We start from the raw sequence: 72,089 nt of genomic DNA, 5'->3' as shown, positions 1-72,089 counted from the left end.
AACGAGTCAAATACTCCATCGCAGTGATAATGTACCTCAATCCAGTCTTTGCTTCAGACTGAATGGGTCCCAAAAAAGTTATTGCCCATTTTTGAAAGGGTTTCAACGTCATTTAAGGATTCAAAGGAGTCTCATCCCTCTGGGATGGCCTGCCAGTTCTTTGACACACATCACACATCTTGTAATACACTTTTGAGTCTTGATGGAGGGTTGGCCACCATAACCCTACGCGTAAAATCTTCTACGTGGTTGCTCTCCCTACATAATATCCTCTCATGGTACCCCATGAGCGTCCGCAAGAATGCTGCTTCTTTCAAACTTAGGTACATATCATCCCAATATCTCATCAGACCCCATTTTGTACAGATGCCTAGCTATGACAGAGAAATCGGCCGTGCGCACCACTAATTCCTTCTTCTGCTAGATGGTGTATCCTTCCAAGGAATTTCCTGTCATTAGGAAGTGTATTATATCCTCAAAATGACCATCCACAATGTGCATTGCAAATATTTGCGCATCAGGCAATCCTCCCTCCAAATTAGTGGGCTCTTCCCCTGTTTCGATGCGCAACAGATGGTCTGGTACCGTGTTTAGTTGTCTGGGCTTCACAATAACCTCAAAATCATATTCCTAGAACAATAACAGCCATCTGTAGATTCTCCCCCCCAACACAGGCTTATTAACCAGGTACTTCAATGCGAAATGATCTATGTACATCTTAAAATGGCCTCCCAACAAGTAATTTCTAAACTTCTGGAGCTCATACACCATGGATAACCCTTTGCGCTCGGTGGTGGAGTAGTTCTTCCCTGCTTTAGATAACCTTATTCTTGCAAATGTGATTGGTTGGTCAAGGTATTCTCCACCATCCTGTGTCAGTACTACTCCCAATGCTATACATGATGAGTCGACATGTACATGGAACTCCTTCTTCCAATCCGGGAAGACTAGGATCAGCGTAGTGACCATCTTTTCTTATAATACATCCAGGCTCTTCTTACAATCTTCATTCCAGCAGAATGTGACATCCTTCTTCAACAACTTCTCCATATGCATGGTGATCTGGGCATAGACTTTGATAAAATTTCTGTAGCACCCAATATGTCCCAAGGTAGCACGCAACTGTTTCACACTCCTCGGTGCTTCCAAGTTCAGTATCACCACGATCTTCGCAGGATCTACCGTCAGTCCCTGTTTGAAAACCACATGACCTAGTAGGGTCTTCAAGGGAGCAAAAAACAAGCACTTCTTCAAATTGAGTGTGATCTGGTATCTTCAGTAGGTATCTAGCATCAGACATAAGCTTGCTACATGACGTTTCACCAACCCAAACAAAGTCCAATCATCAAAGCATACCCCCAGGAACTTATGAATAAATTCCTTGAATGCAGCAACGACTACGTGCGAGAAGATCGCAGATGCATTCTTCAATCCAAACGACATTACAGTGTACTGAAATCAACCCCACTTAGTTGTGAAGGTTGTTTTGCTCCTATCCTCTGGCACAATTTTGATTTGGTGGTACCCATAGAACCCATCAGTGAAGGAATATGCTTCCTGGCCACCTACATTGTCCAACACTTCATTAGTGAACGGAGTTAGGAAAGGATCATGTACGCAAGCATCATTCAGCTTTTTTAGATCCACGCATATCCTTATTTCATCCTTCTGCCTCTTCTCCTATACCACCATTGAGTTTACCCAGTCAGATTCTTCCACTAGCTCAATAATGCCTGCCGCAAGCATCTTATCGATCTCTAGGAGGACCTTTTCCTTGTATTTCGGATTGATACAGTAAGACCTTTTCTTAACTGCCTTTATGCCGGGCTTCAATGTGATCTTCATAACACCTAGGTCCCTGATTATCCCTTTTAGATCCATAAACTTGGTAGGGAATAAATATTGGTACTTGCAAAGCAATTCAGCAACCTTATCCACCATCGCCTCATCCTAGTAATCTCCAATCTTCACAAATTTGGGTTCTACCTCAGTACCAATGTTTACTTGTTTCTTTTTCAGTGGCGTGGTTATATCCAGATTCTTGACCTGCGGTCCTTCAACCTTGCAGTGACCTTCTATTTCGGGGATGTTAATCTTTTGTAGATCCTCGTCTTCTTCTACAGCAGTTGCATTATAACATTCCAATGTGTGACTCAGTTGAGTAGCCCATTCAGGCTGAATCACGTGTAGAGGATCCTGTGGTATCCTAAATATTGTTTCTTTCACCTCTTGTAGCACCTCATCAATACTGTCAAACACATCTTCAAAACTGAATGTCATCATGAATCCCTCACGCAAAATATCCCATTCACTTGTACCATGGCGGATCTCTGTTTCTACATACTAGTTCATCAGGACAATATGTAAGGTATGATAGAGCAAGTGCACCCACTCAGGTTGGGGCTTCTCTCCATAACCCTGACCCCATTTGGCTAAGTGCGCGTCCAGATCATCCTGCCCATCATACTTGTCTATCATTCACATCTTCGGCTTCCCAAAGTGAGTGCGCATCATTCTCCTACATTCATGGCAATCATCAAAGCTTCCCTTGTGTGTACCCCACCACCTTGAGGGCATAGCGTGTAGTGCCTAGTAAATCGCCTCGAAGCGCTCGTTTCTTGGCAACTCCCTCTCAAATGCATCCAGAAAAATATCTACATCATCCAGGCCATCATAAGTAGGCAGATTTCTTAGCTCTGATGACACACAGTGCAGCGACTGGGTCATCATGTTACAGCTTAGCATAGTTACTTTGTGTAACCAATTTTCCTAGTGCTCTAGTCTTCATTAGAGTTCGAGGTGTATTAACTCTCGTGATCCCATGTAATTTTTCCATCCACTGTTGGATTCACCCAATCTTGGTCTCACGCTATTATCTTATAGATACAGTCTAGATCATCATCACTCTCATAACCATGGAATCGTTCAGTATAACGTGAACCTTCATCAGGATCTAGGGGTACAATTACGCGTAGCGATTTCTTCTCAAATATCATATTTCGCTTATTTAGGTTGATTACCGCATTCATATCTGTAGCCCATTCAATTCCAAGGAGTGCAATATAGGGGTTGTTGTCATCCACTATCTCTATCACTTCAAAGTTAGCCAGCACGCTCGCACCCTCAATATCTACAGTCAACCCCTATAGCTACCCCATGGGGATGATTTTCTACTTATTCACCATCCTTAGCTGAATCAGAGACCACCGTAGTGTGGGTCTCCCCATCTATTCCCAATTCTGTTTAGGTAGGACATTCGCGTCTGACCCCAGGTCCAAGATAACCTGATCCATTTCATACTCTCCTATCTACACAGTCAGTCTTATCTCTCGTCCCGTCCTTGTTTTATGCTTACCTATCTTTCGCACTATGCGTGGCTCACCAGGAGTAGTTCCAGCGCATCTATTGATGAGCTCTTGTAACCCTTTCACAACCTTAATATCATGTAGTAACTTCATACAGGTCTCCAGGAAAGTTGTAAGCATAGAAGGGTCCATCTCCTAATCAGGCTTATCCTTTATTCCTGAGGTGGAGGCCTTAGGGAAGCTCTTCTTTGCTTCCATGAAGGTTTCGCGTGCACACTCCAAATCAAACTCAGTTTCCTTTGTTGGAGGTTTTTCAACCCATGTATTGTCTTCTAGTTGTTTCCCCTTGTCATCTCCTGTTGTGATTCCGCTCCAGAGCACTATATTCATGTTTGGATCCTCTTCACGTGGCTCAAACCTCATCATTTGAATGTTCTGAGTAGGATACGATAGTAGTGCCCCTTTTTAATATATCTTTACTATCAACATAGGATAGTCTTCCGTTTCATGATCAAATAGAGTGCAATACTTGCATGACGGACGTGTTGGGTTAGTACAATCGCAGGCATAATGTCCTGGTCCTCCACAATTGTAGAAGATCAATTGTCCTTGACCTCTGCCAGGTCCTCCTCCACCTCGACCTTGTCTGCACCTCTGAAATCCTGTCTGCGCCATCCCCTCGCTCTGGCCAGGGGACCATGTTTCGGCCTGAACCCTATAGGCGGGTGTTTTATCCATCATCAACTCATAGCTTCTGCAGTTGCACGAATCATGCCCTACCGACCTACAAAAGTTGCAGAACAGCTGTTGCAGTGTCTGTACAAACTTATACAGCAAATGACAGTTATCTGTGGCATGTTTTCCTGCTACCTAACAGATAGCGCATCAGAATGTAGGCCCTGAGCTTGGTCCTGCTTGAGCTTCTGGCCTCAAAGTCATTGGTCCTCCTCCTGTAAGGTAGTTCACAAACACAGGAAAATGGTTGTTACACAGTAATTTATCACTGCCTTCCTGTCAGTCGCCCTGCTGTGTCCAAGAAGTCACAATCACTAAGTGTTTGATCCCTGAACTGGCTTAAAACCCATTTTTCCAAAGTTTTGTGCATCAGCGCGTCTGTTCCTAAAATAACCGCGATGACCAGCGCCCCACAGTCTATTTCGTGCGCTGCCATCGCGGAAGAACATCACTTTTCCGCGATGACGCACAGCGCGGCTTTCGCGTGTCCTTCCGCGCTGACATGACTTCTTCAGTTATTGTTATGTGCTGACAGCGCGGCAGTCTCCATATAATCCACGCTGATCCAGTTTGGGCGAATTTGTTCAAACAACCAGCCTTCCAGATCTCTCCAGGCTTGGTTGTTAGCTTTGTGAATATCGACTCCCTTCTATGGCATGTCTGTTCGACCCTTTGCAACTACTCCCCTTGAAGATAAGCTCATCCTTCCACCTTTTTAGGAGACTCCTTCTCCTATATAAACTTCCACCATTACCATGAGCAGCTAGTTTTTGATGGTTAGAAAATAGCTAGACTTAGCTTGGATTGTACAGAGCTTGTAGTGCTCAGATTGCTGCTATAGGTGTGGTGTGTTAGGAGTGGAAGTGATTGATTGCTTTGGGAAGTTTGTTTGTGACATTTGTGTGAGAGAGAGAGAGTAGTTTGTCTTGGGAGAACCATCCTCAAAGGTGAATGCTTGAGATACATGCTGACTGATCCCTCCTGAGAAGTTTACCGACGTCAGGACATTTGGTTGTACTCTTCTCTATTCTGATTAATAATAGATGACTGCTATTATTGTTCCATTCTCGTTTGTTTATGCAATGGATAAATGTGAATTATGTCTTTTCTGACTGGCATATAGTTACTTTTACTAGATTTCACGCTTGCGTTTGCTTTCTCTTCGTGTGTGCAGGTGTCCGTTCGCGGGGATCGCGGAGGACTGTGACCAGCTGAAGCGAAGGAGCAAAGGAAACATCTCCTCGACAAACGACAGCGCAGGAATCCAAGTAGGTGCTCTTTACTTCTTGTTTAATTGTAACTAGGAACATGCGTGGCAGCATTGTGTGATTGTTGCTAGACCCCTATTGGGCTAGTAGGGATCGCCTCTATCCGTAGAGGGGATTTACCTTCTCAACAATTTGGCGACTCCGCTGGGGATCAGCCTTTTTGTCTCTTGAGTCCATCTTTGTGTTTGAATTTGATTGCTCTCTTTTTGAAATTGGGGATTAATTATCAGTCTTTTGCGTTTCCTGGGTTGATCTGGGAGATGCCCCTGTTTGATTGAAAGATTGGTTGTTTTGATTTGGGAGTTTTGATTTGCCTGTCACTATTTTCGAGCTCCATCGCGGATTTAATTTTAACAGTCGCGCTGAAAATCGGATCAGCGCGGAAAAGACGTGTATATCCGCGATGTCAGCGCCGCTTTCTAGCTTAATTCCGCGCTGACTGTGTTTTTCTAGCTTAATTCCGCGCTGACTCTGCTTTTCTGAGATCATCTCGGTTTTTGGGGCAAAAGTCGCGTTGACAGCTCGGGTGGTCTGTGTAAAAGTTGCGCTGACATGGGTTTTTAGTGTAAAACTTGCGCTGACTCCTGAAAAGTTGTTTTTATAACTTTATCTCCTGAATTCATCAATCTTTCTTATCCCCTTGTGGTTTCTTGTCCCTCATTAGCTTGTTTTGATTGCTTTTTGGTTAAGGGATGCTCTCTCTTTGATTTCATTCGAGTGACTCTTGTGTTTTTAGACCATGTGACCTAGCCCTTTAGAAGTTTCATTGAGAAACCGTTTGCTTGGGTTACTTGTCTATTCAACATTCATCCACAACCCTCTTATTGATTTGCTTGAGGCTTTTCCACTGCTTATTGCTGGTTGATTTTTAGTGTCGATTATTGAACACCCTTTTTATGTTGATTCGATTTCTTCACTACCAAGCATAGATTACGATTGTTTGGATCGATCAGTTCACATTCGCTTCCTCCTTGTTACAATCCTTGCTTGTCTTGATGAGCTTAGATTACATAGCTCGTGCAGACCTTTGTTTCCCTTTGATTTCGAGACTGTGGTTGAGTGTTTTTGGGAACTTCGTGTGCTCTCATTAAGTAGTTTACTTGGTGTTCAAGTTCCTCCAAATTCCTTTAGGTGTTTTATGTCACTAAAAGAAAACGAATTAGTAGCTTACTTTAAAATTCAAGAAGGAAAAGAACATTTCATTGATTTCCATTTTCGAAAGAAAAGTTTCCTTTCCTCGCTTTAGTTGCATTTAGCTACTTGTTTGTTTGTATTCGTTTTGTTTAAAAAATTCTTTGCTCTCTCGTAGCTAGAATTCATCGAACGAAACGGAATTCTTTTGCATATAGATTGCATCTAAGTAATTGTGAGCGAACATACGATAGAGCTTGAAATCGAAACTTAATCTCAAGATCAACTATAAAATGAACCAAATGAATCTAAAAACGCATTGGAACTAAACGCAAATATTTAGAGGTCTAGGTTAAGAGACGTGTTCCGGCGTCTTAAAACATAGTCACTGTTGTTTCACATTAGGTTGGGTGATTCCTCCTTCTGTGACTCGATAGTGGTCTAATACGGACTGCGCTCCCACGTACCGTCGAGTATATAGGGAGACCCCACTAGGCTTTTATCCTTTATCCATAGGAAGCCGAGTCGGCCGCCCTACAATTCGCAATGCAGTGAACACAGCATTCACGAAGATTGACCACCCGTACCCTAAAAAGTATTCTGTGGTTTTGCGAAGAGTTTGGCACACCCTCTACCTAGAGTTCCAGAGCAGTCACTTTTGATCCTTTTCGGACTCCCTAAACGAAAAGGTGCCTGTGAGCGTCTTGTCACTTCGTGCTCATTAAACATTCGAAGGAGACTGGAGTCATCTTTGTCCTTTTCTCGACTCCTGAAATATGAAAAGGTCAAGTTTGGTCCTTGCGTCTTAAAAATTAATTTGGCCACGATAACATCACCCAGTTAGATCTTGTGAGCATTAGCTTAAGTAGGTTTCGTTTTCGTTTGCTATGGCAACTTTTCCAGGATTCACCAACCTAGGGTCCCCCTCTGATGGGAACCCAGGACAATTCCCTCCTCTTGGGAATGTTGGTGCCCCGTATATGGCGACATTGTCCCTACCAGGGTTAACTGTCGGGTTGCCTGTGTGGTTGTTTTCAACCTCTTTGGTCTCTACCGTATCGGCTGTTAGTCCATCAGTCCCTCCACCTGAACAACATCATGTTGATCCTAAGGTGGATCTCTCCCCTTCGACGCCTACTTCTATGTCTTCCTCTTGTACTTCGCCTGGTGAAACTCTCGATGAGAGTAACCAGGTGGCTAAGAAGAAGAAGAGGAAGACCAAGAAAAAGAAGTCCCCTAAGGGAGAGCCTACGCACATAGTCCCCCCCTCAAGTCCAGCTATCCACTCCACTATACCTGAAGTCGGGTCACCTTCTGCTCCTCCGCGGAAGGTCAAGTTTCCTTGTCGATTATGCAAGGAGGACCATCTCCTTCGTGATTGCCCTGGCATTCCCAGGGTATTAGAAGTTTGGTCTCACGATCCGGCCCGCCCTTCATCGTCCACTGATGATCATGGCGATGCTACCTCATCAGTTGGGAATGGTAAGGAGGAAAGGAAGTTTTGAATCCCCTGTCGACTTTGTGAAGGCAAACATCCCCTTCACCTTTGTCCCCTCATGGATAAAGCCTCTGCTGTGTTGGAAAGTCTTGCTGCTCCTCCAAATCCACTTCCCGCTGGTTATCAGCGTCTTTCTACAGCTGTAGACCGCGCCCCTGTTGACAAAGAGATCGCTTCAGATTCCCCTTTTGTCCAGGCCCCTCTTCCCGAACCTGGCTGTTCCCAGTCTGTTCCGGACCCGTCGTTGGTCGGACAGGGTGTTGATTCGAGTTCACCACCTCTCGAGCACTCTGTTTCGGAAGAGCAAAATTCTCATGTTCTTCTCGTCTCCTCAGATTCTCCTGAGCTTGATAAAGGTTCTCCTGAAACCTCTCCGGAGAATTTAGATTCGGTTCTTTCCGAGCAGGGGGGCAACCATATGGTTCCCCCACCAAGTAGTTCGGTCGTTTCCTTTGATTGGAGTCGTTTGACTACCCCTCCCCTTCCATCCCACGTGCCTTTCTGGGTCACTGCCTATGCTTGCAACAAGGCGCTGCCTGGCACTGTGTTAGACGAAGGAGCATCGGTTAGTCTTATGCCCGTTACTACTTGGCGAGCTTTGGGTTCCCCATCGCTTGTACCTGTCGCACCGCATCTCACCGCGTTTGACGGAGGAACGAGTCAGCCATTAGGGATCCTTCCAAAGTTTCCTATTACTTTGGGGGGCAAGACTATCTATATAGACATCTCAGTTACCCAAGGTTCTTTAGACTTCAGTCTCCTCCTTGGTCGTGATTATGTGTATGCCATGGGAGCCCTTGTTTCTTCACTTTTCCGTGTGGTTTGTTTTCCACACGATGGAAGAATCGTGACGTTCGATCAATTATCGTTCGTTCGTCCACAAGCCCCTCCGGCGCACTCGTCCTTCCCTCCCGGTTTTCATCCACAAGTTGCATCTGCCTCGCCGCAAATCAACTACGTGGCCACCCACCCCGTGCCCGTACCCAGTGATGACACCATCGTGCATAGTGTCCTGGGGGCATTAGGTCCTGATTTCCAAGATGTCAGCCTTTCCTCCGGAGCCAATTTCTTGGGGGCCTCCACTTCCCGTTCATTATGATGAAGTCTGGATGGAGCATAGTTCTTTTCCGGTGTCAAGCTCCTTAAAAAATGAAACTAGGTCTGGTCGGAGCATAGTTCCTTTCCGGTGTCAAGCTCCTTAAAAAATGAAACTGGGTCTGGTCGGAGCATAGTTCCTTTCCGGTGTCAAGCTCCTTAAAAAATGAAACTAGGCTTGGTGGAGCATAGTTCCTGCTCTTGTGTCAAGCTCGTTAAAAAATGAAACAAGGGTTATGAGGATAGTTCTTTTACTGTGTCAACCTCATTAAAAAATGAAACACCTCCCTTTTCAGATCGAGTCTTTGATTAAAATCTCGTAAAATCCCAGTCGAGTCTTTCCAAGATCTCGAAAGTGAACCTTCATTCCATCCACTTTGTCGAATGCAATGAAGCTTGGGGGGCATGTACCTTACCTCGATTTGCATTATTATGCTGGGGGCATGCGAACTTATAACAAGCATAGTTTTTCGTTTCAAGCTTGTGTAAACATGAAACCAAATCCAAGCAAAGTTCTCCACGGTTCAAGCTTGTGTAAAAATGAACCCATACCCGATTTACATCTCGTGATTGCCATTTTTATTCGCTGAATTCTGCTAGATGAGCCTTGGTTGTTTCATTCCATTGCTACCATCTCTTTGGCCGATCATATGCTCTCACTTGGTTGTTTATCCTTTCCTGAGGAACCGCAGCGATGAGTGGTTTTGATTAGCCAGCCTCTTGACCATTACATGTTTTGAGCAGTTCCACCATTACCGGAACCAGTTGCTACCCTTTATACCACTCGTTCCTCTAGGACGAGTCACCTTTAAGCTCTTTTCTGACTCGTAAAATGTGAAAAGATTGCCGAGTATTTTTCCCTTTTTGACTCGTTAAAGAGAATAAAAATGGAGGTCTGCTTTAAGCTCTTTTCTGACCGTTTAAAGATGAAAAGATTGCCGAGCTCCCTTTCAGCTCGTTAAAGGGAACGAAAGGCGGTCGTTTTTAAGCTCTTTTTCCGACCGTTAAACCAAAAAGATCGCCGGGTGTTTGTCGTTTCGCACTCGATATTGGCTCTAAAACGACGTGTCTTCGACCACTTTTTTGCTTTTTCCGGTCGGAGACACTATTTATGAAAAGTACTCCTCGGTTGTAATGACCGGGCGGTTCTTTCGAGCACAGTTTTATACTTTTTCGGGCTCGAGAGACACAACTGTACGAAAAAGGACCCCCCTGGAGTCTCCTTTTCCGCATTCTTTTCAGACTCTCGAAACAAGAAAAGAAGCCGAGTTTTTCCTTTGTCAGGCTCGTTAAACACTCAATGACATCGGATATTGTCAACATGACACACACCAAGCATATGTTACCCCCGTCAAGCTTGTCATCCAAAAATAATCGGGGTACCTGCCTGCAAAGGTGGGGAAAATGGAACTTTGATTACAGTCGTCTCGGCAGTACGTCGCTCTTGAACATGGCACTCCGCTGTTTCGTGTCTGGGTGGGGTCATCTCATCTCGTTTTCACTAGCCTCCATGGGTTTGGGACATCCTATTTGACCTCTCATCTGTTCATTGCCGTCATCATCCTACCCGCTTCTCATTCGATGTCAAGTACTGCCAAATCCGTTACAGTGCCGTTATGTGTTCAAGAGAAGTTGTCCTCTGCCACAAAGCAACCTCGTTCGCTATCTCATCACAAATTATTATACCTCTGTCTCGCGTCGATGATGTGGGAAGCATTATGGCCCACCTTCGATCAAGGCCACTTCTCGTCGCTTTCAACTCATTATCCGAGAAAGTGACTTAGAGACTCTTTCCAGGTGCCTTGGAGCCTGCATGCCTCAATGGCAGGTTCCTCGTGTTCGACGCAAGGTTTACATCATTGGCCTGCGATCGAATGATTCCGTGGGTGTTCGACACCAGCTCATTGATTCACACGCTACGGATTGTACCTATAGTACCTTGAGGGCCATTGTCATTATTGGTGGTACCTCTCGCGTCTGTTAACGGTTCTCATCATTGGCCGGTAATCAGACGATGTTCATACATGTTCGACTCCAACCCCTGTATTCACATGTGTGGACTTGTACTCTGTTCGGGTCGAGATGGAGCGCAAGACCCTGGATCCTTGCTCACTGTGGTCCAGGTTGCGATTTTGTGGATAATCATTATATGACTCATCGATGGATGGCTGCGCCCATACCTGAGTCTTCATGGATGGCTGCGACCATACCTTATCATTATTATGGTCTCTTTAGCTGGGTGGCTGCGTCCATACCATAGACCAGTCTTGCATGTCTTTTGGATGGCTGCGCCCATGCCTAGACTGCGTGTATATGATTGTCAGAGATTTTTCGGTACTTCCTGGTGGTGTTCCAGTTCGGCGTGTGTTGTAAAGCATTTCACCCCTCCCACTCTCTCGGTCTTCATGCTTTAGGGGGCATCTGTTACACAGTAATTTATCACTGCCTTCCTGTCAGTCGCCCTGCTGTGTCCAAGAAGTCACAATCACTAAGTGTTTGATCCCTGAACTGGCTTAAAACCCATTTTTCCAAAGTTTTGTGCATCAGCGCGTCTGTTCCTAAAATAACCGCGATGACCAGCGCCCCACAGTCTATTTCGTGCGCTGCCATCGCGGAAGAACATCACTTTTCCGCGATGACGCACAGCGCGGCTTTCGCGTGTCCTTCCGCGCTGACATGACTTCTTCAGTTATTGTTATGTGCTGACAGCGCGGCAGTCTCCATATAATCCGCGCTGATCCAGTTTGGGCGAATTTGTTCAAACAACCAGCCTTCCAGATCTCTCAAGGCTTGGTTGTTAGCTTTGTGAATATCGACTCCCTTCTATGGCATGTCTGTTCGACCCTTTGCAACTACTCCCCTTGAAGATAAGCTCATCCTTCCACCTTTTTAGGAGACTCCTTCTCCTATATAAACTTCCACCATTACCATGAGCAGCTAGTTTTTGATGGTTAGAAAATAGCTAGACTTAGCTTGGATTGTACAGAGCTTGTAGTGCTCAGATTGCTGCTATAGGTGTGGTGTGTTAGGAGTGGAAGTGATTGATTGCTTTGGGAAGTTTGTTTGTGACATTTGTGTGAGAGAGAGAGAGTAGTTTGTCTTGGGAGAACCATCCTCAAAGGTGAATGCTTGAGATACATGCTGACTGATCCCTCCTGAGAAGTTTACCGACGTCAGGACATTTGGTTGTACTCTTCTCTATTCTGATTAATAATAGATGACTGCTATTATTGTTCCATTCTCGTTTGTTTATGCAATGGATAAATGTGAATTATGTCTTTTCTGACTGGCATATAGTTACTTTTACTAGATTTCACGCTTGCGTTTGCTTTCTCTTCGTGTGTGCAGGTGTCCGTTCGCGGGGATCGCGGAGGACTGTGACCGGCTGAAGTGAAGGAGCGAAGGAAACATCTCCTCGACAAACGACAGCGCAGGAATCCAAGTAGGTGCTCTTTACTTCTTGTTTAATTGTAACTAGGAACATGCGTGGCAGCATTGTGTGATTGTTGCTAGACCCCTATTGGGCTAGTAGGGATCGCCTCTATCCGTAGAGGGGATTTACCTTCTCAACAATGGTCTTTTTCATGCCCCTGACTCTTTCATTTCAGACACCATGCCTCTTCAATCACCTCTGGTCGAACTGTTCTATCCTACTTCAAACTTTGCATCTCAAGGCAAAGATTTTTCAACTAAACATGGATCTATTGAAACCCCCAATCATGTAGTCTCATTGCAATCTCCAAGGCCTCTACCTGAGTCGTTATCTTCTGTTGTGACAGAACAAACCTTAAGTGTGGAAGGAGAAAAGCCACAAACCATTCGTGATGTTGTTCATTTGTTAGATTCATGTTAGCTTCGCGGGTGGTACACTTCAACCTCTGATCAAGTTCCCAAGGTGTCTCACCTAGTTGCATCGTGATTTCTTTGAACCCTACAATCGACTGTGCTTCAGATTTAGGCCTACTGAAATCTCTATTCAGTGTTGTCTAGATGTCTGCTACTCCAGTATTCGGGTTATGATTAGAGTACTTGATATACCAGGTTAGCGCGTGATCCTACAGAGCACTAACCAATGTCGCATTCTTCATGTTGTCATCTGTAATGCCTTGAGCTTCCCATACAACTTTTACAAAGAAGAAAAATTGGTCCGAGTCCTCATTCCCCAAGCCTTTGAAAAAAGGCAGCTTCACTGAATTCACCATATTGAACTGCGATGGAGGGGGAGGTGGAGGTGGTATGGGTGAAGTCGCAAGTGATGGCGGTGAAGTTGGAGGTGGTGTGGGTGGGGGTGGTATTCACGGGAATCCTAGCCTTATTAACTAAATAGCACTTCGCAGAGAAACCTGCGTTATCCCTTCTTCGTCACCTCGCAGAGGTGAAATCAATGGACTATATTCACGACCCTTTTTTCCTTCATTTATATAATTTTTTCCACTTTCCATAGCTCCAAACATCAAAGTAGTTTCATAACATTTTTTTTGCACAATAACATTTTAATCCAGGTATTCAAAGATTTCACGTACTTACCTCATGGTCCTTTGAAAAAGTTTTTCTTTGCTTCGATGTAGCTGACTAAGTTATTGACGACAAATTCAGTTACAAATCCTCCTATGGCGCGATCGACAGCGCGAGTGATCTTATCCTCCGATGCTTCTAACATTTGCACTAGCTCTGTGGTCCACACAATAGGACCATCAAGATTCCACCTTCCTTGGCTATCTGCTAGCTTCGTGATCCACTCATGTAGGTCAATCAGAAATGAGAAGAAAAAGATCTCATGGATCTCTATATACAAGTACCTGCCCAACCACTATTCCTTTAGCAGTCGCGAGTTTTTGTTCTCCTGCGTTGCGAATTCATGGATCTTTCTATCCAACTAGTCTCCAATCTCTTTCTTAGTCGGATTTTAGTGATACGACATCACACATCTCTTACATAGATTCCAGTCCCTACAACAAAACCATTTGTTAGCTTGAGGGGGCCTGGCCTAGGTTCAACGTTAATTATCCAAACAAATCCCTACACTACTGGCCCTTTCGGCATTAGCCCATGGAGTGGGGACTGAAGTCTCACCCAAAGCAGTATGGGGGGATGTTGGAACTAAGTTTCTGCACCTTGATATGGTCATGATGTTGTTTTATTCCTTTTTTTTCTGCCTTCACGTAGGTCACTTCGCTCTAGGGCTTGGCAGACAAGCCCTCTATTAAGTTCTTCAATACCTCTGCGAAAGGGTGCGGCTGACCTTCGTTCAACCCTAACCCTTGATCTAGACACTTTCGCTTTGCTAACGCAATGTACCACATAAATTCCTAAACTAGTCCAAGTGTCTTACTTATATTATTAGATACTCATAGTTAGCACCACGTAAACAGATATTCTTATATGCGTTCAGTTATCCAACATAATCATACACATTCACGCATCACATAAGCATTATAAAGGAAATTCATACATAAAATGATAAGATGCATTAATCAGAACAAAGACACAGAAATTGCAGAATACTTCTCTTTATTAATCTCTTCCAAGTGATTATAGACTCTATCCACCCTGTGCACACAGCTGCAGGGGTCCGTGCACTCAGCTACAAACTTCTACGCTAGGCCTCTGTGCACTCAGATGCAGAGCCTCTACCTACGCTATGACCCGAAACTTAGAATTCTTACTTCATAACTATCACTCTCTTTGTCTTGTGTGTCTCTAAAACTACTTAGAACTTAGCTCTTTTTATACAATCCCATGGTCCGCAGACCATGGGCAAATCTCTTACACCTGACTTTACTTTACAAAACTAAGGGTAGACAACCCTTTATGACTTATAACACCTACCCACTCCGCGACCACAAAATGCGGAGTCTTTACAAGTTTCTTACAAAATTTGACCAAAATATGGGCTTTTAGCCCCAAAACTGTCCTTTGGGGGATCCCGTTCCGAACAGTATCCATACTATTATATATAAAGAATAATTAAGAAAATAAAAATTTAAATAATAGTCTTTAAATATATAACAACATATCTATAATACACTTAATAATAAGTTCAAATTATGTGTTTTAATATTTTATATTATCAATATTTATATACTCACTCACAAAGTTACTTATATTTGTGAGTAACCTTAAAATTGATTTTTTTTTTTTTTAAATGACTATTGCTTTATTTGAACGCACAATTTCATCATTATTATAAGTTAACTTAGTTTATATTTTATGTTAGAAATATAGTTTTTGACATTTGTTTATTTTAACATTAATCATTAATATAAAAAAAGTATTAAAGGAAAAATGGTCAATACAATTCTAAGAAAAATTAAGTTTAAAATTCAATCACTTTCATTGGAGAAACAATTTTAACATCTAAGTCTGGTATCAAGTTAATTGGTTACCACTTTTTTCCAAGAGTATACTTAACAGTTGGAAATTGAAAAAGTGGGACTTAATACCCTACTCACATATTATAAATTAATATTCCATGTTAAATTCATCTTTAGTGCTCTCTCTTTTATGTCAATGTATTCATATAAATTTGAAAATAAGTAAGTTAAACATTTTTACTTTCAATTTTTTTTAATAATATAACAAATTTCAATATTGAGAAATATTGAAATATGGTTTTCTACCTTTTAAAAGAAGTAGAAATTGAGTGAGAATTTGAGTGAAAAATTAGAACATCAAATGCAAAAAAAACCATGCAATCATTCAACGCAAGAGACACAAATATTTCTGGTGGAAAACCCTCTTCCTGTGTCAAAAACCATCCTTGCTGCTACTGCGCTGCTCGATATAGTTTATTAATTTGTTGAATAAATTTTACATGGATCAACTTACTCCCATATGATGGAAGACTCAACTTCTTTCAGAATATGATGGCATATATAAGACAAGAAATCTGTTTCTCTCACAAATCTATGGACTGTTGGAAATAATAATATGGGGGGGGGGGGGGGGGGGGGGTGTTGAATCAGTATTTACAATTCAATAACTTTTCAATTCCCAATCATATTTATATACGCTACTTCAATGAAGTGAACTTGCGTGTGTACACAACTATGATTAAGGAAACCAGTGTCTACCAAGTGAACTTATGATTTAGTCAATTTATCATGTGTTGATCTTTAATCAGTGCATCAATATCTTATTATACAATAACTATGTGTAGTAATAACATAATAAACCATCACACATAAAAAGCACACATCAACACCAAGATTTAAGGTGGAAACCCAATGCGGGAGAAAAACCACCTGTTGCTGTCATCTCTGTCTTCCTTTAATATAAAGAAAATTTGTTTACAATCTTGTACTGGTGCAGACTCATACCAGTACGTAGGCACCCACCTATAGAAGGCTATAATCTTCTCTTGTTTTCGAGCTTCTACTGGAAGAGAGCTACAACCCCCTAGCTCTTGTACTAGCTGATGTGTTTACTAGTATGTAGGCGCGAACCTACAGAAGGCTATGACCTTATCTCTTCCTCCAGGGGCCACATTTCATTCATTTTTAGACTGGACTCTCTTGGTACATAACAATACAATAAAACGACCTCGTTTCATCAAATTTTCACACTGGACCCATCAGAACTTTGAAACTCAAATTGCATCAACCAACATTCAGTTAATCTAAACAGTCACATCACTGTCACCAGAACGTTGTGTTGAACCCAGAAACCTGCATCGTCATTTAGAACTAGCTGCAACCTCAAAAATCATACATCATAATGCATACACTACTTTACTGAACCCAACCTCCATGTATACGCTACTTCCCTTGACCAAACTTGTGTATACCTTCAAAACTACTGAAACATAAAACTTCTTAATCAAGTCTGTACCAATGAACAATATTTTGAACATCTACTATCAATTTATAGAGCTCTAGATAGCCAATAGTAGAGATAACCCTTCTCACTTAATAAAAAAATCAATCAGACACAAACTCCTTATGCATTCAATTTTACATTCATATCTAAGAAGCCTTCATTGACATACAGTAGTAAAACAGCAACACGGATCATATAGATTAGTTATTTCTAAACAATGTGATTTTCCTTTTCATACGCTACTTGGAAGAGTCGAACCTATGTGAATACGCGCCTTTACCAAGGCAAACTAGCATATATATATATATGAAAATATTAACTCACAACTTCATTGCTATTCCAAACTTTAGACATACCCAGATCATGATATTTAAAGAATAAAACATGTGTAAGAAATTAGATCTAGCCCAACCAATATTAGATCATTCAATGATAAGTCATTTCAGGTCTCATGATCCTGATCCAACATTGAATTCAAGGTGCACAAAATATTTCAGATCATATCATAATCATAGCCTATGCAACATAAAATATACTTCAGATAGAAGTATTCTGGAGAAACCCTTGCACACTTTTCCCTTTGATCTTCTCCTCCTTATATAGTTTTTGGCCTTTCTCAATACCTTGCACCAAAAAAACACCTAGAACCTGTGGTATTCTTGAATGGGATCAAATAGTCGTTACTCAGCTCAATATTGTCGGCTAATACCTTGGTATTGACCCTTGGTATTCTTTACTCTTGAATTCTCTTGATTTTCCAACCCATACACACTTTTCCTCTTGTGAAAGTGTGTGTATACGTATACGCTCTTTTTTCTTTCTGTGAACTTATGTGTATACGTTGCTTTGATAAGTTGATCCTGTGTATACAGCTTAACCTATCTGAAAACATCCTTTTCCTTTAACTTCTTCATTCTGATCAGTATAACTTTGTTCCAACTTCCTGTTCTTCTGTCCCAGTGCCCTGTTACCTCTGAATTGACCTGTTCACTGTGAGTTTCCTTTTATCAATTCTGAGCTGACCTGTGAGTGATTTTCCATCAAGGAAAACACTTGTATCATAATGCCAACATGGACTACCATTTTCTGAAGGATACCACCATCAACAATCCTCGCCCAATTACCATTGGACTATCCAACACCAATTGGATGGAGAAATATGTTCCTTTTACTGAATCCATGAAATCACTATCCACACTGAAGCATCCACACCTTCAGTTCCTCCATGCGAACCATGTTTCATAAATTTTTCATACTGGGTTCTCAATTCACTCAACATGAACATCACAACAACACCATTTTGAATCAAAAGCTCCAAAAAAAACTGAAGAATAAAATAGGAGAAGACAATCTCCAAAATACTCCACTAGCTACCACACAATCTCATCAACCACTACTCCAATCCACACTTCAACACTTCACACACTACATATATATGATGGCTAAAACATATTTCAGCTCACTGTTGCTACAACTACAAACTACTTTAGAAAATCAACAATACAATCCTCACATAGCTTGCACACTCTTCTCCACACACACACTCACTCAACACACAAGATAAAATCAACCCAACTATTATTGATCTATCTCAAATAAATAGATGAACTGAGGTTCTCAACTCAATAATTACCAAGAACTATTAGGCTTCACAACTCTTTTCATATGCTTGATTTCATCTTGATTCAACTCATTGAATCTATCAAACCACTACTCGACTTGCCTTTTGATATTTTCAACTTTAATTAACTTCTAGAGGTCCCACAAAATTTTCTGACCATAAACTGAAAAGTTCCAAACACGAATGTCACCACAATACAAAAATTAGCTGACCAACGTGAGAAATCAAGAGAAAAACTTGTGCAAATTCTCAGTCGCATGCATGACACTAGATCCATGTGACTGGGACATGATAGTTGCTCCCATAGGCCTATCTGCCAACAACTGGAGCATTTCATCCACTCCCACAGGATTGGTTCCATGTCATTGGGGCTAGGGATGAAGAAAAAAATTGAACTTTAGTCCAAAACCTCTTAAAATTGATGGAAATCCATATTCAACATCTAAACACTTCTCCAAACCTCTCTGACAAGTTTTCAACTGATGACATGGGAAAATAACCTTTGTAACAAGTCAGTGACATGTAAGGCCTAGTCTTCCAACCTCAAAACCAAGACCAACACCTCTAGCTCCTCAAGCAATAACCACAACATCTCGACACCACCTACACCTGTAGCATCCTCTCCAACTCTTGCAGAAAAATCATCAAGTCATCCAACTACCTCCAACACTAATAGAGAGACCTCCAACACAAGAAACCATAGCTCAACACATGTAGCAACATATCCAATGTCTCCAAGACATATAGAGACATATGCAACACCACTCCAACCACCTACTGCAACAACATATCCAACCAACAACAACATGTTAACCTCAATCTAATCATCAAATGTGAAATCCATATCTACTCAATAGCCACAACATAATCTCCACTAGGTCTAGTCATAAGTATGTTGACATCAATGCCAACTAACAAGACCATCAAGCCAAACACACATCACCAAGCACTCATCACACATGCATATGACAAGCAACATCATGACCATGTTGACATGAATTCCAACACTACAATGCCAACAAACTCCCCCTTTGGCATTGATTTCAACCTCAATCCAACACGTGAGGTTGACATCTAACATCCAAATTCTCTCCCCCTTTGACATCAGTGGCAAAGGTCCATACCAACACTAAAGAACAATGGCATTAATCTGCCGAATGAGAGAAATGCTCCCCCTATCAAGAAGATCAGTTGCGAATCATATCTTTGCCACTGCCATGTCAACACTAAAATTGAACATGATCCCCATAATCATGTAATGGATCTGCAATCATACACTCAACCCGCTACAACAAGCTTCATTGCCAATTACAGGGGACGACTCCTCATGACCATGACTCCAACTAACTTTGGACAAGATATACAATGAAGTACAATACATATAATTGCTCATGGAGCAAATACATGGCCACAACAAATACATAGGTCTGATATATGAATCCTCTATAAAAACTCATATCACCAACCATGACTCTACGGACCCAAGTTTACACCATACACCCAATGATGCGGTGCTACATCAATGATATTCAAAATAATACATGACTTGGAATTCCATTTACCCATACAAATTTAATGAAAATACATATTAGAAACAATGTGTCTATCCATGAGAAATGTGCCCAAAAGATAAAACAATGATAATACATGGATTTTACATCTGCACATACATGTGCTCTCATTCATACATGCCCAAAACATGAGGTAACATGAGTACATGGCATCAATGAGTAATGATATATGCTCTAAATGTGTAGCAGCAACAATAGAAGAACTAGCCACAACATATGTTAATGCATGGCCACTCAACACCTTGGCCATCACCATCCCATCAATAATGATCCTACAAAAAAATCATGATAATCACTAGCATCCACCATGCTCCATATGTGCATCAAAAACAAAATCAACTAGTAGCAACAATATATCAATATGTCATAGTAGCAGCAAAAAATATATCCACATCACCATGAAGCCCATCAACCATCAACATAATGCATCATCAACTAAAATCATGAGCAACACATCAATGGGTAGCAACAACAACAATAGCATAAGATCTAGCATTATAGCACTATTTGCAACACTAAACTCATCATCTCCTCATCATAGGTGAGCAACATCATTAATGAGGTACAAGCAACAAATAAGCGAGCAACAAAACATGTATACTCCACATATGAGAAACAATATCTATCTATCTATCTATCTATCTATCTATCTATATATATATATATATATGTATATATATATATATATATATATATATGTATATATATATATATATATATATATGTATATATATATGTATATATATATATATATATATATATGTATATATAGATATATATATATATATATATATGTATATATATATATATATATATATATATATATATATATATATATATATATATATATATTATATATATATATATATATATATATATATATAATATATATATATATATATATATATATATATATATATATATATATATATATATATATATATATATATATATATATATATATAAGTCATCCACATGAGTGCACAATATCTCATCCATCAGCATGCATTAAATCATGAGAAACAACAATAATCCTTCTCATATCTCATCCAACCAAAAACACATGAGAAACAATATAAAGCATCTAGAATAAAAATCATGAGCCATAAAGTGCACAATCTAGATGAGCCAACTCTAACACATCATTTGATCTCCATAGAAACTACACATGCATGAAAACATATGACATAAACATCAACTATATCATGCAAAACATATGATCTTTCTACTATATGGAAGCAACAACAAAAACTTTATTCCTGCAACACACTCATTATAAATAAGCACAATAAATCTCCTCCAAAGTGAGCATGTGCCAACAACTTCAAGTCAATTTGGAAGCACAAATGATCCCCCTGAATGTGTGATCCCCCATCACACCTAGACAATGCACATAATAATAACTATATGGCTTCCATATGAACATTAGCATCAACTGAAACCAAAACATATAGCTGCTCCAAAGCTATCAAAAAATGTACATGGTTAATCAACTAAAATCAAACTGCAATAGAAATAGATCTGAAAATGAAAGTTCACTTCAAACCTCAAGGAATCCCCCTACAATATGCCAACGTTTCTTCATATGCACTTTCTAATATGATTTCATAATTAAATATTTTCATGCAACTCATTATGCAACCATATTCTCCCCCCGAGACCATGTAGGCCTCAATTTTTGGTGGAAGTTCCTTGCTGCTCTTTTCTCCTCCAAACTTTCATATGTTGATCCTTCTTCTTCTTATGTGGTTGGGCTTGCACATTCTCCTTTCTCTATTTGGATCTCCTAAAACACATGGGCATCTTGTAATCCTTGTCCTTCAAGAAAATATTTTCACACAAAAAACATCTAATGTGACCAAGGAATAGAGGAATAGGTTGATGTATTCTATTGGTATAATTTCAATTCCTTGCATGTGTGTTTGATGGAAATGTTCCCCTAGGGCTTTTTGGGTTGAAACCCTAGCAGACTGAAAGTTATCTATTCAAAGAAACATACATTCACACAACCATTATGCTATTATAAGAAAATTCTGTTGTAAAGGGTACGTACCTTAGGTCCTACGTTTGAGAAGTCCCTTAGGGTCCAAACCCTTCTTGGAGTTCCCTTCTTCTCTTTTGCCCTGCAAAACAACCAATTCCAAAGAACACAGCAGTATATGGACAGAACCTTATAAAGAAACCATCTTCATGTTATAAATAAAGGTAGTTAGTTATGAAATCCAAACAACCATTTACATATGAACTCTAAATATGAATATCATGAACAAAAAGAAGATTTATATCGGGAACCAAGACATGTGTTTCTTTTATTATAGACAAATAAAGTGCATAAAAAGGAATAATTTCACCTGAGTCACCTTCAACAGGCTCCAAGAAAAGCTTCCTTCCAGATCTGTTCCAGCCTCAAGCGTTTAACAAACTCCTTCCATGACTCACTCCATGATGTCATAAATGGTCGATGAACATCAACACACAAGGAAACAAGGGTTTCCTGTACAAATGGGGGAAGTGCAGAAGGCACAAGGGACTTCAGAACTAGTTAGGGGGAAAATCTCAGCATAATAACCTTTCTCTCTCTTCTCTCCTCCCTTAGGCCTTCCCTTTGAGGCCTTTTTATACCTCTCCCAAAGTAGTTTTTTAGTTGGGAGTTGGTTGGGAACAGTTGGGCCACGGGCACTAACTGGTGATAAGCAGGTACAAACCCGTCATCTCCGCCTGAAAAATAAGGAGTTTTATATTTTTTTAAGTGTTTTAATACATATATGTGGGTTGGGTATACACAGACCCGCGTATACACGTGTTTAACTCGGGGCAATGTCGCGTATAAGGGATAAAACAATTTTTTTTGAATTTTAGGACCAGGTCTGGAAGGAGGGGTTGCCCTAGGCCATGAGTGCAGTATCACAAACCATAAGAGTGAGATTTGGAGCTATAAAAAATGCCTCCTAATATATGAGGTGTACATGATGGCCGAAATGTATTATGCAAGTACATGGAAAGGAAATCTGTCAAAAACTGAGGAGGACTTCACCAGAATTTAGCCTGCCAAGCCACCAAAGGAGATCAGAAAGAAACATTGTCTGAAGCGGGCATACCCATGCTCATAAAAAGTAAAGCATGTCCGCATATCAAGTACGAGCGGATCCACTAAGTATACAAGTATAAATGACTGGAAAATACATAATGGATCATCTAATCATGATGAACAAGTACATGTCTAAATATCACATATAAGATTGTCAATGATGCTGAAAGATGCAACGGATCACTGATATCAAAGGCTGATCCCAAAAGGTACCAACTGAACATGATGGAATAGGATGGTACTACACTGCAAACTCAGGTGCCAACATATAGAATGTCGCCATGACTGACTGCAACATATAAGGTGTAGTGGTATCAACTAGCAGCAACAGGAGCAACTATCAAGTGAACCAATGAATGCTGATACAAACTGAGGTCTTCACCGACCGCCATGGTACATTTCTACACCATGGGAATAAATGATCTGAAGTCGACCATGTGAGAAATCATTTGATTATCGGTCATTGATGTATACCATTAACAAATGCGAGACTACTCACCGATAATTATAATGAGCATCAAGGTACCCAGTACAATCTAACAAGTGTGAATAGATGAGCTGGAGTCAAACACCTGTAAGAATCTATCGATCAGGAGACAATGATGGTTTCCCACTGTCGATAGCAAAGGATCTACCACTAATGACTGCAGACCCTAAGGTACTTCCAAATGGACTCTAGATCTTTGCCCCAGAGCAATGAGTCGGAGTCGATAGGGAAAGATCCGCTAGAAGGAAGGCATTAAGGCATCCTTCATCAATCTAGCGCGAGTGTAACCCGTAGGCCAATAATGTGGAAGGAATCGGACGAAAGAGATGTAGTAACCGAACTGAAGTACATTTCCGGTGTACACAAGATGTGGCTAGCACACGACAAAAACCCTCTGAACCAACCAATAATGAAAGCTGACACAGAGGCGAGGTATCCACCAATAGGGTCAAATGGAAACCAAGGTACTGCACGAATCCCAATGTGTGATAATGTAAGCTGATTTCGAACACAAGGGAAACGACTCAGTCAAAGACCCATGATACTGATCGATGCTGAGAACAAGGTGACCTATCAATAATGAAAATAGGGCCAGGGTGCAGCTCTAGGCCTGTCCTCATAGCAAGGTGTCGTCGTCGATAAGGACAAGACCCACCAGCAAGAAGTCAATGGGGACCTTCTCAAACTGGCACGAGTAAAGGACCAATATAGCTGATGTGATGATATACATGATACTGACAACCAGGGATGGCTGACTAAAAAATGAGTCAAGAGACACCGCAGAAAGGCCGACTCAGGCTAACTTCCCTTGAACAAAAGCACGACTCAATGTGACTATGTGGCAGCATATGATGATTCTGTATAAGTTCGTCATGTAGGAGGCACGAACGAACACTCCATATGATTGGAAGAGATAACCAATCGGGGGATAACTGACTTAATAATAAAGTTAAGGCGTACCAAAGTCAAACTAAATCCCGCCCAAACGGAGGAGACTTTGTTTGGAGTGCTTTGTTCAAGGGCGACATGAATAACTCTAGCTGCCGACAATAAATGGAAATAATGTCTCGTTCCCGCTCTTTTTGGAATATTTAACTTTTTTGTCTTTTTCTGTTAAGCTTGAAAAATAACAAAAGAATGCTATGGTATAGTGGAAAGAACGAGTGTCAGTGAAATAGATGATCTAGTTCCTGGGAATGGAACGTTCATATGCTCAATGCAGGGAGGTGAAAACTAGTCAGTGACACTCAAAGGTGTGTTCCTTCCATGGGTCAAGGTGTGTCAAGTTGCAAAAGTTAGAGGTATGCAAGGTTGATTTTGCAGTCTTCATGGTCAAAATTTGGCTTAAACATGAGTCCAAGTGAAGCCGACTCTAGGCCAAAAGATGCAAGTGGTCAACATGCAATGCAGTAGTACAATTCAACACAAAGGAGCCTCTAGGGTATAAGGCCAGAACGAAGCGAAGAAGAAAAGAAGAATGAGTCTTCAACGCATAGGTCATGGCGGGACTACAGAGGACTCCTGAGCCTACTCAAATCGGAGCAGCATGGGCAAAAAATGTCAGTGAGGTGCTAACTACGATGCCCATGTAAAGGATGGCTCTACCATCGTGTCATGATTTAAAAAATCGGCGAGTGAAGATGGCTTATGAACCATAACACGATGGGGTTGACCCTATGGCAGATGTATCGGAAAATGAAGACTAGTATGCATAATGCAACGGAAAAATGATGTCCCTAACCTATATGCCAGTGAGGAAATGATACCTGCCACGATGGGTCAACAGTCATGGAACTGTCTCGAAACTGAAAAACGTCCAAAATGTCTTGAAAAACAAACCAATCTCGACATTCCAAGCTCCCAAGTTAAAAGTCACATGAGGCCAAACAAAATAAAATTTTGAAAAATTTTGCATTTTTAAAACTTATAAAAAGAATTTCGGACTCACCATTTTTACCATTTGAGTTTGAGAGCAAAGGATTTGGAGCAAAAGGAGCAAACTTCCCTTAGCCAGATTCAACCGTTCAAATTCGTCAAACACCTCCAGGTAACTCTTGTACTTAGCTTGCATTTGTTTGTGACTGGTTTTAAGATTTTTGATTAATGTTTCGCCGTTGAATTTTTTGCCCAAAATTTCTCCGTAGTGTATATGCGGGTTGGTAATATGAAACCTCCGTACACACGGGCCCTATACGCAACTGTGTGCACAGGGACTCGCGTATATGCCGCGAACCATTTTTAAACAAAAACTAATGGTTACAAATCATTTTTTTCTCAGAATGCCTGTCACGTGGCATGAAAGAGAGCACGCAGCGGTGGATAATGAAGTTATGAACAGTCCATAAGCTTTAGATGCCTTACGGGGATGCGGTTTTCTTAAATTCTTCAAATTGACGAATATGAAAGCAAACACACGTCTGCTTGAGATGCTCATTGATTATTGGGACATCGAGGAGGAAGCCTTTATGATTGATCAGATGCCACTCAGGGTAGAAGTGGAGGATATCTATTTCATCATAGGCCTTTCCCGAAGGGGAGAGGTAGTACATTCCCGGGGTAGGACACGGAGTAGCCTCACGATAGAGGACTATGTACAGATATATTGCCCGGGACATCCCAAGAAGGTTGGGAGCCAGATTTCCATCACACATGTGGCGAGTTTATCGTTGAGGATAATCCTATTCACCATAGCTCGAGTGAATGGATCGTCCTCTCTGCATCAGGCATCACGGCTGACCATGAGCGTGGCAGTTGGCTGTCTCACTATTGTGTTTGACTGGTGTACTCCTCTTCTAGCCAACATGAAGAGCCGTCTCACTTCTATCAGGAGGGGACAGACCAAAAACTTCAGATATGGGACTATCCTGTGCACTTTCTTTTTCGAGAAGGTTCCCGCACTCTGCCCCAGGGTGGCAGTTTCCATCAGCACCCCACGCGATCCACGCATGGGCTGGTGGGCTGATCTGATGAAATGTCTGGGTGGTGGGGAGGTCCCAAGGACTGCTTTCGATGATGACTTCTTCACCTGGTGGGATCAACAGATCATCGCCGTGGATGACTACCCCTATGCTGGGCTAGATTTCCGAGGAGATCCTGATCTAGTGTTACCACCGAACGCAGCATGGGGTGAGATTGGTAAGATTTTTTTTATTTTATGATTTTTTTTTGGATTTTTCAAATATAATGATGAATTTTGAAAAATATTTTTGATGAGATTCAAATGAATGATATGATGATCATGTTCCAGACATTTGGCCGGTACGACCAGATGGGTTCCCGCGGCATGGACGGTGTGGCCAAGGAGCTGAAGAGGCAGCTGTTGATACAGAACGGACTCTAAATAACGTCCAGCGACACTTGGCGAGACTGAGCTGCCGAGTACCGATGGCTGCCATAGAGGACCTTCCTGAGGATATGCAGCGTCATGTGGTTGGCATGCCACGTCACTGGGTTTGCACTTTTTGGCGTGTGGCCAATGCGATAGTTACATACTTTTCTACTCATCCTGAGCCGGGGAATTAGATATGCTGGACATGATTATGGGCATTTGAGTCCCAATTTTGTATATTTTTGGACACACATATGTACACTTGAGATGCTTTATGATATATATATATATATATATATATATATATATATATATATATATATATATATATATATATATATATAGATATATATATATACAGTTTGACTTTTTGATGCTTGATTTTATTGTGGTGAATGATTGTTGTGCCAGTCTAATGCCTGATTAGCGATAGAATTAGCTAACCAATTGTGAGATCTTGGTATGTGCAAATAATTAATATAAGTAAATGATCTTTGCAACAACCTCACCCTTAAATACTGGCGATATAAAGATGGATCCCTTACCCGATAAATGTTATTTAATTGAGACACTATCAATTGAGAATCAAGATACACTACCAATGAGTCGATCCCATGAGATATTGCCTCGGATAATAAATTGATAACGGCAGTATACTCAGCCATATTTTTTGAAGCAAGACCGATGCATACGCCTCTTGATACTATCAATTGACCAGTTGGATAATAGAGTACCCAAGATGCGGAAGCGAGATTCCGAGTGTGCTGACTGGCACCATCGGCGAACCCAAAATATACCAAGTCATCCATCAACACCTGCCACAATAGACCAAAAAGTGCTGATATCAAAAAATCTCGATGATATATGTACAAATATACATAAAGTACAAAGAAGCCACTGCCTGGCCAAAACTAAGCAAAGTACTTCTTTAAGTATAGCCCGTTTCGGGGCTTCGCCAGCTTGTTTCCCTCAAAATCGATTAACTCATACGATCCTTTTTCTAAAACTCGTTTAATAATAAAAGGACCGTACCACATAGGCTTAAATTTTCCTGCCCCCAAGGTGTCTTTATCTTGGTCATAGACCAGGATGAGATCACCTTCAGAAAAGACTAGAGGACGGACATATTTATTATACTGCATTTTGACCCTTTTCTTATGAGCCTCATTTGCTGTGGCTACATCTCGACACTGCTCATCGAGATGTTCCAAGTGAAGGAGGCGCTCTTCAAGACTCGAAGTCTCAGGAAGGAGCTCAACAACTAATTTAAGAGATGGAATTTCAAATTCAACCAGAAAGATAGATTCCATCCCATAAACCAATTGAAAAGGTGTAAAACTAGTAGCCGTTTTCACGGAGGTTCGGTATGCCCAAAGAGCCGAATACAACATAACGTGCCAATTGGATCGATTTTTGTCGATTTTCCAATGGAGGATCGTCTTAAGAGTTTTATTGACTACCTCGACCTGTCCATTGGCCTGAGGATAATAAGGAGATGAATGCTCTTGCCAGAAACCTAATTTGAGAGACAATTCAGACATCAGTTGATTCTGGAAATGACTGCCATGATCAGTGACAATCTCTCTCGGGATACCGAATCTTGAGATAACCTTATTGAAAAGAAACAATGCTGTCGTGTCACTATCATTCTTATAAGTAGGCATGGCCTCAGCCCACTTCGTAAAGTAGTCTACAGCCACGATAATGTACCTGTGACTCGCTGCTGAAGGCGGATTACAAGTGGTAAAATCAATACCCCACTTAGTAAAGGGACCGACGGTGACAACGGGAAAAAGAGGAGCTGGATGTGCGCGCATCTTCTGAGTAAAAATTTGACAAGGGTTACAACGTTTGACCGCTTCCACACAGTCTTTAAAGAGTGAAGGCCAAAAATAGCCAGCACGTAAGATGCGATGGGCTGTAGCAAGCCCTGATAGATGACCACCACAAGCTCCACTATGGCAATCATTGAGTAATGACTCTGCTTCCTCTAAGGTTAAACATCGTCAAAGGATTGAATCAACCCCTCGACGGTATAATGTGTCACCAATGATAACATAGTTTTTAGCCAGGTGACGTAATTTGTGACGTTCATCCTTGGAGAAAGTAGAGGGAAACTTCGAAGTCTGGAGATAAACAATGATATCTCCATACCAAGGGTCGAGTGAAGAGATGAGGAATAAATGTTCGTCGGGAAAACTTTCCTCATAAACAATATCCTCTCCACAAGGTAGCTCAGAAATTAGCTCCACGAAAACCATGGATTTCTTAGACTTTGCAGACAAGAACTTGAGATCAAATTCTTGCAAAATGACTATCCATCGATTATATTTGGCCCCAATCAATCACCTACTAAGGACAAATTGAAATGGATTGATTGCCACTAAGACAAAAGTTTTGCGTAGCAGGATATAATGACGGAGCCGCTGGACAGCATGGACAGCTGCCAAGGCCAACTTCTCAACTGGAGAATAGCGAAGTTCAGGACATGTTAAGCCTTGGCTCAAATAATAAATCACATGTTCGGTGAGAGAATCGTCCTCCTGAATGAGAACCATACCAATGGTTGATTCTGATGCAGCGAGATATAAAAGGAAGTCTCTACCATAATCCAGTGGACTCAAAAGCGGGGTAGAGACTAATGCCTTTTTCAAAGCATCAAAAGATCGCTGCGCAAAGTCGTCCCATACAAATGGAACTCCTTTCCGTAGCAAACGCATGAACCCCTTAGTGATCTCGGCATAGTTCGCTATAAACCGTCTTAAGAAATTAGCCTTCCCTTGAAGACTTTGAAGTTTTCGAATCGAGGATGAGGGAGGTAACTGAACTATTGCCTCAACCTTAAAGGGATCAACCTGAATCCCTTCATTGGACACGATGAACCCTAACAACCGACCGGGCGTAACCACGAAAACACACTTGTTGGGATTCAATCGGATTTTATAAAAATGACATCGTTCGAAAACCAATCGAAGATGACTAGGGTGATCAGTTCTCTTTCGAGAACGAGCAACGAGATCATCCAAGTATGCTTCGATGACATGTTTGATGTCGTGGAAATCATATGACATGACCCGCTGAAAAGTGGCTCCAGCATTTTTTGGACCAAATGGCATCTTTTTATATGCAAAGGTACCCCAGGGACATATAAAGTTTGTCTTATGTTGGTCTTCAGAAAGGATAGAAATTTGATTATAACCCGAAAAACCATCCATGAAGGAAAAATCGCATTACCCGCACACTCGTCAATAATCTGATCAATGAATGGCGTGGGGTAATTATCTTTTAGACAAGCCTTGTTTAAGTCCCTAAAATCGATGCATACTCGGATTGTTCCTTGCTTTTTATCCACAGGGACTAGATTAGAAACCCAATCAGTAAGAGGAACAGGGTATATGAAACCCGCCTTTAGCAGCTTCTCAATTTCAGCTTTGATAGCTACTGCTTTCCTAGGGTTAACTGGCCGAAGTCTTTGACGAACTGGTTTGGCATTCTCATACGTCTTGATCTCATGCTGAACTATAGAAGGATCAATGCCAGGCATTTCCTCATAAGACCAAGCAAATACATCTCTAAATTCCTTAAATAGGTCGATGTAAATTTGAATCTCTTCAGGGGAACACTCAATTCCGATGAAGAGATTCTCGATCGCGTTAGGGTCTCTAGAGATGTTTTTAGGTATCTTTTTTGAAATCACCGACATATTACCTTCGGCATGAATGTGTGCTGGAGCCAAAGGGTTTGACATCGTACAAACATCACTAGTGAAGAGCTCAAAGAATCTAGATTCTACTTCCTGCAATGGAGGAAGAAAGTATGAACGATGGTGTAAGTCTTCCCAAGGTCGATCTATACCCATCATTACTTCGAGGATTGCTTCTTCAGAAGGTAAAACTGAATCTAAGCAGTCCAAAGCAGAGGTAGAATCAAGGCTCCAAGCCGGGGCCACATCACCATCTCACTCCTCTTCGAAAAACGGAGCAGAGTGGTTGTCTGCAGAGTCTACGATAGACTGATATCTAAGCTCAGCTGCAGATATAGGGAATGCCATTCCATTCACTTGTCCTTCAACTAATGTGGTCGTAGGTGAAGGCAAGGTCCAAGGGTCTGAAAAATAACGGGTTCGAAAGAACTCTTCCCAAGGAGACTCCTTAGATGATGAAATGGCATTAATTTTAGCGAAAGGAGAGGGAAAATCAAAGGTACCCATCAATGAGGAATACATTCCCACTCCTAAATTCTCATTAGGCGGGCGAGGGTTATCCACTAAAGGAATAGTAGAGTCAGAGCTTGCTTGAGGATCGACTGGACAATAATCCATTTGATCAACCTTAATGATTTTCCCCTCATGAGGAAAGCAAATGACACGAAACAGAGTCAAAACAACGACGTCCATTTCATATACCCAGTTCCCTCCTAATAGGAGATTATAGTCTAAGTTAGCGTCTATGACTTCTACTTCAATATTGATGACCCTCCCCCCAACACATATAGGAAAGGCCGAGATAATCCCATGCGGCTTATGAGAATGACCATAAAATGCAGTCAAGATGGTGGGTGAAGGAACAGCCGAAGGCGATCCAATAGCCTTCCAGCATGGCATCGACATGACGCACGTGGAATCTCCTTCATCTATAACGGTATTTAAAATGTTGATTTTCCAGTATGTAGACTTTATTTGAAAAGCCATATGATGAGGGAGTCGCTTTTTGAAATTTAACATGTCCAAAGTGAGCACTAAAGAGTTAGTTGGATCGACTGCTCCAATCGCGGAAAGTAAAGCACTTCGCTGAGCCAGACACGACTGGAGAACCTCTAAAGCAGACATGGTGCATGGAATCTAAGCTAGATCCTCCACAATGGAGTAATTCTGGGTGGCCCTGGCATTAGGATTAATAGTCGCGCATTTAGCGGAACCTTTCGGTATCCGTGGTATAGTCTCAACTGGAGGTTGCTCAATATGAAGGTCGGTATTTCCGGGAATAGTCTTGTCCTTAGAAGTTTTGGCTTCACCATAATCACGTGATTGAGTAGTCACATGGACGTAAGAACCCATCATGAAAACATTCGACGATTTTTCCCCTTCCTGGTTGCCCCCTGCAGAGGTTCCAGGGTTTGAACTCGCGCCAACAAGAAGTTGCTGCCCTTGGGGAAAAGGGTTGGTTAACACAGCCTGAGAACTAGAAGTTCCTTGCTGTCCTAACAAGCACTGATCATCTTCAATCATAGGGCAGAGATGAGTTAAATGTTCTCCACTGCACAACTTGCATGGAAACATGACTTTCTTTCTAGACTCATTTCTACCACCACATGCGTTGTTGCCAGATTTATTTGCATCGGGCTTCCCATCCTGGTTCTTTTTCTTACCTCGTCCTTTCTTTCTCCCATTGTAATTTTGATTTCCTTTGGGGTTATCAGATTGGATGGCGCTAATCGAAGAAGTTTGGGAAGCCGGAGGATTAGACGATGTGACTTGGTTGTTAGAAGCAGTTTGTAGGGAAAACTGCTGCAATTGGTTCAACAAATTCACGGTAGTTGTGTCTACCGACCCAACGATACCATCTGCGTGGGGACCTGGCTTCGACTTAGCTATGTCAACCTTAGACCCAGGAGCATCTGGCAAGTATTTTTGTAGGATCCCAGACTGGGAGTAGATCGGTTCTAATTGTCGGGCCCTAAAAATGGCTTGCTCCTCATAATAGACTCCAGACATGGAGACATCCTTAGAGATCTCGGGTTGTAAAGATTTCAAAAACCATTCGAGACGGTATTCCAGAGGGATTTCAGCTTTAATGAGCCTCTTTCTCTGTCTCCATTCCAGAATATGGTCAGAAATGTGAGTTGCCTTATCCTGATGAAAAGTGGCCAAAAGTTCAGTTCCGGCATCATAACGGATAGGCAACTGGAAATGTTTTAAGAAAATATTGGCTAAGTCAGCGAAAGATGTAAAGTTGCCCCCTGGCAACTCTATATACCATTTGGCCGCATTACCAGTCAAAGTGCGTTGAAAAAGTCTCAACCTCATCAAGTCATCAATAAGGGAGTTAGATGAGCACCACAAATAGAATGTGGTTACATGGTCGCCCGGGTCCTCACCACTTTTCCCTTCGAATTTTGTAATGTCCGAAGGGAGTTTGGTTGGGACCAGAGGCCAGGCCAGATTGTACTTGATTGGATCGTTTGTTAATCTAGTGAGATCTGGCAAGTTCAACGTTGCCAGAAACGGAAGCCTAGGAGGACCTTGGGGATTCCACCCAGATTGGGCAGAACTCCCAAAGTTCTGAAAAGATTGGCCTGGATTTTGGAAGGCACCAGGCTGCCCGAAGTAACCAGTAGAATTGGTTAAACCAAAAGGCAAGCCTTGCGATCCAGCAAAATTCGGAGTTTGACCAACTCCGGCCGCAAAGCCTCCATAACCAGCAATGTTTCCTCCTAAAATATTATAAGGAGTTGATAACCCCTGATACGGATTCCAAGCCGAAGCTAAGGGAGGAATACTTTGAAATGAACTAATCGTGGAGTAAGGCCTATTCCCTTGTTGGCCAATAAATAGATTCCCAGTTCCCGCACCACTAACCCCAAGGTTAGCCAACCTTGGAAAGGATTACTGCTTTGTCCTATAGAAGAAAAAGGCATGGATCCTATCGTCAGGTTGGAATGTGGTATATGACCACTTCCGAAAGGAAAACCCTGGAATGAAGCCGATCCGCCCATCATGGACGTAGTGGCACTAAACGAAATTGATGGAATACCCTGTGAGTGGGTGCCAAATGGGAAGAATCCAGTACCAAAAGCATTGGTTTGGGCATTTCCACTCGTGGACGGAATGGAGGTAGACCCAACTAAAGATGTGCTAGCAAAAGATCCAAACAAGGAAGCAGAGGAGATGGAAATCGTTCCTCCCACTTGTACCGATGTTGGAGTGTGCATAGTTGTAGCACTTGTAGAAGCCATGCTTCTAGTAGTGGTCATCGATGGTAAGTGCGTAGCGTAACTTGGACTTGATGGTCCATGCGTCGGATTCCCAACGTATTGTAATACGTCTGGATGAATAGATGGTAGTGGAGAATTCGGAGCCACTAATGACTCTGAGAGTTCTTCTACCTCTATGTTATTCTCCACTTGAAAGAGAACTCGAGAAAGGACTAGAGTGTCCCTCTCTTGTTCGGAAGTGCCAGGCCTTGCTTGAACACTAATGCCCCTGATAGGAGGATCAATCCCCGATGCATCAACTGTTGTGGGACGAAAGCCACCAGTAGTATTACCTCTGCGCCTTCTAGGAGAAGGCTCTAAACTTGGTGGTGAAAGACCACGAAGTCTTTGAGACCGTCTAGGAGATCGGTCAGCCACTTTGAATTTTTTGTTATGATCTAACTAAAGACTCAAAAAATTGAAAGCTAGGCCGACTAAGAGCACAGAGCACACACTATAAAGTCCCTAAAGATAACAGCCAGTCAAACAACTTCCAAGTATTTCTGCTCCAGGTGATTAGGACCGGACACCAAAATACAAGAAAGTGAAATAAGGGGCCTTCTGAAGATAGTCTGGGATGATGAGGGCCCAGTCCTATCAGCGAATGTATCAGAGGAAGTTATGCTGACCTCCTAACAATAGCCTGCACCGGTGCACGCCCCGAAGCTTCACAAGGGTGCCCTCCAGTAGTACTGTCGAGAGTGATGCAACGTTGACCTCAGGTGCCACGGGATTCCCCTCCGCAGCCACTTGTGTAGATCCCTAGCAGTAGCACCTATGGATACCAACTCGTCGCAGAAGCCAGGCGGAACAGTCGTGAGGTAAGTTTGGACAAGTAGGAGAGGGGGTATCTCTTTTCCCTGTCTTCACAGACCCTCGTGCTTAACTCCCAGATCCGAAGCTTTCCTGGTCTTCCTAACACTATTGGATTTTCACTCGTTATTCAGACTCCTATGTTTGACGTTTATATGACCTTCGAGAGTTAACTCTCCACTCACCTAATCCAAGGCCCTAAAATCCTAGACTTGTTGGTGTAACTGACTTAAACAAAAAGTTCTAGTGAATTTTAGTTAGCGCTTGATTTTAAAATAGGTTGTTCTTTAAGTCACAAGGTAATGAAAGTGAAACTAGTGGTGTTTTTTGACGCAAAAGAAATTAATAAAAACTTAACTACATGCACATGCACTTTTTCGTTTTTCGATGAAGAGCAATTTCTATAGGGTTCAGAGGAACTTCTAATAAAACGAAATTTTCTTTTCTTTTTGTTAATTCACGCTTCACACTCACAAAAGCTAACAAAGCTATGTATGCCTAAAAGGGTATGCAAATCTATCCTAATGCAACAAATATATGCCAATGCAAGATTCGAAACTACTCTAAAAACAAAAAATGAAAGTTGCTTGCTTATCAATCTTTATCTTTCCACTTAAAATGTCTAGATGGAATATGAGATTCTACCATTCATTTCGTCTAAACACTAAAAACAAGTTCTAAGACAAACATAAAGCACTTTCATTCACTAAAAGGAAACCAAATGAAAACCAAGTTCAAGAAAGCAAAACTAAGTTTTTCAAAAAGATTTTCTTCAAAGGCAACAACAAAAAAGTCTTTTAAAAAATGCTCTCAACAACACTGAAACTTGTGATTGAAGAATAGGCAACAAACACTTGCAAATTGACACCGTACAATGGATGAAAACTCACCAAAAAGAGATGTGTTTAAGGATGCTCTTAACAATCAAAAGCAGCAATGAAAGCTTTGGCAACAATAACCAAAAATATCAAAAACGACAAATTTCAAGAAAGTGTCAATCAACAACTTTCCTGAAACAAAGAAGCGGATGGTCACAAAAGCGGTTTTGTCAAGCAAACAAAAAGTCACCAAAAGCAAGATTTGACACGAAGATTGAGATCAATCTCCCTACCCTGATGAGTCAGAGTAGCCAAGATTCCAAACAAGAAATCTTGTGTGCTTGAACAAGAAAATATGACGCTTGCAATAACAAAAAACAAGACCACTACTCCTTATAATTAGAGAGAATTCGGAACAAGATGCTTGTTGTAAAAACAACAACTAATACTGGAAAGTGACTGTTTCAGACTGACTCAAACTACCAGACAGACCTTCAGAGACAAAAATATTTACAAATCTTGAAAATTGCAAGATATACGCGACTGTACTTATGTACAGATTGCATGTATACGCTACTGTAACTAAGGAAACCTGCGTATACATGGGTTCACTTAACGAAACATGCCTACATACGCCTCTGTAACTAAGAAAAACAACATATATAAAAGATTTCAAGAAAAATAAAAAACAAACTGAAGAAACTGGAAAAACTTAAAGTTCCAAAACAGACTAGATAGTAACAGCAAGCAGAAAAGGTAGCTGAGCCCTCATTGGCTTGAAAACACCCAAACTAGGAACAACAAGAGTGTTGTCCCCAGCGGAGTCGCTAATTTTGTTTGAGGGAAATGTTCCCCTAGGGCTTTTTGGGTTGACACCCTAGCAGACTGAAAGTTATCTATTCAAAGAAACATACATTCACACAGCCATTATGCTATTATAAGCAAATTCTATTGTAAAGGGTATGTACCTTAGGTCCTACGTTTGAGAAGGCCCTTAGGGTCCAAACCCTTCTTGGAGTTCCCTTCTTCTCTTTTGCCCTACAAAACAACCAATTCCAACAAACACAACAATATATGGACAAAACCTTATAAAGGAACCATCTTCATGTTATAAATAAAGTTAGTTAGTTATGAAATCCAAACAACCATTTACATATGAACTCTAAATATGAATATCATGAACAAAAAGAAGATTTATATCGGGAACCAAGACATGTGTTTCTTTTATTATAGACAAATGAAGTGCATAAAAAGGAATAATTTCACCTGAGTCACCTTCAGCAAGCTCCAAGCAAAGCTTCCTTTCGGATCCGTTCTAGCCTCAAGCCTTTAACAAACTCCTTCCATGACTCACTCCATGATGTAATAAATGGTGGATGAACATCAACACACAAGGAAACAAGGGTTTCCTGTACAAATGGGGGAAGTGCAGAAGGCACAAGGGACTTCAGACTTGGTTAGGGGAAAATCTCAACATAATAACCTTTCTCTCTCTTCCCTCCTCCCTTAGGCCTTCCCTTTGAGGTCTTTTTATACCTCTCCCAGAGTAGTTTTTTAGTTGGGAGTTGGTTGGGAACAATTGGGCCACGGGCACTGACATGTGATCAACAGGTAAAAACCAACGATCTCCACCCGAAAATAAGGAGTTTTATATATTTTTTAAGTGTTTTAATAAATATACACGGGTTGAGTATACACAGACCCGCATATACACGCGTTTAACTCAGGGAAATGTCGCATATAAGGGATAAAACACTGTTTTTTAAATTTTAGGACCAGGTCTGGAAGGAGGGGTTGCCCTAGGTCATGAGTGCAGCATCACAAACCATAAGAGTGAGATTTGGAGCTATAACAATGTGCCCTGCAATCAATAGCCCTATTGCCAAAATCATTGCATGATAAACAATAACCATGAAAAGGACTATTACACCTGACAGATGGAGATTTAATTTGCATGCATTCTTGATGTTGCTTCTCCTTTGTGTTATCACTATAAAAAGTTCTAAAATTTTGGGCAACTGGTATGGTTCCAAAGCTTTTATGTTAGTCATGGTCAAGTCATTTTTATGTTCTATTTAGAGTCTAAATCATAGAGTGAGAGTCTCGTTTCCATTATCAAATAAAGGTCAACAACCTAGTTTTACCCATTATGAATCCCACATCATTCCAAAAGTGTCATGTATTTTATCATTTTAAAATTTGAACGTGATACGAAACTGTCTAGGAGTTTTTGTAGCACAAAACTCTAAAAATACACTACATGCACTATGAAATCGGGGATTCGTAGTTAGGAGTTTTCATAGTGCAAAACCCTGAATTTACACTGGATGTGCTATGAAATCAGGTATTTGTGCCAAATCTTGTTTAGTTTTCAAATCCACCAGAATCCATTAATGTTTCATCATCAGGTGTCAGTCCATGAACCTTACTTATCACATGCAGCCATTCACATTCATCATTAGATTCGTTAGGAGTCATTTGTCTGCACTCATTTCAAATTTCAAAAAGAAAAGGTAAGGGTGAATTGGTCCTGGTCATTTTCGTGTCATTTTCATGCATGAGAAACACTTGATTTTTCCTTAAGGTCGAGTTACCAAGCCCAGGGTGAGCATAGACCAAATTTCTTTCGCAGGCTTCAAGCGAGGCAACTCTTAAACTAAACTGGGCAGTTTCTTCCATGTTTCCTTTATAGGGATTTCAAAGAAGAAATGTCTGAAGAGAAGAAGAATCATAGATCAGGCTGGTGTTTGAGGACTGAGCCTGAAGACTTAGATGCTCTCAAAAAGGATAAATAAGTTGAAGAAGCCTTCAAAAAGGTAGGTTGCTGGAGGTTCTGTGAAAAACTACAAGGAGGTCATAGCCAAGTAAGCAAGGAATTTGCTCTCAATTTCACAGGTTTGAATACAAAGGTTGGAGTATTATAATTACCAGTTTCTCCAGATGTCATATCTTTAGTCACAGAGATTCCTAGAGGTCAGGAGAGATGGTTTAAGAACTTCAAGTTTGAGATGGCACCGTGCAAGATATTCCTGAAGCCAGAATTTATAGACTCGGATTTAACTAAAGCAGTGCCCAGGAGTTATGTCAAAGACTCATTTCCCAACTTACTCTCATGCATACAAAAGTATTTTACTTACAAAGGAAGATACCACAAGGTGTATTCTTACCATTTCAAGCTCCTATTGCATTTCACTAGAATAATATCTCTAGACCTACCTTTCTATCTGTTTCGAAGCTTAGGCAAGATGTCTGATAAAATACAGTTGAAGAAAGAAGCTTGTGAAACATCATTGTTCCATCATGGCTTAATCAAATTAATTGTCTTGCATGAACTTCAGAAGGTAGATAGAGAATGGTCTACTTTTCTATTTTTGTATGGTTTTAGAGCTGAAACAGGATTTAGCCCTAGGGCTAAGGAAATATCATCACCAGTAGCTAGTCACCAAGAAGAAGCTAGGTCAAGTAGGTTTGTGAAACTAAAAGCTAGAAAGCAAGTTAAGGAACCAATGACACCACTGATTGCTCAAGATACTCCTCAGTAGTCACAACAGAAGAAAGTTCAGATTAAAGAAGCAGCACAAGAGCAGTCCATTGGTAAAACAGTCCAGAGAAGGATAACTAGAAGCCAAATAGCCAAAGAGAAGGGTAAAACGGTGGTCACTAATGAAAGCCCAGCCTCAAAGGGAAATTTGAATGATCTTCTCCAGGCAATTGACATTGAGGAGTCTCCTCTTGTTATCAGAAAATCTAGTGTCTATTCAGAGCTACTAGTACCAGTAAGACGGGTAGCTATCTTAGAAACAAACAGAATAAAGTCACTTGATTTTCCTTTACGAGAGAGAGATGAGAAAGAAGCAGAGAGTACCAACCTCAGTCTTCCACTTGGCTCCTTGCTTGTTTCCTTTCCCCTTTGACAGAATCTTGCACTGCTTCCTCACTTGTCCTGCTTCAAAGAGCACCTGTAGATTCACAGTAGCCTAATAACATCAAACCATAGAGATCTTTCACCATAAAAAATATAGGATCAGATATATATTGACCATACAAATACATATATCATGACAATATTCAGAGATACACAAGAATATGGAGGAAAACTCAAATAGATTTATTAGTAAAAGTAGTAGAAGAGAGTATTACAACTACTTGGTCTGACCCAGTGCCATCCTCCCAGCTTGAAATCCCTCTTCACCTCACACAAAGCAAGACCACCCAACAATGTCTCCAAAGAGAAACCAACAGCACCTCTTTGCAAATGATCAAATTCCAACCTTTGGATCTCTGGGATGAGGGATCCATTTATATATATTTGCAGGGGGGTGAGTCGGCTTCTGGGATTTTGATTAGTGTCATCTTTTTTATAGTTCTTGGTTCCACTTCGAGATTTCATGATCTCTTACTCATCCTTGGGTGAACTCAGGAAGGCAAGTGTCAAATGAGCAGCTTCTAGAAGATTCTTAGGGTCTCCACCTAGAAAACTGCTTGTGCCATTTGTCTGTTCTTGCTCATCACACCCTACAGAAGGGCTTTCTAGTATACATCACACTTTTTTCATGTGGCAGGTGAGATGCATCGCACCCTTGCACTGGGCAGTCTGTATGGTCCTGCTTTGACTAGTTCTGAGTAGTTTTCCACGGAGAACTTCTGGGAGATGATGTAATCAGCTAACCTTGCTCCTTTAGGGTATGAAACAGCAATTTTAGGGACTTAGAAGCCCTTGGTTTATGGACATGTATGATTGGGGTTGTAGTGCCCAAATATGTCTATAAAAGTTGCCCCCAAAAGCATGAGGTCGTAAATCTTTTGATGTTGGGTGAAATGCTTTATAGTGAGGATTCAAGGTTTTTGGCACTGGAAGGTGACCTGTAATAAGATATAATACAATACGTTATCTTCATAATATTTTTCATGATCTAGCTGAGGCGGGCATTCCCATGCTCAGCTTTGATAAATTCATTTTCATGTACATAGGACAGACAACCGTCTATGTGCAGACTGATGGTTCTGGTAGAGCCATCATCCCTTGGTTTTGATGATTATCTGTGCAGCAATGATGTACATTTCATGTCTTTATTATCCTGAATATATCACAGTCTGAATGGATGAAACTAGATTCGAGGTCTTCAAAACTCGTTCAATCTTTGCCCGAAGTAGAAGTCGATCCATGTGAACAGATTTTCTAATGTCGAACATGGAAAGACATCGCCTGATTACTAGCCAATGATGTAGGTTGTTAACAGGCGCGAGAGGAGTCACCGATGATGATGATGACCCCTAAGGTACTGCAGTACAATTCACGTGGTGTTAATACATGAGTTGATGTCGAACACCATGCAAAGTATTTCGGTCGAAGGCCATTAATGTAAACCTATCACCGGAAGTGAGAAACTTGCCATTGAGGCATGCAAGCTTCAAAGTACTGGAAGGGTTGTTCCTAGGTCGGCTTCTTGGATAATGAGCTGATGTTGACAATAAGTGAGCCTTCGTAGGAGGGCATTAATGGATCCCACATCTACGACATGGAACGGAGCAAATGATTTTGTAGAGGTGAAAACGATATAATGATACAAGTTTCAGGGTGGCGGTCATGAAAGAATGAAGCATGAAGGTATTGCAGCGGGTGAGACACAAGCTGGGTAGGTGAATCCTCTGAGCAACTTCTCTTGAACATATCGGCGACACTGAAATGGATTGGTAGCATTAACCCCAAAAGTGGATGGTACGGTGGACCAATGGTAATATGACCGGTGAATGGAATAACCTGACCCAACTCAATCATGGTGATGGAGTGAAAGTGTCATGTTCAAGAGCGACCTGCTACCAATAAAGTTTCTTCAAGTTTTCTTCCCAATTTTCCCCAGTCATTTCTGACCAGTACCTCTTTATTTTTGTCAAGCTTGAGGAGCATAACATATGCTTGTTCTATAATTTTCCCTTTGGGCAAACCCGTTGCTATGTTTTAACGAGCCTAGCGACAGTGAAACGCGCTCTTGTCTGAATGGACAAGTTTGTCACTATTGTTTTAATGATTTTAATGACAAGGATAACTCAGTCCTTTTCAATTTTAGAGAGTCTGAAAAGAGACAAAAAGTAAACTCCAATGTTCCTTTTTCGTAATATAATCCCTTAAGTCCAAAAAAGTATAAAACAATGCGAAATGGATGACTTTTCGATAGTTTTAACGAGCCAAACAAGACAAACACTTGATCTTTTTGTGTAATAATCCCTCAGGTCCAAAAAGATTAAAATATAGAGTAGGGATAGCACTTCCAATCACTTTAACGAGCTAGAGAAGCCAATTGCTCGGAAATCTTTTCATATTTTACGAGTCAGATGAAAAGAGCTTAAAGGAGACTTGTTTTTCGAGGAACGAGTGATGTTTTCAGGTAGCAGCTGGTTCCAGGTAAAGTTCGAACTTTCCAATCACGGCAGTGTAAAAAGGTGGCTAATAGGATCACTCATCGCAGTTGTTCCTCAAAAGGGGTAAACAATCAAATGGAGGTGCATGATCGGCAAATATAGAGTGGAGGTGATGGTAAGAACACGACCAAGGCTCAAAAGCTAATGATAATGCATTCACAATGGTTATTTACCAGAGGTGGGTTCATTTTTTAATGAGATTAAACTCTGGTGGAACATATGCTCATTGCTACATTTATTTTTCAACGAGCTTGAACTTTGCATAAAATTGCTTGTGCCAGTGGTATAATAAGGATGTCTCATCGATATGTTCATTTTTTTAGGGAGCTTGCACCATTCGAAATTATGCTCTGGCTCCTTTTATTATGTAAGATAGGAACAACCAATCCTACGCGTTTAAAGGGTTAAGAACCTACAAACTAAGAAAATAAATGGTCATTTTTCACTTTCATGCAAAAAGGTTTGCATGCCCCTAGGTATAGCGAAGTAGAGTTTCCTAGGTTACCCCTCAATTTGTAGACAGAACATTTGTTCTATCGGGAACGGCCTACCTTTTCCAAGTTACCCTTCAATTTGCAGACAAAACATTTGTTCTATAAGGAAAGGCCTACCTTCTAACAAAGGTATCTTATTCCAGTCTAATCCGATTTTTCTAAACTGACGGTTGTGTCAGACCAGTCATATATACTCTGCGGAAACCTACCCTATACCTGAAGTTTTCCTGCCGAAGCAGACCAAGGTGCATGCCCCTTGGGTTTTAGTCATGACCACCAAATCACTCGCACTCATCGAGTGGATGGACTGGAGATTGATGAGACATTCCTTGCACAAAAAGACCTGTTAGGGATGGCATTTGACTATTAGCTATGTGTGAACCGGGGAATGAAAGTTGATCTACGAGCTGGACCACTTTGCCTTCATGCGGAAAACACATTACTTGAAAGAGTGAGGAGACAATGGCTCCCATGCTATAAATGTAGTCATGCCCAAGGAGTAGATTGTAATCTAAAGGTCCTTGGACTACCATTACATTTAGATAAACAGTTTTCCTTCTTAAAGTTATAGGCAAACATGGAAGGATCCCTAACGGTCGACTGGTTCCTTTGTTGAAGCCTGTCAAATATCACATCTCAAGAAAAAAGTGATGGAAAACCAAGCGCTTTCCAAGCAGTTGAGGAAAGGATACTCACAGAAGCCCCTTCATCTATGATGGTACCAACCATGACCATTTTGTAAGTTTGCACTATGATTCCGAATGGTACATTAGAGGGTAAATGTGGTCTGCCTAGTAGATTCCAATCGAAGGAAATGACTAGGTTGCTTGGAGGTGGGACCGAATAAACGGTCGGATCCAACTCTAAAGAATTTCCTTCCTGCGGTAAAGGAATGGGTAGATTGTCCCCATGTTCATCGGAGTTTTTTTTTACAAAAGGAATTTTAACGGTGTCATTCTCATTCTCTTTGGTGACTGTATCATTTGAAGGTAAATATTCTGAAGCCAAGATGGGGTCGACTGCCGTCTCGACCTGTTGACTTTGGTTCGATGTGGACTCAGAGGGTTCATCTTCAATGATAGGCAGTTCGACCAACAACAAAGGTGTGTCAGTCATATTTTCAACTAGCAATGGATTCAGCAAGAGTTTCTTGTGTCCAGGAGGAAGTCGCTACGGTGATGCAGGACGATTATCCAAGACTCTTTTAGCCTCATCTAGAAAGGGACAATGGTGGAGGGCATGATCGCCTTCACACAGTCTACAGGGAAATTTAGATTTCCCTTTTTGTCTGGTGGCTTCATTTTCACTAGTTGACGGTGTACTCTCAACATGATCGTCAGAGGTTGGCGACACTGGATTGTGCAAGCGGGCAGACCAGTCCCTTAGGATCCGTGGGATGCAAGGACAATCTCGGTGATAGTGGTCTCCTTTGCAGATGATACATGGAGAATTAGGTTTGGATAGTGCAGTGTGTGGATTTTCGCTAGACAATGCATGGTTGCCCCTTTTTGCCATTGGCTCCTTCTTCTTCTTCTTCTTCTTCTTCTCCTTCCCCTTCTTCTTCTTCTCAGTTACTTGGTTTTTAGTTTTACTATCTTCACCAAGCGAAGAGGGAGAAGGAGAGGGAGAGACAAACGGAGTAGAAGGTTGGGGGGGAACTCTGGTATCATCTAGTTGTTGATTCGATTATTCAGGAATCACGGTGCTTTGAATGACAGAGGTCGAGAAAAGCCATACCGGCAGGCCAATTGTCAGTCCTGGAAGGGACAATGTGGCCATATGAGGTGCACCAACATCTCCCCAAGAGGAGAAAGGACTAGGATTTCCCCCAAGGGGAAATCCTTGGTTGGTGGAATCCATTTTCTCAACCTAAGACCAATGAGGGAACAGTGACGTTATTCCAATTAAAATAAATTTTAGACGCTTTGACACAACTTTCTTTTTCAATTTTTAAGAGTCGAGAAAAAGCTAAAGATGACTCTAGTCGCCTTCGATTTTTAATGATCTTGAAGTGACAAGTGCTCAAATGGACCTTTTCCTTTAAGGAGTCTGAAAAAGAACAAAAGATATTACTCTGGAAATCTAGATAGAAAGATTACCGAACCAATCACAAAAGTGCAGAATACTTTTTATGGTACGGCAGTCAATCTTCCCGAATGATGTGTTTAGCGCATTGCGACCAATAGGGCAGAAGACACGGCTTCCTAAGGATAAAGGATATAGCCTATTATGGTCTCCAAATATATACTCGACGATACGTGGGAGCACAAGTCCGTACTAGAACTTATTGTCCCAAAGAGGAGGAATCACCCAACCTACGATGAAAGCAACAGTTACCAGGATTTACGACGCCGGAATACATCTCTAGCCTAGACTTCTAGATGTTGTGCGTTAGCTTCCAAATCGTTTTTATGTTCATTCAATTTATTTTACAGTTGATATTTCTTAAGAATTTTTCCTTTAAGGTTCACCGCGTGATGTAGATATACAATTCCTAAAATGCAATCTAAGATGATCAACAGTGGTTTAATCTTCTTTTTTCAATGAAAATCCTAGCTTCCAAGGAAAGAGAAATGGAATCCTCTCAACATAGAGCAGAGAGCACACACTAGATGCATTGTCCTAAATCACAATCAACAAGTAGTCTAAATGAAAATGCACATGCATGTATTTGTTTTCAACTTTCTTAATGTGTGAATGACAAAAGGAATGTTAAATACAAATCTAAATTATCTCTTCTTTCAAAGAGACAATACTAACGATTTTCTTTTGAAAAACGATAGGAAGGCAAGACGACACTTTGCAATTTTGAATTGAAAACTACATTTGACACTTGAAACACTTATAAATTTAGATCAAATACAAGAGTAATAGTGCAACCAACTATCAAAAGAGAAGTATTCTTTTCTTTGATTGAAAATGACACTTGCGACACTTTCAAATCCAAAGACGATAGTTCAATTAACCTACCATTTTGTAAATGAGACCTGTGAATGGTGAAAAATACATAAAAACATTCAAAAATCTTTGCATAATGGAGGTTGGATGATGCAAAGAAGGGGGTTTCAACAGTGGTCTATTGATCACTGACAGCAAAACTCCTAAATAAAAGTGAAGATAGTGAAGAAAAAACCAAAATCTAGAGGCAGATCTAGTCTTGTCTGATCATCGCACCTGTAACACATGGAAACAGGGATGCATCCCACCTACTGCACATGGGAGGTGCGATGCATCCAGATTTCCTAAAGGAGAGGGTCTGATGGTCAAGGAATGAGATTTTAACTTGGTTTTTGGTCACAGTTTGCAGTTTAGTTCAGGGATTTAGGCCGAGCAAATGATAGTCAGTAACTACAAAGTATAGGGCTGATCTAATGAGGTTACTCAAGCTACCTCTAGGGCACTTAGGATGTTTGCAAGTAAATTGTTCAGTTCATAAACAAACCCGGAGATTAATTGAAGCAGTGTTGATCTACTTTTCACTTGCATAGCAAATGCAGTTCGAAGGATAGCTGGATTAACCTCAGGCTCCGTCTGTGGTTTATGAATCAAACAAATAGAGACAAGTAATCAAACTAATCGCTCCCCAATGGAGTCTCCATTTTGTTATCGGGAAATCTAGTGTCTATTTAGAGCTGCTAGTCCCACTAAGACGGGTAGCTATCTTAGAAACAAACTGATTAAAGTCACTTATTTTTCCTTTACGAGAGAGAGATGAGAAACAAGCAGAGAGTACCAACCTCAGTCTTCCGCTTGGCTCCTTGCTTGTTTCCTTTCCCCTTTGACAGAATCTCACCACTGCTTCCTCACTTGTCTCACTTCCAAGAGCACCTGTAGATTCACAACATCATAATACCATCAAAGCATAGATATCTTTCACCCTAAACAATATAGGATCAGATATATATTAACCATACAAATGCATATATCAACACAATATTCAGAGATACAAAAGAATATGGAGGAAAAATCAAATAGCTTTATTAGTAAAAGTAGTAGAAGAGAGGATTACACCCACTTGGTCTAACCCAACGCCATCCTCCCAGCTTGAAAGCCCTCTTCACTTCAGACAAAGCAAGATCACCCAACAATGTCTCCAAAGAGAAACCATCATCACCTTTTTGCAAATTACCAAATTCCAACCTTTGGATCTCTGGGATGAGGGATCCATTTATAGATATTTGCAGGGGGGTGAGTCAGCTTTTGGGATTTTGATTAGTGTCATCTCTTTGATAGTTCTTGGTTCCACTTGGACATTTCATGATCTCTTACTCATCCTTGGGCGAACTCAAGAAGGCAAGTGTCAAATGAGCAGCTTCTAGAAGATTCTTAGGGTCTCCACCTAGCAAACTGCTTGTGCCATTTGTCTATTTTCGCTCATTGTACTGTACAGAAGGGCTTTCCAGTATGCATCACACTTTTTTCATGTGGCAGGTGAGATGCATCTCACCCTTTGCACTGGGAAGTCTGTATGGTCCTGCTTTTACCAGTTCTGAGTAGTTTTTCATGGAGAACTTATGGGAGATGATGTAATCAGCTGACCTTGCTCCTTTAGGGTATGAAACAACACTTTTAGGGACTTAGAAGCCCTTAGTTTATGGACAAGTATGATTGGGGTTGTAGTGCCCAAATATGTCTATAACACCTCTGGTCCAAGCCGACTTTATTGAATTAAGTGAGAGTAGGTCAAAAAAGATGAAATCTTCCAAAAAGTTATAGTTTGATGATCAGGTTTCAAAATTTGTTTTTAAGCCCAGAAGGCCTGTGACTAGGTGGTCCAAAAAGTTACAGGAGGTAGAACCAGAGGTGATTCAGACATATTAGGATTTTGTGAAGAGCCCATAGTTCCAGTAGTGCCACCCTCACTCACGCATGAAGATGAAAAAAACAGAGCAGTTGATACTCAAGAAGAAGAAAATAGCTTTGAGGAAGTCAAGAAGAAATTAAAGCTTTCCAATCTTGAGATTTCTCAACTTAAGAAAAGGGAAAGGAAACATGCAAATGAAAAAGCCAATTTCAAAAGAGTCAAAGCCATGTGGGAAGAAGGGAAAGTTCCAAAACCTGAAATAGTTGGTAGAGATGCTCAATACTTCACCTAGACTGTCCCTGCCATTAAAGAGGCAAGATACATCAGATGGATTAATGACAAGCTTAGAACCAATATCAGAATGAAAAGGAAAATTGAGGACCTGAAGATTCAACTAAGCAAATTGTTGGGGGGAAAAGTATCTAATGCAGAATGCCTCTATCCCTACACTGAAGGTGATAGTACTCCAACAACAACTGAATGCAAAGCTATTCAAAGTTTCTTCTTTATGAGATGAGAGAGGGAAGAAAAGGATGATCTACTAACCGTTATCTTGCGCTTATAGTCGATCCAGTCTTCACTCCTTGCTGCTTGCTCCTAGCTCCTTGCCCTTTCACCGGCCCAGCTACACACAGATCCTATAAAAGCACAAGAAAAGGAAACTACAAGAAGCATACATCCATAATCGATTATAGGATTAGCATAAATCAAATGTACAAACATCTATTCATCATAAAGATACATGCACATAGAAGAATCTTGAATACTTTATTGATAATAGAAGTAAAGTTCTGAGAGAGTTACAACCACAATGGGTCCAATCTAGCAACACCTCCCAGCTGAATGAAATCTCCTCTTCACCTCCTTCAAGCAAACACCCAATAGCTCTAATCAGAAACCAACAGCACTTCCTTACTTGCACAAAATTCCAGCCTCCTTAGACCTCATGAGAGAGCTCTATATATAGGGTTTTGGAGAAAGGATGAGTCATCTTGAGACTGGCCTGAAGCTGACTTGTGTCCTCTCCCACTTTAGTTAATCTTCAGTTCTTGATTCCACTTGGAGATCAAGACCCTCTTACTCATCATAGGGTGAATTCCTTGAAACAAGTGTCTGTTTGGAAGCTTCCTGGGCAGTTGACACCTTGCAGAATGATTGTGCCACTTGGCCAATCTCGCCCAACGCAGGTAGCCTTCATTGATTTTGACCTTCAGCGCAGGTACAAGGAGGAGCAGTTGACATTCAGCGCAGATGCTCAGTGGAGCAGCTGACATGATCCAGAAATAGCCTGTTTTTGAGTGTTTTTGAGTGGAGAACTGATTCTCAGTGCTGTGGTTTGCAGACCTTGTTCCTCTAAGGGTAAGAACAACATGTTTAGGGACTTTGGATCCCTCAGATTATTGACATTTCATGCTCCATGATGTTAGGCAAAAAAATGACTATAACAGTTGCCCCCTAAAGTATGAGGTCGTTTATCGGGTGAAATGCTTTATTAGGAGGATCCGAAGTTCATTCAATCGGCTGAGAGGTGCCCTGCAATAAAATACAATACAATACATTATTTTTCATTCTGCTTTCATGATCTAGCTGAGGCGGGCATTCCCATGCTCAGCTTTATAAATTTATTTTGGTACATATAACAGACGACCGTCTGATGATAGACTGATAATCCTCTGCTGAAATTATCATCCTTTGAGTTGGATGATCATCTGCTGCAACAATGTACATATCAAATGTTTTTATATCCTGAATATATATCGCAGCCCGGATGGATGAAACTAGATCCGGGGTCTTCAATCTCGTTCGATCTTCACTCTAAGTACAAGTCGATCCATGTGAGAATTACGCTGAAGTCGAACATGGAAAGACATCGCTTGATTACCGGTCAATAATGTAAATCGTTAACAAGTGCGAGAGGAATCACCAATAATGACGATGACCCTCAAGGTACTACAGTACAATTCACGTGGTGTGAATAAAGGACTTGGCGTCGAACACCACGCAAAATCTTCTGGTCGAAGGTCATTGATGTATACCTGTCGCCGGAAGTGAGAAACTTGCAATTGAGGCATGCAAGCTTCAAAGTACTGGGGGGGTTGTTCCTAGATCAACTTCTTGGATAATGAGCTGAAGTCGACAAGAAGCGATCCGTCAAAGGAGGGCCTTAATGAATCCCACATCAGTGACACGGAACGGAGCTAATGACTTTAGTGGAGGTGAAAACAAACTGTGAGATATGATTCAGGGTGGCAATCATGGGTGGATGAAGGATACTGTATGGCAGTGGATGGGACACGGTTGACTCTTTCTGAACACATCTCTTGAACATATAACGACACTAATGTGATGGATCGGTAGCATTACCCCAAATACCAGATGGTTTGGCGAGGACCACGGTGATGAGACCAGTGAATGAAACAACCCAACTCGATGTGGTACGGAGGACAAAGTGTCATGTTCAAGAGTGACTTGATACCATCAAAGTTTCGAGATTCTCCCAATTTTTCCCCAGTCATTTCTGACCAGTACCTCTTTATTTTTGTCAAGCTTGAGGAGGATAACATATGCTTGTTCTATAACCTGCCCTTCGGGCAAGCCCATCGCTATGTTTTAACGAGCCTAGCGATAGGGAAACTCGTTCTCGTCTAAAGACAAGTTTGTCGCTATTTAATCATTTTAACGAGTCTAACGACAAGGAAAACTCGGTCCTTTTCATTTTTAGAGAGTCTGAAAAGGTACAGAAAGTTAACTCCAAAATTCCTTTTTCGTCATCAAATCCCTTAAGTCCGAAAAAGTATAAAACGATACAAAAGGGATGAATTTTCGATAACTTTAGCGATCCGAATAAAACAAGCACTCGACCTTTTTGTGCAATAATCCCTCAGGTCCAAAAAGATTAAAATCTAGAGGAGGGATAGCTCTTCCGGTCCTTTTAATGAGCTGGAAGGCCAAAACTCGGTAAACTTTTCATATTTTACGAGTCAGATGAAAAGAGCTCAGAGAAGACTCGTCTTTTGAGGAACGAGTGATAAATAGGGATAGCAGCAGATTCCAGGTACAGGTTGGAATTTTCCAATCACGACAGTGTCACAAGGATGGCTAAGTGAAATCACTCTTCACAGTTGTTCCTCAAAATGGGTAAACAATCATATGGAGGTGAACGATTGGCCAAATGAAATGGAGGTGGCGGGTGCAAACACGACCAAGGCTTTTATGGCTAATTAATTTACGATCACAATGGTTATTTACCGGAATAGGTTCATTTTTTTTTTTAAAATGAGCTTAAACTCTGGAGGAAACATTGCTCACTGCTTATATTTATTTTTTAACGAGCATGAAGACCGCGTTAAAACTGCTCGGACCTTGCGTTTATTTTTTAACGAGCATGAACTTTATGCTAAAACTGCTCGATTTGTGGTCAAATTTTTGATTTTTTACCATTACTAGCTTTTCTCTTTTCAAATGTAGTACTGTATTTTCAATTGCTGCAACAAACTAGGTTAGAAATGGATAATATTTGCATGAAAATGAGATTATAACCCTAATATTTTACTTTAAACTGTGTAAAAAGCCATTAAAAGGAGTTTTTACCTCTCATTTACCATTTCATTTGCATTTGGTTTGTTGGAGCTTTGGAGGTGCCTCTGTTTCCTTATCAGGTACGGCCCGAGGGATTGATTCCACCAGAGATTATGTCCGCCAGTATTGCAGGGAAGGTTCTCAGCCGAGCAGAGACGGCAAGATTGTTATCCGTGAGATTACTGATCGGGCTCTCAGGTCCATTCTGTTTACTATTGGTAGGATGGTCGGTAGCGCAGCTTTACATGTTGCCAACAGGTCCTATATGCAGCACGCCTTGGAGTGTCTCCAACCGAAAGTATTCAACTGGTGTGATGCAGTACTTGTTCAGATGAAAAGTCAATTGACCAAGATAAAGGACGGGAAGCTGAAGAACTTTGGATTTGGTTCTATTCTGACTGCCTTTGCCTTGGAGAAAATCCCACTGATGCAGCCTCAGTACATCATACTTGACTTGCCTTCTCCGACCGAGCCACGCATGCAGAGGTGGGTTAACCACATGTCTAGGCATGCAAGTCAACCTCAGATTACTTTCACTGAGGCCTTCTTTAGGTGGTTCGAGCGCCAGGAGATGGCGTTTTCTGAGTATCCATATGTGGGTATGGATTTCCGAGGTGATCCGGATTTGGTTTTACCAGATGGCGAGCAATGGGGTGCTATTGGTAAACTCTTTGACCACATTACTGTTTATTGTTCTTGTTCATAACGTTGTTGTGCTTTATTCTATCAAGACTTTTAATTGTACTCTTGGGTGCATGCAGACATTGGTCCTGTTCGTCCAACAGTTCGTCCGAGATCGCCAGCTGCTGTCCCAGCAGGGGAGCCTGCTAGGAGAGTTGTTATCCACGATCTTGACGACACTGAGACCCTTACAGCTGTGCAGGAGCAGGTTGAGAGCCTTACTCGTGGCCTTTCGGATGTACAGATTGACGAGTTACCTTTACAGATGCAGCGTCACACCATTGGCGTGCCTAGACGATGGACTCGTCTCTTGCGCATGATTACACAGGCCGTGACGTACTATCATGAGCACCACTAGGCTAGGGTGCCCCCTAGCATCTTTTTGAGCTTTTAGGTCATATGACCAATTTTGTCTTGGTTACAGAACATTATGTATGAACTTATATAAACAGCTTATATATTTTGATTTTTGGATTTTATTCTGGTTGATTCACGTGATCCATATGTACAATCTTTGATGATGTGTCCTTTTTATAAATGTTGCAAATGTCTATCTAACACATAGTTTGCTAATGAGTCGGTTAATGTGTTCAAATTTCTTGAAATATGTTGGTATTGAATTGAATCAAATCGCCTTTCCAAGATCTTAACCCTTAGGAACATGCGATAAATACCTGGATTGTGAACAGAATATATACCACTGAGTTGTAGTATGATGAGCTGTGAGTCTAGCCTGACAATTAGTCAGCGTATGCCACGTGTGATGGCATCAGAGAGTAGTTCTATCAACGCGCTATACTCAGCGATGTTGTTCGTTGATTGCCCAATACATACACCTCTGAAACTTACTAACTCACCGCTTGGATCAAAAATGGCCCAGGCTACGGAGGATAGGTTCCGCGAACTACGACTCGCTCCGTCGGCATATCCAACACATGTCTCCATAAGGTTTGACATCTGCCATCCATAAAAAAGGTGGATCACTCAACCAGAACAAATACTTTAGCAAAAACAAAATACAACAAAAGCATACAGGTTACTATTTAAGCATAGTAACGCTTGAGATACAACCCGTTGCGGGGCTGCGCCAGTGGAATTCCATCGTAATCCATTAACTCGTAGGCTCCTTTTGCTAACACCCTTTTAACAATATAGGGGCCCATCCATAAGGACTTGAATTTACCTGCTCCCAATTTATCGGATTCTTGGTCATAAAGCAAGACCAAATCACCTTCTGAGAAGACACGGGGTTTGACATTTTTGTCGAACTGAGCCTTGACTCGTTTCTTATGGGCCTCATTAGCCAAAGCGGCATCACGACGGGTTTCATCCAACTGGATTAATTCCAAGAAACGAGCCTCTTCCTCTGAAGTTCCGGGGAGGAGGTCGATCGCGAGTTTAAGCGACGAAATTTCGCACTGGATTGGCAAGACTGCTTCCAGGCCATACACCAATTGAAAAGGTGTGAACCCGGTTGCGTTCTTTACCGAGGTTCGGTAAGCCCACAAAGCCGAGTACAGGATTAGGTGCCATCTTCTTTTATGAACCCCAATCATCCTTTGCAACATACGCTTCAGGACCTTGTTGATTGCCTCAACTTGTCCGTTGGCTTGCGGATAATATGGAGTAGAGCTGTCGTGAGATAGCCCTAGCTTGGCAGCTAATTCAACCATCATGTGATTGCGAAAATGCGATCCATGATCTGTAACTATAGCCTGTGGTACGCCGAACCTGGCGACTACATGATTGAAAAAGAAAAGGGCAGTTGTTTCACCAGTGTTATCCAATGTAGGCATCGCCTCGGCCCATTTGGTAAAATAGTCAACAGCGACTATAATATACCCATGCCCCTCGGTCGAGGTGGGGTTACATTGCATGAAATCGATGCCCCACTTGGCGAAGGGCCCAACAGCAACTATCGGCTGTAAAGGTGCGGGTGGTCGTCTGGTTTTGCTATCAAAGATTTGACAAGCATGGCAACTTTTGACTGCGGTTATGCAATATTTGAACATGGTTGGCCAGAAGTACCCTGCTCGTAAGATTCTTTGTGCTGTTGCATATCCAGACTGATGCCCCCCACACGCGCCTGAATGACAATTATTCAGGGCTTTTTCGGCCTCCTCATGGGTAAGGCACCTCCTCAGAACTGTATCGACACCACGACGGTAAAGTGTATCACCGACGATCATGTAGTCTTTTGCTTGGTATCGTATACGTTTTCTTTCAGAGCGAGAGGTCTTATGCCTGAAATTTTGGGTTTGGAGATAAACTATGATATCCCCATACCATTCATCGCTTACAGATATCAGAAACAAACTTTCGTCCACGATTGACTCTTCCGATGTTTCATCGTTGGACAACGATGGGAGATCGCATAACAATTCTGCGAAAACTAGAGCTTTCTTTGATTTTGATTTTACAAATTCCAGATCAAACTCTTGAAGGATCGCTATCCATTTTGAATATTTGCCCCCAAGCAACTGTCACGACAGTATATAAGTCATGGGGTTGCAATCTGACAGGATGGTAGTTTTCTGAAAGAGGACATAATGTCGAAACCTTTGAATCGCTTGAACAGCTGCAAGCGCTAGTTTTTCAACATAAGAATATTTACTTTCTGTATCGTTTAAGTTTTTATTTAATAATAAATAGGATGTTCAATTCCATCGACTTCTTGAACTAAAACCATCGTAATGGTCATATCTGCTGCAGCCAGATACAGGTTAAAATCTCTTTGATAGTCTGGGGCGTACACTAATGATGCTTTTACTAGACATTCTTTCAGAGCATCAAAGGAAGCTTGCGCCACCTGGTCCCAGACAAAAGGTACATCCTTTTTCAAAAGACGAGTATAACCTTTAGCAAGTTCTGCGTAATTTGGAATGAACCTCCTCAGAAAGTTTGCTTTCCCTTGGAGTTTCTGAATCTGAAGCAAATTTGAAGGTGGAGGAAAATTAATGATTGCCTGAACCTTACAGGGGTCGAGACGAATCCCATCTTTAGAGACTACAAAGCCAAGTAAATGACCAGAACCGACGCAAAACACACATTTGTGTGGATTGAGTCTTATCTTGTAGTGTCGGCAACGTAGAAATATCGCTCTTAGATGCTGCGGATGATCTGTCCGCTTTCGCGAATGAGACGGAAGATCGTCGAGATAAGGTTGAACAATGTTCTTGATGTCATGGAAGGCATAATTCATCGCCCTCTGAAACGTCACCCCTGCGTTCTTTAAACCAAAGGGTAATTTTCGATAAGCGAATGTGCCCCACGGACAAATAAATGCAGTCTTTGACTGGTCCTATGGGCGGATATTTATTTGATTATACCCGGAGAATCCATCCATAAATGAAAAGATTTCACATCCGGCGCATTCATCAATTATCTGGTCGATGAAGGGTGTAGGATAGTTGTCCTTCGGACAAGCATGGTTTACATCCCTATAATCGACACACACTCTTATCATCCCTTGTTTCTTCATAACAGGGACAATATTCGATACCCAATCGGTTAGAGGAACCGGGTAGATGAATCTAGCATGGAGGAGTTTTTCAACTTCCGCCTTAATGGCAGCGGCTTTCTTCGGGTGCACCTGCCGAAGTCGTTGTCTTACTGGTTTGACATTGGGATACATTTTAATTTCATGTTCAACTATACTCGAGTCGATGCCTGGCATTTCATCATATGACCAAGCAAAGACATCTCTAAATTCGCGAAAAAGAGCGTTATATATTTCCAGTTCTGAAGGGGAACAACCTTTGCCGACATAAATATTCTCTACAACATTTGTTTTGGTCGAGATATTTATTGCTATGGTCTCTTCAATATTGGATAGGTTTCACTCGGAATCCACCGTATTTACAGTATTCATTAGGAATTCAAATACTGAAGGGTGATAAAGGTCGCTTTGAGTATCTTCTTCATATTCCGGAAGAAGGGAACGATGGTGGTGATCATTCCATGGTGTCCCCTCAATCATCATCAATTGTAAGATTCCTTCGTCAGCCCCATGTACTTTCGACCAAGGATCTAATGGGGTTCCATATTCTCTAGATCTATCTACCCAAACGCTTGACGAGCGTTGATTAGGGCTCGCCTCCCATGCTTGAAACATTGATTGCTACAATATTTCTAAAGGGCTTGGGGGCAAAACCATTGAATGATCCATGTTGACCTTCGTGGAAGATATCATGTTGCAGTTTGCTACAAACGGTACATTTCCTATATAAATAGGAGGTGGTAGCGCGAAAGTTCCCATCAATGTGGGATCTTTCAATAATCCTACTCCAATATCTTGAATTGAATGGTTACTCTCATGGATCATGGGAATGCTTCCTGTAACTTGTGAACCATTTGGGAGGAAATTCTATTGGTCGACGATCGTAATCCCTCCTTCAAACGGGAATGCGATCTTCCTAAAATAAGTCGACACGACAGCTGCTATGGCATAAATCCATGGTCTACCCAGTAGGATGTTATAGTCAAGATTTCCATCAATGACTTCTACATCAATTTCTACTGTCTTTCCTCCTAGTTCAACTTTGAAGTTATTAAGGATACCGTAAGGGGTATAAGTCCTTCCGTCGAAAGCTTTTAATGTCGTCGAAGATCGCGACAAGGTTGGAGATCCTAATGTCTTCCAGCAACTCATTGACATAATACATGTCGAGGCTCCCTCATCAATTATTGTTCTATGAACAGTTTTGTTGAGTGCTTTCACTTGAATAAGGAAAGCTAGCTGAGCTGGCAACTGAGGATCATATCCCTTGTGATCAAAGGACACAAGATTGGAATCCTTAGGATCAACCCCACCAATTGCTGATAACAATGCCTGCCTTTGGGTTGGACAATTTTGTAGCACTTCAAGAGTCGACATAGCGGACGGAAATTGGGCCAAATCTTCCACTATATTATAATGTTGCGCCGCTCTGGCGCGAGGATTAAATGTCGACTTGTGTACTACACCGTTTGGTGGTTTTATTGTTAATTCAGGGATGGTAGGTGTTACAAATTCTGTCGAAGTTGTTGTCGAACTACTTGGTTGATCTTTACCTTTTTCGTTCGTCACCTAAGGGTTCCCATAATCTTTGTTCCTTGTCGAAATCAAAGCATCATTTTGTTGTTTCGAAACCGACAACATAAGGACCTGCGACGGGGAAGCATTTCCACTATCAACCAAATTTTGACCTGGGTTGGGAAATGGATCAGTTAACACAGCTGGTGTTTGGGAACTTTTAAAGAACCTGTTTAACTCAGCTCTGAATGGGCAATTCTTTGTGTAATGATCCTCATCATCACATATTAGACATGGATAATTTGGTTTTCCTTTTCTAGGAGGGTTTGAAGAATTTTTTCCAGGGGATGACTCACCCTGTTTCTTCTTCTTCCCTTTGTTTTTCTTTTTCTTCTTGCTTCCTGGTTGATTGGTTTCTTTGCCTTTATCTTCCGATACGACATTTACTTCCGAAGCAAGAATTTCTGCTTTTGCATTTTGATCTGAATTCTTACGGGCTTTCTTGGCGGAAGCCTTTATCGATTTCGTGTTTGCGGTGCCAATCACGTCATCACCGGCATGAGAGTCACTATTTGATTTAGGAGGGGGAGGAATCGAAAATTCCGATCTAGGGGCGTCTGGTATTTTGTCATAGAGTGTGCCGGACTGAGTATACACCAAGTCCAAATACTGTGCACGAGCAATCACTTTCTCCTCTGTTACGACTCCCCCCTTGGCCACATCTTCCGTAATAGCCGGAACTAATGACTTTATAAACCATTCAGCTAATAGCTGATCGGGAACATATGTTTTTACCATCCTACGACGACGACGCCACTCATGTATATGATCAGATATATGGGTAGCAGTTGTCTGTTTGAAGTTGGTTAATATTTCTGTCCCCGTTTCATACCTTATCGGTAATTGAAAGTGGGTTAAGAAAGTCGTGGCTAGGGAACTAAAGTTGTCGAAAGAGGCTCTTGGCAATTCAATATACCATTTAGCCGCTGGACCTGTCAATGTCCTCTGGAAAAGGCGAAGCCTTATCGAATCGTCGTTAAGGGTGTTCGACGAACACCACAGATGAAAAGTCATCACGTGATTCGACGGGTCTTCACCTGGATTTCCATTGAATTTAGGAATGTCAGATGGAAGTTTATGAGGAATCGCTGGCCACCAAGGGGCATAAGCAACCGGATCGTTGGTTAAACGGTGTAAGTCAGGTAACTCTAAAGTTGCCACGAATGGTAACTGTTGATTCAGGTTAGGCGAAGCGTAACCAAGGTATGATGGAATCGCTTGAGTAGTGGGTCTTTGCATACCAGCATAATGTAATTGATGTTGGTATGATTGATACGGTTGATGGACTTGACCACTATAAAGCGTTGATTTTGACCGTTTTGGATATACAATAGTCCACTATTCGCAAAGATCTGCTGCTCAGACCCTTGGTACACTTGCTGGAACTGCGGTTGTTGGTATTGTACAAGCCATGGTTGTGACGCCACGTTTTGTTGTGCCATGCTAACTATTGGACCAAGGTGTGGGGTAATTGTACCCGTTCGTACTTGTGTCGTCCCACCAGTTGGCGATTGTGGTTGTGACCCATGGTCAAGGGGCTGTTGCATTACAACCCGAGGTTGACATGTAACAGGTATTGCTTGAACTTGCGACACGGTTACAATAGTCGGGGTGGTTGGGATGTTGGTCACAGGTACACACTGTTGCATAGAATATACAATCCTTGGTTGTTGAGGTAGCATAGGTACCCAACTACTTGACGCAATTCCAGTATAACCTGAATACTGTTGAGAACTGCCATATGGATATCCTCCCGGAGGAGGTAATGAAAGGGCATACTGCCCCCCATATGGTAGCAATCCGGAACTCAGAGGGATTGTTAATCCTTGAGGACTAGATGGCCCAAATTGACCTCCATGAGGATCAATCTGTCGAGTTTCAACATAAGAATTACTGGGTATTACTCCGGATGAACAAACTGGAACAGACCATACTGTCGACATAGTCCCTTGGTGGACTCCTTCTAGCTGTTGAGAGCTAGTCGGGACAGCTGGTATGCCGGCAAACATCGTCGGAGTGACGGCAGGGGGTTCTGCTATCGCTGTGTCATTTGACACAGTCCTAGATGATGACGGTTGTTCAAACATTTTAAGTCTATCCAATAGATTGCCTAGCGATTCTACAGGAACTTCCACTTGTGGTGGATTAACTTCTGATGAAGAAAATAGAGTGACCCCGACTCCAAAATGAGTTGGAGTACTTGCTTGCGGATCCTCTGCAATTTCCTCTATCGCAATCAAACCCGGTGGAAGAGGCAGACCTTCAGGTCCGTAAAATATTTCTGGTGCCGAAGAAGTGGTTGTTTCGACAGCGACAGTTGTTTGGGGAACAAAACTTTCTGGACCGGTTACAGATGGAACTGGTTCAATTACACAAGTATTTGCCCCCAGACTAGGATCAGTATTACTGTCCTTCTGTGGCTATTGAACTTCCTCTATAGAGGCAGGGTTTCCAGAAATGTTAGGAGTAACCGGAACCTCGGATGTAGTAGGAACACTTGTTCTAACTTTCAAAGGAGATTTTGAACCGGTTAAACGAGTTCGCTTTGCCCGTACTGGGTTCGATTCCGGGGACAAAGACGGTTGACTCGCAAGCCTCCGCGAACGACGGATTTTCAATTGACTTTCTTCCACGATTGCGGATTACTCGATCAACCAAAATATTAAAGGGGAAATTTGTGTTTCGAATAGAATGAATTTTATTAGACGCTTTTAGACACAACTTGATTTTTCACTTTTTAAGAGTTGAGAAAAAGCTAAAGATGACTCTAGTAACCTTCGATGTATTAACGAGCCCGAAGTGGCAAATGCTCGGTTGGACTTTTTCGGTTATAGAGTTTGAAAAAGGCCAAAAGAAACTGCTCTGGAGATCTAGGCAGAGGGTGTGCCAAACCTTTCGCAAAACCACAGAATACGTTTTACGGTACGGGTGGTCGATCTTCGTGAATGCTGTGTTCACTGCATTGCGATCAGTAGGGTGGCCGACATGGTTTCCTATGGATAAAGGCTTTGATCCTATAGGGGTCTCCCAATATATACGCGACGGTACGTGGGAGCACGATCCGTATTAGTGCCACCGACTCTCAGGAGGAATCACCCACCTTCGTCGAGATTGACAGTCACTATGTTTAACGACGCCGGAACACGTCTCTAGCTTAGACCTCTAGATGTTTGCGTTATGTTTCAAAGCGTTGTTAGGTTCATTCAATATATTTTAAGTTGATCTTTTTAAATTTTTCCTTTCAAGGTTCACCACGAGATGTATTGATACAAATTCCAAAATGCAGTCTAAGATGAGAAGCAAGCTTTTCCAATCTTTTCGACTTATGAAAATCTTCACTACTGAGGGAAAAGAGGGATAAAATCCTTTTCACACAGATTAAAGAGCACTCGCTAATGCACTTTTTCCCTAAATCAACATACAAACTTAATGCAAAATGCAAAATGCAAGTATTTCTTTTCTCTTCCTTAATGTTTGATGAAGTACAGAAAGAAAGTTGTTGTATAATTTCGAATTCAATTTCAAGCGAAAGAAAACAAGTTCGTCCAAAATCGAAATACACTTTACGATTCACTTGTTTCGACACTTAGAAATATGTAAATTCAAACAATATAACGAAAGCGACAAACTCAATCAGCTATGAACAGCAAATAAGCTAACTCTTAAGATCAGAAACGACACTTAATCACAGGTCTAGATCTAAGAGGTCAATGCAAGACTGGTTCACTTTCGTTATGGGAAACTATAAATGACACAAGAAATACAAAAGAACAAATACAGTTTCTTTATAAAACTGAGGCGGAATAATGACAAAGGAAGATGGTTTCAGATAGGCCTTCTAACTGGTAGCAAACAGCAAAAACAACAGTGAAAACAAATCAAGACACATCAAGAAACCACAGGAACTCAAGCCAAGACTGGTCCAGCGCAGGTGTAACACTGCCTGTTTGACCTTCAGCGCAGGTAGCCCCTTTGGGAACTGCGCTGAAATGCAGACTGCTAGTGTACAGCGTGCAATGAAGAACGAGACTTTCGTCCGTCTTGGTTTCCGGGTCACAGATTGCTCAAAAATTCACAGTTTTTGCTCAAATCAGAAGCTATCAGTCAAGGACACACTAAGGGATGTAAAGGAGGATGAAAAGCTATCACTAAGAGCTTATTAGAGTCCTTGTGGATCAGCTCTTCAAATCATAAACTTGCTCAGAAACTGAGCCAGAGTAGCTGCCCTCTACTTTGTGTTTGATAGATTCAAACACAGTTCGATTCGGTACTCTCCTTGTTTATGAAATGAATAGCAAGAAACACAACAAACTACCAAGATCCTCTCCCCAGCGGAGTCGCCATTTTGTTGGGGGGAAAAGTATCTAATGCAGAATGCCTTTATCCCTACTCTGAAGGTGATAATACTCCAGCAACAACTGAATGCAAAGCTATTCAAAGTTTCTTCTTTATGAGATGAGAGAGGGAAGAAAAGGATGATCTACTAACCGTTATCTTGCGCTTATAGTCGATCCAGTCTTCACTCCTTGCTGCTTGCTCCTAGCTCCTTGCCCTTTCACCGGCCCAGCTACACACAGATCCTGTAAAAGCACAAGAAAAGGAAACTACAAGAAGCATACATCCATAATCGATTATAGGATTAGCATAAATCAAATGTACAAACATCTATTCATCATAAAGATACATGCACATAGAAGAATCTTGAATACTTTATTGATAATAGAAGTAAAGTTCTGAGAGAGTTACAACCACAATGGGTCCAGTCCAGCAACACGTCCCAGCTGAATGAAATCTCCTCTTCACCTCCTTCAAGCAAACACCCAATAGCTCTAATCACAAACCAACAGCACTTCCTTACTTGCACAAAATTCCAGCCTCCTTAGACCTCATGAGAGAGCTCTATATATAGGGTTTTGGAGAAAGGATGAGTCATCTTGAGACTGGCCTGAAGCTGACTTGTGTCCTCTCCCACTTTAGTTAATCTTCAGTTCTTGAGTCCACTTGGAGAATCTTGCTTCCACTTGGAGATCAAGACCCTCTTACTCATCATAGGGCGAATTCCTTGAACCAAGTGTCAGTTTGGAAGCTTCCTGGGCAGTTGACACCTTGCAGAATGACTGTGCCACTTGGCCAATCTCGCCCAGTGCAGGTAGCCTTCATTGATTTTGACCTTCAGCACAGGTACAAGGAGGAGCAGTTGACATTCAGCGCAGATGCTCAGTGGAGCAGCTGACATGATCCAAAAATAGCCTGTTTTTGAGTGTTTTTGAGTGGAGAACTGATTCTCAGTGCTGTGGTTTGCAGACCTTGTTCCTCTAAGGGTAAGAACAACATGTTTAGGGACTTTGGATCCCTCAGATTATTGACATTTCATGCTCCATGATCTTAGGCACAAAAATGTCTATAACACAAATCTGGAGGATAGCCTCGGCACAAATGAACCGGACAGTAAGTGATGGAGCCTTAACACAATTTTGATTGAAGCTAGGACATTACTTTTGAAGTTGTTTATGCATGGATAATGTCAAATATATATGTGGCCTATTGGCATAAGGTGAAGCTATGAAGATATCCCAAGAAGGAAATTTTTTGAGAAAAAACTGTGTATTTGGAATCACACAGCAGTTTCGTAGTGCGCTACGAAACTGTTGTAGGTGACATGCAATGCACATCAGTTTCGTAGCGCGCTATGAAACTACTGTAGCTGGAGTTTTATTTTTGGATCAATATTCAAATGAAAAAGGGGCTATTTTTGAGAAGGATGTTGCTGCAGATATGTAAGAAGATCATTTGAGAATGTTTAGACCCTAAGTAAATATGAACTCAAGGAATGCAAGATATATGGAAGAAACTAAGCCTTGCGCTACAAAAATAGCAGTACATTTCGTAGCTCATCCAGTTTGTTTTCCTTTAGGAAACTTCAAGGGGTTTTTTTTGGCACAAATGTAAGAGCAGGGTCCTATGATTAATTCAATATGTGTCACATGACTAAAAGAGATAGTGTGGCCAATAGAAACTTCGAACAATATCCTTGAAGAACAAAGCATTATTGTAGGGGACAGTTACCTAGTTTTCACGATAGTCAAAGGAGAGGTGATTGAATGCCAACATGGAGGTTATAGTCATCACCAAAGTCGAAGTTAAGGAGGAGGAGCAGCTGTCAAAGATCGAATTTGTTCCAAAGTCTAGGTTGTTGCTAGCATAATAAGGAGTTGTACTCCTAATTGTATTAGGACTCTAGGATTGTTAGTTAACTAGAACTTGTAATTAATTGTTTGTTTAAAGTATGAATAGGTGTCAAGTCAAGTAAATTTGAATTCCCCTCATGTTGGTGGAAGGAATCCAAGATTGTAATGAACTCTATAAAGAGCAAGAGGTGTAATGCACCAAGGGTTGGAAATTTTCAAAAGAAACAGTCATAATGTGTCATTGTGGGAGGCTATGTTTTTTATGTTAATACAAAGATTTGGCTTTACTACTCAGGACTCAGAAGAGACTTTTAATGTTTGATTTTCTTCATGGTTTCCTCCATTTACTCACTTGCAGTGGTATGAATGCATGTTACTTAGAATTCATTGACAATGCTCTAACTTCCTACATGTGTTTATAGGTTGTGCTCCTTATATTTGTTTTGTTATGTTTTGCTGATATAATAAAATTCTTGATGCCTTGACTTCCATGTTAATCCAATCTTACTGTGATACTGAAACATATTCTGACTTCATAAGCCGAATGGATGTTTATTGATTGTGTTCAACCATTTCGACCTTTCCACTTGTTTTTTTTATAGATTTATCCATCTAATCCTTAATTGAATTTTTTAACCCAGTGAGAGAGCCCTCTCAGGTTGAGGAGGCCAAGCCTCAGCCAAAAGTTTGGTTTGAAATAGTTACTCAAAGTCTTCCTGATCAACAGCCTATCAGGGTTGGGTTTTGTGATAAAACTTTGGATGCTCCATTTGATGAGAGATATTAATCTCTCCATTTTTTGAAATTACTGCTATGTGACCATGAACTCCACAATTATAACACTTTCCTATTCTATTCTTCTTCTTTGGCCTCCTCTTATTTTTCTGCTTCATGCATGGCTGGTGATTTTGATGTTGATTCTTCATTTTCTTGCTACCACTAGTTACTCCAATAATTACAAATTTTCTTGTAGATGCTTGAGCACTAGTTTTGATCCTCTCCAATTCTTCTCTTGCATATTTTGCTTCATCCTTCAATTTTTGGAACTTATCCTCCAGCTCATTGTATTTCTTCCTCATTCCAATTTCAATCTTCATTCCTTCTTGCAACTGGGTTTTTAAATATGAAATTTCTTCTTTGTATGCACACTCCTTTTCATCAAACATTTGCAACAACATCCTTTGATCTTTATTTTCAACCATGAACCTTTTAATTTCTTCTTCTAGGACCATTACCTTAGATTGCTCATCATCTTTGCAACTGATCTCTTCTTTGCATTCCTCTTGATTGATACTTGATCTATCACTGCAATCACTAGTGCCTTCATTTTTTTGTCAAGAATATTGATTTGTTACTACAATAAAAGTAGAATCCTTTGCATTTTTCTACATTTTTGAAAAATGCAATTTTCCTCCAAGATATAGGTTCTGCAACTTATCTAAAATTTCCTTGGAAGTACCACAATGCTTCACATTCATGCTATTAGTTTTGAAACACTATTCAAAATAATATTTTTAGCCAAATCATTAGATTCATCTTTAATTCCATACTCAACTAATAGAAAAATATCTTCATCAACGTATAAAAAATATGAATCAAAATTCACTCTCCAAGTTGCAAGTTTACCTTTGTGAAGTACTCGAATTCCTTGCTGATCCATTTCAGAAAATTTGAAAAACTTCTACCGAAAACTCCAAGATCCACACTCCAGTGATTAAGCTACACCCAAGAGCTCCGCTCTAATACCAATTGTTGGAAACTAGATCATGACTAGGGGGGTGGGGGGGTGAATCAGTAGTGAAGGAACTTTTAAACTTTTTTTGCAAATTATTAATCTTTTAAACCATGCATAAACTGAAACACATAAGCAAATATTAGAGCATGAAATACAAGAAAAATCATGCAAGAACTCAACACAAGAGACAAATATTTTTGGTGGAAATCCCTATTCCTGGTTTAAAATCCACCCTTGCTGCTATTGCGCTGCTTAATATATTTTATTAATTTGTTGATTTTTTTTTACATGGATTAGCTTGCTCCCATAAGTCAGAAAAATCGACTTCTTTCATAGTATGCTAGCATATATATGACAAGAAATTTGTTAATTCTCTCATAGATCTATGGACTACCATCCACTGAAGGCCACCATGACAAAATATCCTCACCCAACTACCGTTGGACTATCCAACTCTGATTGGATGGAGAAATTTGTTCCTTCTACTGAATCTACCAAATGACTGTCTACTATGATGCCTCCACGCCTTCACTTCCTCAATGCGAACCACGTTTCATAAATGTTTCATACTGGGCTCTCAATTTGATAAACATGAACATCACAACAACACCATCGTTATGAATCAAAAGCTCCAATAAAAGTTGAAGAATAAAATAGGAGAAGGCAATCTCCAAAATACTCCACTAGCTACCACACAATCTCATCAACCACTACTCCAATCCACACTTCAACACTTTACACATTCCATATATATGATGGTTGAAACATATTTTAGCTCACTGCTTCAAAAAATCAGCAATACAATCCTCACACAGCTTGCACACTCTTCTCCACACACACACTCACTCAACACATAAGATAAAATCAACCCAACTATTATTGAGCTATCTCCAATAAATAAATGAATTGAGGTGCTCAACTCAATAATTACCAAGAACTACTGGGCTTCACAACTCTGTTCATATGCTTGATTTGATTTGGATTCAACTCATTAAATCTATCAAACCACTACTCCACTTGCCTTTTGATATTTTCAACTTTAATTAACTTCTATAGGTCCCACAATATTTTTTGACCGTAAAATGAAAAGTTCCGAACAAGAATGTTGCCACAAATTAACTGACCAATGCGAGAAATCTGGAGAAAAACTCATGTAAATTCTCGGTCACACGCATGAGACTGACTCCATATGAATGGGACATCATAGTCACTCCCATAGGTCTTTTTTCCAATGAATGGATCTTTTTAGCCGCTCCCATAAGCTTGGCTCCATACGACAAGGGCTAAGGATGAAGAAAAACTATGGAACTTCAGTCTAGAACCTCTATCAGCTGATGGAACACCATCTTCAGCATATGAACACTCCTCCAAGCCTCTGTGACAAGTCTACAACTGATGACATAGGCCAAGAACCTCTGCAACAAGTCAGTGACATTCAAGGCCTAGTCTGCCAACCTCAACTCTAAGAGAAACACCTCCAGCTCCTCAAGCAGCAACCATAACATCTCTACACCTCCTGCACCTGTAGCAACATCTTTAACTCATGCAGCAGCAACATCAAGTCATCCAACTGCCTCCAACCCTAATGGAGGCACCTCCAAGACAAGAAAACACAACTCAACACATGTAGAAACATATCCAATGTCTCCAAGACATATAGAGACATATGTAACACCGATCCAACCACCTGTAACAGTAACATCTCCAACCAACAAAAACATGCCAACCTCAATCCAATCATCACATGTGAAATCCATCTCTACTTAGCAACCACAACACCATATCCACTAGGTCTAGTCATAAGTATGTTGACATCAATGCCAACTAACAAGACCATCAAGCCAAACGCTCATCACACATGCATATGACAAGCAGGATCATGACCATGTTGACATCAATCCCAACACTACAATTCCAACAACTGATTGAGAGAAAATCAATGGACATTTTTGTTCACTTGGATGCATTAGATTGAGTTGCCAACATTTTTAGGAGTGTTTCATACTTGTAGCTAATTCACTTCTCTTAGTTTTCTCTCTTCATATTGGAGTTTTTAGCATCCAGTTTTGGTGGTTTTTCAGGAAATTCTTCATTGAGGCTCAACTTAAGAGTTTCAACATGAATACTTGGAGACGGTACCAATCTATGTTGCATTTCTGGTATTATTTTTGGGACTTATGATTGAGGAGGTGAATGTTAGCCTCTTTCTCATGTTATAATCATAAAGTCCTAAGTATACCACCTTCTTTGTTTTACATATTGGGATATAATTCTATCTTAAGTATGTAATAGAGTTTCTAGATCCGAGATCATGTTTTCTAGAGCCTAGATCCTATTTTCTCTCATCCTTGTTTATCTCTTTTATGAGGTGTCAAGTAGAGAGAATATGGGTGGTTTATTCATTGTATTATAAATATTTGTATCATCGAATATTGATTAATACAATGAATCTTAAATCATTTATGACCAATTTCAAGTTTCATTGTGTCATGTTATTATTTTCATTATTTTCCTATATTTATTTAGTTTGGTGGGTTGATTGTGCCATAAATTTAACTAAAGAAATGATGATAGGACTAGATGTCCTTTAGCTCCCACCATAATCAAGGAAAAGGAAAAAATACTAAAGGCATCATGATTCACTTCCCAACATTCACATAGTTCAGCGACATCTTCAATACTTTTCTTCATAAAGCCATAACTTCTTCATCTCGAACCCATTTCAGAGCCGTGTTTTTCAAATCGGCCTAATTTTTCGAGATCTTTCCATTGGAACACTTAGTTTCAGCATATACAGCTTTAGTTTCTTTTAAAATGGAAAGTCCATGCCTAGTTATTCTTGACAACACCAACTACTTCCAATGGCTATCCTACATGGTGGATTTACTTAGAAGTAAAGGTCTTTATAGAATAGCCTTAGACCAAGAGTCTAAACGTAAATATGAAGATAAGCAAGCCAACGGGAAAATAAGCAAGATCAATCAAATGGGTTGATAGGGATGTCTATTTTTCCAGACCTTAGATTCCATATCACAAAAATGGATACCCCTAATGAAGCAATGAAACAACTCAATAAAGTTTTTGGAATTAAAAATGAAATTAGAGCCCATCAACTTGAAAATGAGTTGCTTACATTGGACCTTAATAATTTTTCTTTCATTGAATATTTTTTATCAAAGTTCAAGACCCTTAGACTTCCCTTAGAAGATGCTAAGGTTAAGAAATAACATGGTAGGCTTATCTATTCCATTCTTACTAAGCTAGGGCCAACCTACTTTGTGTTTGTTTCCACCTTCCATTCTACTAGAGAATCCTTTATTTCTCAAGGATAAGACTACAAGTCCCCCTCTTTGTTGGAAATAATACTGAGAGGGGGGGGTGAATCAGTATTATCACATTAATAAAACTTTTTCATTTCCATAATCAGATTCATATATGCTACTTCCACAACTCCTTATGATTAAGTTAATTAATCTTCAATGAGTGCATTAGAACTTTATCAACCATATTATCAGTTAACAAATGCAGTAACATAGAATAGATCATCACACATAAGGCACACACATGAACACCATGATATAAGGTGGAAACCCAATGCGGGAGAAAACCACCTGCTGCAAGTCATCTCAATCTTCTTCTTAATAAGAAAATCCTTTTACAATATTTGTACTGGTGCAGTCTTATACCAGTACGGGAGCTACAACCCCCTTTGCTCTTATACTAGCCGATCCATTTACTAGTACGCAGGCTGCTACCTACTATAATGCTCCAAAGATCTCCCTTAGCTTTTGTACTAGCTTAGATACTAGTACGTAGGCGCTGGCCTACAATCTTCTCTCCTCCAGGTACCACGTTTCATCAATTTTCAGACTGGATACACTGAAGCACAACACATAATCTGAAAGGCCACATTTCATCCAATTTTCATACTGGACCCAACAACAACTTTGAAGCTCATAATCAAAAAACCTTCAGAATCACCCAATCATCAGATCCATACATATACAATGATATTATGAGAGTTATCAACCAGATCTAGTACATCAGATCACATGAAGATAAGTCATTTTAAACCGATCCAAAACTGAAGTTAATCATAATCATTCACTCAATCACTGCTGTTATCTGAACATAATATCAGAACCAAACCTCACTTCAACAACCCAGATCATAAAAATGATAAACAGAGATTTTAAGAGAAGTAAGCAGCTTCACCCATGTACTGCCTGCTTACGTAAGCACCCTGCTCAACTGCTCGCCTGCTTACGTACGCACCCTGCTCAACTGCTCGCCTGCTTACGTACGCACTGTAGTCAACTGCTCACCTGCTTACCCCGCTCTGTGTCCATTGAACTGCCTGCGGACCTCCGCACCTGCAACCCTTCTGTGCCTGCGTACCGGCGCACCTGAAACGCTTCGTGCCAGCGTATATACGCACTTTTCTTTCACTGTACCTGCGTACCTCCGGGCATAGATGATTTCAAGACTTCAAGAATAACCCAGATAGTCAGATCTACAGATCTGATCATGCGCCGAAGAGATCTCAATTCATCAGTAGATTCGCCTTATTTAGATCTAGACATTACTCCCAAGAGATCATAATATTTCAGATCTAGCTCCCACAAGCTGTTCAACCCAAAAAAAACATACTCAAGCCAAATGATCTCCTTTTCTTTATATAGGAGAGCTCTTCCTCAAATCATGGATCAATACCACAGGCCGACACCATAATAACACAATACCGTCGGCTAAATACCAAGAGTAAAACATAAGGAAACCCCACATGTGAATTTCTTTGCCTTGAAATGTGTGCACTGGGGGTACGCACCTCCTGAACGGGATAACTGCGGGTATGTACGCACTTTATGTAACACCGACCTGCGTGTATGCACCTTATTTAAGGTGTACCTGCGTACCCCTTATTTTCTTCAATATTTGATAGCTGATCATCAATCTCTGCTGCTGACTTGAAGTACTGTGATCTATCACCTGAATGGGTTGCCATCAAGGACAACACTTTAGCCATAACGCCAACAATCTCCCCCTTTGGACTTGATGGCAAAGCTTACTAAGAACTTACCATTTGATTCCTTTGAGATGTCCTGCATCTATGTATTATGTCACATCTGATATCTCTTTTGTAGATTCATCTGAATGTATATAAGTGAGATGATATTATATGAGAGGGTTGCCATCAAGTACAACACATGCATCATAATGCCAACAATCTCCCCCTTTGGACTTGAGGGCAACAACACCAAATCACTCTCCCCCTTTGACATCAAGGGCAAAGGGTTATGCTCCCCCTAAGAACATGCTCTATAAACCAGATTTGCTGAAGTCTCTGAATGAACTCCCCCTTTGTATATGCCATGGTGCTCCAATCTGATAATGCTCTTTCTGAGAACAAGCTGAGATGTCTGCTCTGCTATATAGTGTTGTTCATGTTCAAGCTCCCCCTGACTGCAAAAATATGTTCTACAAGAAGAACATGACTCTATATATCATAAACGACCTTCCTATCACCAAAAGACTCAATGCATACATTCATCACAATGGTGATACATCAAAAGTTTACATATGATATCATTCATCCCAGGCATAGTGGGGAAACAAAGGTCGTTACATGACCTGAAGAGATAACTACAAAAGAGACACACTATTACATAAAGACCAATCACCTAAGATAAATATCAGCAATCAACACTATATGATCTGCTTCATAGTATCTGTCAACATCAACTTGTATTAGTGCATGAATCTCCATAGTCATCCGGATCTGCATGAACTAAGAGCCATCAAAAGGAAGCATCTGCATCAATCAACATATGTATGAAACAACCTATCATATAGGTAAGATCTCATCATCATCATGTCTCTAACAATGCAACTTTGAGTAATCACCCAGCCAACAATCCTCATCCATATATGTGCTAAGAATAATAAAGACTCCATGCAAGCACCATCTGATCCAAGAACCATGTGAACAACTCATAACGATGGCAAGATGAATCATAAGCATCATCACCAAGGACCATAATGCCAACAATGCATTAAGAACATATGCTCCCCCTAAACTGGTGCCGTCTGTCAGATCTGATCAATAAGAAGAGTCAGCCAATAAATGACTTAAGACAGGTACGCAGTTTTTCTTTATCTGCCCTGTGTAGCCACGCACTTCACCTTCTGCTCCCCTGCGTACACCCGCAGATATCCTTCTACCGCTCTGTGTATCCATGCACTGTTTCCTCAACTGCTCTGTGTATCCACGCACTGTTTCCTCAACCGCTCTGCATACTGTCACTGCAGGTACGCACCCAATGACACTACTGCGCCGCGTGCTTTTGCTGTAGGTACGCGGCCAGAGATACTATCGCGCCGCGTACAGTTACTGTGCGTACGCACCTGAACCTTCGTCGCTCTGTGTACCCACAGAGTTCTCCTTCTTCTGCTCTGCGTACCCACGCAACTCTCCTATTTCTGCTCTATGTACCCACGCAGATCTTCTATTAAACACCTGCGTACTTCTGATTAGGCCCGAATAGGCAGTCCACCAGAGTGGCACAGATGCTCAGATGCCCAGATCTGATCAATTCACTTCCAACTTCACTTGCCTGCTGCCTTCAAACAAGCATATACGCGATTGAGTAGTATCCAAATCGCGTATATATGCGACTTCCCTTTATGAAGTTTGCATATGAGATTCAGGACACTGAAGTTTTTCACTTTCAGCTCCCTCTGATTCTGGTATGTCTGTACATTATGCTTTGCCACCTTTTTCTGACTGTACTTCCTTTTTCCTCCATATCTTCAAGCGTGACATTTTCTCCTTTTGATATGGTGCCCACACTTTGTTCCTGCATTCCTTAGCTATATGTCGAAGCTTGTTACATGCATAACATCTTACATGTTTCATATTCCTCCTGTAACAATCAGCAGCTTTATGACCAAACATATTGCAAGCAAAGCAATATCCATAAAAATACCTTGATTGAGATGACTTGTCTCCATAATGGTCTTGAACTCTTCTTCTTCTACATCTAGCTGCAACATGTCCAAGATTATGACATACATAACATTCAACATTATTCATAGGAGGAGTAAAGGATTTTATTTGAGGAATCTCTTTCCTTGGTTGATGATGAGATTGATCTTTGATTTCTTCATTGATCACTTTAGATTTCTCTCTAGAATTCCTTGCCTCACCTCGTGAACTAGATTCACCTTCAACAGATTCATGGAAACCAAGACCAGTCTTTATAGCAGGAGACCTTTGACTACTAAGAATATCATCCAAGACTTTAGAACTATCTTGAAATCGTAAAAGCTTTTCCTTTTCTTCTAATTTTCCTTTCAAGATATTTAGCTCAACCTGAAGTTGTTCTTCCTTTTCAAGAGATTGCTTTTTCAAATCTTCTTCAGCTTTCCTTCCTTCTTCCATTTCTTCCCTTAGTTTGAGAATCTCCTTTTCTTGTTCTTCATTCAGATCCTACTGCATTTGACGAACTCGGAAAGCACATTCTAGTTGAGATTTTAAGCTGGTGACTTTGTTTTCTTGTTTTGCAA

This window comes from Pinus tabuliformis, chromosome 7, assembly GCF_031772625.1.
Source record: "Pinus tabuliformis cultivar Carrire ecotype Pingquan chromosome 7, CPIR1, whole genome shotgun sequence".
In the NCBI taxonomy this organism is placed as follows: domain Eukaryota; kingdom Viridiplantae; phylum Streptophyta; class Pinopsida; order Pinales; family Pinaceae; genus Pinus; species Pinus tabuliformis.
The sequence above is the reverse complement of the archived record's forward strand: the minus strand, read 5'-3'. Positions refer to the sequence as shown.